At 37.6% G+C, this 53,770-nt stretch overlaps 1 protein-coding gene and 1 pseudogene across 2 annotated transcripts; both read right to left on the bottom strand.

Moving 5' to 3' along the window:
- Positions 1 to 11,369: 11,369 nt before the first annotated feature.
- On the bottom strand, positions 11,370 to 26,146 carry LOC143856994 (transcription factor GLABRA 3-like; annotated as a pseudogene). The gene is made up of 8 exons (XR_013238439.1): positions 26,019 to 26,146; positions 24,778 to 25,032; positions 17,604 to 17,700; positions 17,426 to 17,440; positions 17,343 to 17,368; positions 16,148 to 17,019; positions 12,485 to 12,921; positions 11,370 to 12,396 (listed from the first exon to the last, which is right to left on the bottom strand). The product of XR_013238439.1 is annotated as a transcription factor GLABRA 3-like (transcript).
- Positions 26,147 to 28,338: 2,192 nt separating this feature from the next.
- On the bottom strand, positions 28,339 to 46,073 carry LOC143857176 (F-box protein SKIP23-like). Its single transcript, XM_077367563.1, has 3 exons — positions 45,891 to 46,073; positions 29,334 to 29,796; positions 28,339 to 29,239 (listed from the first exon to the last, which is right to left on the bottom strand). Exons 2-3 carry the CDS (start codon positions 29,762 to 29,764, stop codon positions 28,537 to 28,539), a joined length of 1,134 nt encoding a protein of 377 aa, XP_077223678.1. The 5' UTR covers positions 29,765 to 29,796; positions 45,891 to 46,073; the 3' UTR covers positions 28,339 to 28,536.
- Between the last annotated feature and the right edge of the window lie 7,697 nt (positions 46,074 to 53,770).

Here is a 53,770-nt window from a genome sequence, read left to right as displayed (position 1 = left end):
CATGAATCTACTTCATTATTTTGTTCTTTTTCCAATAGATCAAACCATGTTGATAAGGATTGTTGGTATAAAGATAGTGGAAATCAAAATAAAAATTTACCACAACGTTTTTATTGCAAAAGATATGGTCATATTGAAAAAAAAATTGTTATCAAAAGGCTAAGGAACAAGTGAATTTTCATGAAAAGTGATGAAAAAGAAGATGAAATATGGTATTTAGATAGTGGTTGTAGTAACCACATGACCGGGAACAAGGATTATTTTCTAGAAATAAATGAAACTGTCAAACCACGAGTAAGGATGGATGATAACAATCATGTTAATGCCCACGGAATTGGTCTTATCGTAGTTTCTACAACGTTCCTGGGTTGGCTCAAAATTTGCTAAGTTTGGGCCAATTGATAAAAAAATAGGTATCGTGCTATCTTTGATGAAGGAGAATAAAAACTTTATGGTAAGAGAAGTATGAAACTAGTGTTGTCTACTAAGATGAGGGGTTACCTAAGTTTCTCGATCTTCAAACAGTTCAAGGCTCTAGTTGAAAACCAAAGTGGCCATTCTATTGTTACTCTTCGTACTAACCGTTGTGGTGAATTTATTTCCAAAGAATTTCAAGATTTCTGAAAAGAAAGTGGAATCGAAAGACAATTAACAGCGAGCTATACCCCATAGCAGAATGGAGTCACAAAGCGAAAAATAGAACATTTGTTGAGGCAGCAGGAGCATGCTAAAAGATAAGGGGTTACCTAATGATTATTGGGCTGGAGTAGTGGCCACGGCGGTATACCTATACAATTGCGCTCCTACAAAAGCAGTACAAGGAAAAACTCCATATGAGGCTTGGAGTGGAAGAAAACCCAATTTGAGTCATTTTAAAAATTTTGATTTTATAGCCTACGCTTTTGTTCCATCTGAAAAACGACAAAAGTTAGATGATAAAAGTAGAAGATGTATTTTGATTGTCTATAGTGTGGAGACAAAAGGGCATTGGCTTTATGGTCGTATTTCCAAAAAAGTTGATCATACGTCGTAATGTTATTTTTAACAAAAAAGATGCTTGGAATTGGAAAAATGTTGTGCAAGCCCCTTGAGATTTGTAACGAAAAATGTTCTAAATGAAAATACATCATGTGAAACACCTTCCCTTGACATTTGTTTACCAAATGCTAATGAGTCACCACCAAGTTCATCTGATGATTCCACTCCCACGAGAATGCCGATATATATGATTCGTCTAATTTCCTTATTTTGCAATGGAACCTTGTAGTTTTGTTGATATAGTGGAAAAAAAAAGAATGGCGTGAAGCAATGAAGGAAGAGATTTTATGCAATTACGAAAAATAACACTTGGACATTGGTGGATTTACCACCAAATAAAGAAGCAATTGGACTTAAGTGGATCTACAAGTCCAAGTTCAATGTCAATTGTTCTCTCCAAAGGCACAAACCTCGATTAGTTGCAAAAGGTTATGCCCAAAAGCCAGGTATTGGTTTTTTTTAAAACATTTGCACCTGTAGCTAGAATGGATACTATTAGAATTATTTTGGCTTTAGCAGCTCAAAAGAATTGGCAAGTTTTCCAACTTGATATGAAATCAGCCTTTCTAAATGAAGAACTTGAGGAAGAAGTGTATGTGGATCAACCTCAAGGCTTTAAGATCAAAGGCATGGAGCATAAAGTGTACAAATTAAAGAAGGCACTCTATGGGCTTAAATAAGCGCCAAGAGCATGGTATAGTAAAATTGACATGTATTTTCTTGAAAGCACATTTCAAAAGAGTGCTAGTGAACCAACTCTTTATGTTAAAATTTATGGTGATGATATTCTAGTTGTTTGCTTATATGTGGATGATATGATATACACTGGAGTTCTCTTGATATGATTAAGGAACTTAAATAGAGCATGTCGAAAATTTTTGAAATGTCAGATTTGGGTCTATTGCATTATTTCCTTGGAATTGAAGTCATTCAAGGATCTAATGGGATTTTCATATGTCAAAAAAATTATACTTTGGAGTTATTGAAAAAATTTGGAATGGCAAATTGTGCACCTTCCAAAACACCCACGAATACAAATGAGAAGTTTACTTTGCAAGATGGAGTTGAAAAAGCATATGAGAAGATTTTTAGAAGCATGGTTGGCGGTTTGATTTATTTAACTTATACAAGGCCAGATATTATGTTCGCAGTTAGTATTATTTTCAGGTTTATGCACAGTCCAAGCAAGCATCATTTTAGGGCAGCAAAGAGAATTATGAGATACATCCAAGATACAATCAATTTTGGTATTTTGTACTCAAAAGTCACTAATTGTAAATTGACTTGTTTTTCAGATAATGATTGCGCAGGTTTCATTGATGATCAGAAAAGCACAACGGGCTATTGTTTTAGCCTTGGATCGGATGCCATAGCATGGGCATCCAAGAAGCAACTTACTACAGTGCTGTCAAGCATGGATGGTGAGTATATTGCTACCACAACTATAGCTTGTCAAGCAATTTGGCTACGAAGGATTTTGCATGATTTGAAGGAGGAACAAAGTGGGCCTACGTGGATGTTTTGTGACAACAAATCCACAATTGCCCTGACAAAGAATCCAACTCATCAAGGGAAGATGAAGCAGTTTGAGATTCGTCACCATTTCATTAGAGAAGTCACAGCCAAAGAAGAAGTGGATCTAAAGCATTGTAACACAGAAGATCAAGTGACAGATATTTTCACAAAAGCTTTGCCAGAAGACAAGCTCAAGAAATTTCGTCAAATGATGGGAGTACAACCATTCACTTAGTTTGAATTAAGGGGGCGTATTGGAATAATAATTCGAAAGTGAATTAATTGGCAGCTAGTGGGCCCCTCCAAAGTCATGTTTACTTTTCACGTTGAAGAGTTAGAATGGGATACGTTTTCCTATTCGGTTCTCAGTAGTTATCTAGTTAAAGTTTAATAAATATTGTATTAAGGGTGAGCTTTATCTGATGTAGTAGTGTGAAGTTAGGATTTTAAGAAAAGTAGAAACATGTGAGTACTCTTTTTACAGTTGTTGGACGTGAGCAACAACTGTATATATGTTGTCTCTTGTTATCTATTTTAGATGAATTAAAAGTTAAAAAAAAGTTGTGAAAGAAGTCATACATTCATTATTCCTTGCTCTTTTCTTTTTAAGAAAAGCCTCTTTTATCCTCTTTCTTGTTCTTTAATTTTAACTATTTTTCCATATCCACTTGTGCTTAATCAATCAGCATGCTTGGGTTACAAGGCTTCATTTTCTTTTGTAAGCAAACCCAAGTTATTTTAAAGGCTCTAAAGAGAAGGTTCTTAAACCATTCTATTGCTTTAATGCATTTTGAATCCAGCAAACAATGCTTAGTGAGAAAGAAATGAGAGTATGAGAAGAATTCCAAACCATTTCAAATCAAGAACTACTTAGTTAAGGGAAATTATATCCACTCACAGTCTCTATCTTAAAATTCATTGATTGGCTACTGGTACCTTTTAGGCACATAAATGTAATAGCCCACGAGAAAAACGTAAATTAAGAAAGGTTGTGTAATGTTCCTTTTTTAGAAACATTGATCAAGTGTTGTCGACTTGATTAAGGTGTAAGGATTGAGCCATGTGGGGCCCCTTTTTATGTGTTTGGGCGTCATCTATGGGGTCGGATTGTCTGGAGGAGACCCACTTGATTCCCATATCAACAAATACTTGCTCATCCACTCACCCACTCACCCACTGATGGGTGGAAATATCATTCGATCACCCTAGCAATAATGAGCAAAAGAGAATTGCCTTTCCCATCAATAGACAAACAAATACAAAGGGGTGCCTCTATCATTTTAACACCAAGGTAGAAGCAATACCAAGAGAGTGGTCTTCCCCATTTCATGATCAATTGCATAAACCAAATGGGAGAGGGTGTTTATATCATTTCTGCCTCAAGGTATAGACAAGCACAATAGATGGCCATGTCATGGCCCTTTGGTTCGTGCCCTAAAGAGGTACTCCCACTCCATAGGCCGTGCAAGTGTGTGTCGTCCACACAAAACCCTTCCACTGAAACCAACTCTCCTCTCAAATTATTCTGGTCTCTGCAGCCACTTCAATGTGAATAAAATTCCATTATTCAACTCAGGAGTGTTAAAATTTAGAATTAATTCCATTGAAAATTGCTCAATGCCAAGCATGGGACATTCTCAATCTTTTCAACTTCTCAACCATCGTGACAACTTGATTCACCATTGCTTTAATTTCGATAGGCCTTGACTATCACCTTTTATAAATTTCTAACCATGAAAGAGTGATTGAAGTATAAATTTATGAATCGAACTTCTTGTACCATTGACTTGGAGCCCACTTTAATCCGTACAAACTCTAATTCGATCTTCAAACCATGTGCTCTTTCCCTTGAACTGCAAATCCTTCTGGTTGTACCAAACATATCTCTCCTTTTAAATCCCTATGAAGAAAGGCATTCTTGACATCTAACCGATCAAGCTCAAGTGGTCTAAGCTAGTTGCCAAATCCAAAACCTCTCATGTGAATGTCATTTTCACAACTGGAGAGAAGATTTCATCAAAACCAATACATTTCTTCCACCCAAAGCCTTTCACCACCAAACGAGCTTTGTACTTCACTCACTTTTTACTGCCATCCTTTTCCAGCGTGAATCAATATTTGTTTTTAATGGCCCTTTTGCCCTTTGAAATCTCAACTAACCCATACATATCATTTTTCTACCGAGAATTCATCTCATCTTGCATAGCCTTCATCCAATTGCATTTGTCTTGATGAGATTGTATCTTCTGAAAGCATTCTTGCTCTGTACAAAATCTTTGAATAAGAGGTTCTAATACCTATGGTTGAGGGACTACTCCCCTTACTCATGATGCATCATATCATTGTGACCATCTACTTCTTGTTCATGATCATTATCATCTTCTTCTTGCACTTCTCCTAATATGTAAGATGTTGTGGATAACAAATAGATGTAAGATCAAGAATATCATCAACTGCACGTTTAGATTTTTCAACCCTATCAAAATTTGGAAAAGTTTGGTCTTCATAGAGCACAATTATCATCTTCACTATCTTCTACCTTTCAATACCTCATAGTCTGTAAAGAATTCTTCATTTCCATAGTCCACAAATATGCGTAGTGTAACTTTACCATTGAGCTTTAATCTTCGCTCTTTGGACATATGAGAAAGGGTGTTGCAGCCAAACAACTTAAGATAGTAGATTCTTATCAGAATTATCATGGTTCACCAAGTATCATCATAATTCAGCATCAAAATCCTTTTTTTAATTAGAATTTACATTCATTCATAGAGATCTGCTTGGTTTCCAGACTAGAAATCTAATATTTTGATAGGATAACCTATCTAATATAGATCTTCCAGTAATTTGATCAACGATCTAGACCATTCTATTTGTTCTTAATAATTCAATTTTGGCTTGTTTGCATCTTGAATATTTACTTTCTATTTTATTTTATTTTTCGAAAAGTGACTTTTGTATTCATACTATGAAATAAATAGGGGATCAGCAGTCCCGCCAGAATTACATAGTATGATGGTTGAGGAGCATACTTCACGACCCAAACAAAAACATAATAAAAAACATAGAAACTGTGTACAAACTTCTTACAACCCTAAATAAAACTCCACCTTCATCTAAATTCCTTCTATAGCAACCCTTCCTTCAATCATTCACTGCACCATCAAAAACCTCCATCCAGAAACGGAAACAACAACTTCATCTGTGAAGAGACCAAGGAGTAATTATGCCTTGAAATACATCAAGGACATAAAGCATTTTTACACCCACCTTGTTTAGAATCATCGCCATGGGTAGAAATGGTTATCCAGGGGAAAGGAAATTAATTCCCCATAGCAGCGAAAGACAAAGTCCCTCAAGGACACTTTGATTAACCTAGTACCCCATCCTTGAATTCTGAATAAAACTACACGGGTTTCCAGCCCCCCACAAACAAACATCCACCCTTGCAGCAACCAGATACACCCATCCGAATATTTACTTTCTATAACAGTTTCTAATGTATGATCTTATATTTCTACATAGAATTCATGCATCAAGTTCAAATTAAATAAATTAATTATAATTAAGGCAAAGATTAGAAGTAGGGCTGCAACTCGAGTCGGGCGGGTTGGGTTTTCCAAAACCCAACCCTACCCGAGAAATATCTCGGGTCGGGTCGGGTCGGGTTTTTTTTCGGAAAACCCACGATTCCCAAACCCGGTCCTACCCTTGATAAATCTCGGGTCGGGTCGGGTCGGTTCAGGTTTTTTCACGTTGACGCAATTTTTTAAGGAAAATTCTTGTTTGGCAAGGCAACTCAACTCATAGAAGCAGAAATTACACTCACATTACACTTGAATCAAACAATGATGTAATTACACTCACATTACACTTGAATCAAACAATGCTGTAATCAAACAATGTTGTAATTACAATCAAACAATGCTGAATCAAACACTTGAATCAACTCAACTCATAGAAGCAGAAATTACACTCACACGCAATAATAGTGGGTGCGTGGGTTTTCACTTTTAACTTTTAACTAACAATAGAAAAAAAATGTACATACTGTAACTAATGTTACTCGGGTCGGGTCGGGTCGGGCACCTTCAAACCCGGCTCGACCCGAGATTCATGAGGGCTTTTGAATGCTCAACCCGGCTCGACCCGAAACCCATGAAACCTGAACCCAACCCAGGCTATTTTCGGGTCGGGTCGATGCGGGTCGGGTAAAACCCGGCTCGAGTTGCAGCCCTAATTAGAAGTAGAGACCTATCAATAATCTAGCAGGATTAGTGTCTGACCTTCCAAATTTGTAATCAGCTGAGACATACCACAATCTCAAAGAAGTATATATGCCATCTTGTACAAAGTTAATTTTGGGTCCTAGTCCTTTAACATATTTGGAAAATCAATTCATCAAATGAAGGGATGAATTTCTAATTAACTTGAACTTTAAAAATTTCAATGAGTATCCCTATAAATTATAGAATCATGATTGGATCTGGTTATAGAGATCTATCTTCTGCTATCTTATTCTTTATTACATATATGATCTCCTTTCTCATTCCGCTCTAGTTTAGTAATGAAGGAGGCTGAACACCCAACCTGAATCAAATACCTTGAAAAAAAATCTTGGAAAGAGGTTTGGTGAAAATGATACCCAATTGTTTTGTCAACGGATAAAAAATCTTGGAAAGAGGTTTGGTGAAAATGACACCCAATTGTTTTGTCTACGGATCAAGAGGGATTCAAATAAATGAGAGTTCATTACCCCGTTTCTGCTATGAAATTTCAAAGGCCTTTCAAGAATGGACATATTGTGTGAGTAATTAACCTTCAACCCTATTTTCTTTGAAAAAAATGATATCTAAATATTCTTTGTACCTTAATTAATACTACATTCCCTTAAGTATGGAGAAAGTAACATATTAATTGTCACAATCATCGCCATCTCTCTCTCTCTCTCTCTCTCTCTCTCTCTCTCTCTCTCTCTCTCTCATTGTGAACTCTCTTACCACATTGTCAACTTTTTTGTTCCTTGAATGTTTGCAAAACCAGTTATCTTGGAGACCCAACTCATGTGCTGCGTGGACATGGACTTAAATGAATTGAAAGTTGGCAACTTGCCTCTTTTGGACCATAGAAATACATTAAGTTACTGCAAATGCATCAACTACTTGCTTAATATGTTTTCAATTGAGAAGCTAAGCTTTGGTCACTTGCATTAATTAATCACGTTCTCAACAAATTCAAAGAAGACATCATAAAAGAATGAAAAGATCCTTTAGAATGCCTCATGTTTCATTAATCCCACTATACATTCAATAATTGTGTATTACTTCATCCAAATCTCATCTTTTTAATTAATTTAGGGGAAAATTCACGTACCCATTGTGAACTCTCTTTGGTTTATTTAGGAACAGAGAAACTAATGGATACAAAATAAAGCAAACAAACCTAGATGTGTAAAACTGCAAAACAATACTCTGCAAAAGAAAACATTGCACTCTAATCTTTATAAGATAACTACTACCAGCATATAGTTTGGTCTCAACAAACCAATTTGATTCAGCCTTTATAGCTGACTTATAGTTCGGTTTTAACATGACAGATTTTTGGTCCAATGGGACCGATTTGTAATTCAGTCTAGTGTGGCCGATTTATATTGTGACCAATTTTTGGTCTCAAGCAATTGATTTCTAATACGACCGAATTTTGGTCTAATATGATCTTTTTTAAGAAGTGCTCAAAGCTATTTGATTTCTGCCAGGATAATATGGGTGTTCGGTTTCTCACTGTTACATTCCATCAATTTCCTTCCATCAATTGAATGAATGTGGGGGTCAATGTATACACCAGTTTTGAAATTCTTCAATGGATGTTTGGTGGCGATTATTTTCATACATGATGATCTTTTCATAGGAAAAATTACAAGTAGTTATTTTTCAAACTGAAAGCTACAAGTGGTGGTAGCGATACAAGCAGTGGTGTGGAGCTTACAAGCGGCGGCAGTGTCCTTTGGAAGTTACAACTTACAAGTAGTGGACAAGTGCTCTTCAAATTGCAAAAGGGAAGTTATCGGTGAGAATAACCGCCACTAGATAATTGCTATAAGAAGAGAAGGTTGCATCAAGAGAAAGGATCACACACAATATCAAAAAATTGTCTTAATTTACTTTGCTTTCCTGTTTTATTTTAGTTTGCAGTCATGTTAGTTTGTAGCCCTAATTACGCAGTACCGTAATTTGTAATCGTTCTCTGGAAGCACCAGAGTTCTTGTAATCGGTTTTTCAACGGTACCGGAAACTTGTTTCAGTAGTACTGAGACGTTGAAAGGAATCATCTTATAAGGTGAGTTGTTCTTCCATGCAGTAGTGATTATGTTTGGATTTTTCAGTTACTTTTAAGCGCATTTTAATAGTATATCAAAAGAGTTGGTAGAGCCTAAGGAATAAGTGCCGTTCCCCACTTCATCTCAATCGTTTGATAACCGATCCCAGGGGGCAAAAAGGCTCAATCATCCTCTTTCTGACCAAATTTTGGGAAACATTTTCCCCTGGCATGCCCTTACTGAAGCCCATTGGTTAGTCCGAGGCCAAACAATAACACACTTTGTATCATCATAAAGACAATTAAGCACCATATATTTTTTTTAAAACTAATATAGGTCATTAATCATGATTGAAATTAATCATAATCAGTTGGTTCCATCGGATGACACTGATCATGAAATCCGATTTGAACTGCAAGATCACAACCAATGAGAACTAAAAGTCAATTGAAATCTATACTGTAGAATCATGACTAGGCATGATCTAACACCCATATAATCACTTGGATTCAATCTAGGCCACAGACTCGAAAACAAGTGGTGCCTATCCACTCAAATAATCACCAATTGGTCTATTTAAAGACCAGAAACTCAAAAAATGAGGGGCATTACAAATTACACATGTTTAAAAAGGATTTCTAAACATTTTTATCTTCACTCTAGGTTGTCTCTTTAGCATTCTGTTTTTTTGCAAAAACAAAAACTAGTGTCTTGGCAAACTTGCAAAATCCTAAGGTATTCAAGTCTTTTGATTTGTAGATATAACACCAACAAACAACTTGTGAAATCTGAAGATATTAGAGTCTATTTTCCTTTTCTTTTCTTTTCTTTTTAAAAAAAAAACCCCAGATTAGATGACAGCCCTGGGGTACATATCAGAAAAAAATGTACAAGAGATGGGCGAGGAGCATGTTGAAGTATAAATGATCAAACAACACCAACAACTACAAGGTTCTTGTTTTAGCTCCTTACAGGATCTTTGGCTCCAACACCATATGAAACAACAGCTAATTGGTAGTTTGACATAGTATATATTAGAGCTATCGCAAACCCAACAACTCCTTGATATTAAAAACCCACTTGTATAGCCAACCCAAAAGAGGGCCCACTTGTGACACGTGTAGGCCAACCCCAAAAAAAGAGTGGCCACACATGAGGGGGAGCATTGAAGTATAAATGATTAAAAAACACCAACTCTAACAGCTTAAGCTTTTTCAGTAATTGGTAGTGTTACAGAGCCTGGCCTAGGAGAAGGCCCAAAAAATAATTACAACAGATAAAAACACAAGAAGACTCAATCTAAAGTTTCACAGAGCTTTGGGAAGCCTAAAGTGTCGACACTATCGGTGCCTCTAGCATGAAGGGGCAAATCCCTCCAAGAGCGGTAGAATCGGTTAGCTTTGGATGCGAATTCAATGTTAGTGAGTGCATTGTGAACTAAATTACCCTCCCAGAATTGGTGAATACATGATGGAGAAATGAGAGCCAGCAAAGACTTTATTTCAACACATATATTTTATAGGGGAATTGCTAGCGTCAATTTGCAGAAGACATTTCACGAATGGGCAGCATGTGAGAGCGACAACCTCATAAGAAAGACAAAATCTGTTGAAAAGTGAGCCTGTGTGGCTACTCTCACATGCAACAGCCCATGCGCAAAATGACTTCTGTGATGGACGCTAGCAAATCGCATTTTATAAACCTGGGGATGGTACTTTACCCACTAAAACGTCAATGAATACCTTACTGTCTGACTCCACAATTACGTTCGACATGGATGGCGAATCAGGTACAACCACGAAGGCCACCAAGATGGCAACTGAGAAGTGCTCTTGGCTTCCGCAACCATGTTAGAACTTCTCGTGAAATAGTGCGAGAAAGCAAAGAGGATTTTGGCTGAATTGTCGCGAATGACTACGCCACTGCTGGATTCACCTGATTTCCCTTTGGCTGCTCCGTCAATGTTAAGCTTGACAACTTTGCATGGAGAACGCTTCCACCAGATCGAACAGTCCTTAACCAGTTTACAATCCCAAGGAGAAAATCCCTATTTGCACAATAGAGCTTATCAAGCAAAGATGATTCAACTATAGGCAAGACAGAGGACATTGATCTGAGTCAGTCTTTTCATTCGTAGACGACACCAACAGACATTAGTTATCTTCACCAAGCTTTTATTGCATCCCATAGGTAAATTCTTTGTAACTTAGTGGACATCAATTCAGTTAACTGGTAAGGTAAATATTGTCATAGGGAAATATGTAAAGTACCGCTTTGGGTGCGTTTGGATTGCCTGAATCAGGAATCGGTATTGACATCACATTCCATTCATTTTCAAATTCCCCCAGTAAACAGAATGGCAATTCGAGTTCTAGTGTTTGGGTAAGCATTGAAATTCAACTAGGGAATCAGTCATGATTTCGATTCTAACGTTTGGTGCCATCTAGACCAATGTCCGAAGGGAATCAAAATTTCAAAAAACAAATTAAATACATGTTGATCTAGTCCGCAATCTGTTCATATGTGGCGATCATAGAGTTCCATGGCGCCAAATCTTTTCTCCATGGTATCAAATATTTGTTTTGCATCTCCAACACAACCTACTTTTGCATACATCTTGACCAGAGCAGAGCATTGGACAATCTGTTCATATGTGGCGATCATAGAGTTCCATGGCACCAAATCTTTTCTCCATGGTATCAAATATTTGTTTTGCATCTCCAACACAACCTACTTTTGCATACATCCTGACCAGAGCAGAGCATTGGACTCAAAAACATCAAAATCTAACCCAAGCTTTACAAAGTTCAGATGGATCAATCTCCCCATCAAAAGAGTTCATCAAAGGCGTACAAATGGGAAAAAACTTGATATAGTAAGCCAATCCATCCACACCCCCTCCAACATCATCTCCTCAAGCACACCCAATGCCTCACCGAGCTTGAAATTTTGGCAAAACCCAGAAATCATCGCATTCCAAAGCCCAGAAATTATACTTGAGATCGTAACAGACTTTGCATCAAACACTTCTCTTTTCTTTTTCTGGTATTTAACCTTTTGTAGAATACAAGAAACAGCTCAACCAGCAAAATTACAAAACATTAAACTAGAAATGTGCCAATAATATACTAAAAATTCCCGCTACAATTGAGAAGTATGAAAAATTTTGGAGTCCTACTTGATACTAATCCTAAAATACACTCACTGACCCAAAAGGCTCCTATTACGACGTTGGGTTTAATGATGGAGCAGTACATGAATGACTGAGGCAATTTCAAGCTCACTTATGGAGAGACCAAACACCCATAGAGAAGTGTCGAAGTAACATGCCTGTAACTCATCTTCCTATCATAAATTCACTTGAGGGGATTTCAAGGAGAGAACAAACACCCATTCTATGGAGCAACCATACATATATCAATGCATTAGTAAGAAATCCATTGACAAATCAAACCTCAGAACTTACCAACAACTCTCTGAAGAGCTTGTTTGATCACCCCCGCCGACGCTACCGATGCTCCCCTAAACTGCAGGAAAATTGTTTAACAACTCAGCATTTGAATCAACATCAACAACCTGAAAAGACAGCAAAAATCATTTTTGAATCACCCAAACCTTAGATCTTAGCATTAGAGAAAGAATGCCATCAACGGTGGATGATTGCACTGAGTAAACATATAAATGGAGATTGCTTATTGACTCCACTATTTCAAGCAATAAGAATTCCCTCCACGGACAACGCATATCAATCTGAACTTCCTTCTCAACTATGGGACTGTCAGATCTGCTAAACTATCCTTGGGTAAAACCCAGTTTAGTTCAGCATCTGCATTGTCTACGTCAGATGCCTTCCTCTTGTTTATGGACGTTTTTCCATTAGAAATCTCATTGTTTCCATAATTATCAGATGTTCTCTCTACTATACCTGGATGTTTCCTTCTTTCTCTTGCATCGGATCCAGCTGAATCTTTGCAAGCTTCCAACTCTTCCACCCTTCTCTCAAGCTCTTTCAAGTACTATATTGTGTCTCCAAGGATAGATGCCTTATCAACCTGTGAAAATATGAATATTCATCAAGAAGTAGCATTGCAGAGGGATTTGCTTGGCATGGAAGAAACTCTTATGTCACATATACAGAACAAGGAAGCTAAATAAAGTATGAAAGTTTGAATCCACAAAAATTAATGATCCCATGGTTTAAAAGGTCACTGTATCACTCAAATTTACCATAAATGATACAGAAAAGGGTAATCCACATATTAATATTTTTCTAAAAAAGACAGAATTCTTCATAAATACTGATTCTATTTAACTCACCACCTTTATATTTTACCTTAGATTGCAGAGGGATTCACCCACAATAAAAATGACACTATAGTCACAAAAGTTTGAACAAGCAGTCTTATTGTCTATTTTAGCAACAAATAAGGAAATGTTTAGGAATATGCATCTATATATTTTCCTTCCACTTGAAAAATGCAAAATGTGAATATAAAATTAGAAAAAAGGTCACGTTAGGTTCGGGTTCGGGTTGAGTCTTTCCAACCCGGGTTGAGTTCGGGTCAGGTTCGGGTTGAGGGTTTGGGCAACCCAACCCGAGTGAAGCCCGATATTTTTTTAAGCTTAAAAACTCGGGTTGGGTTGGATTGCACTCGGGTCGGGTCGGGTTCAGGTTGGAAAAAAGAGTTCCTTGGGTCGGATCGGGTTGAACCTTGTCGGGCTAGAAAATGGGTCGGATTCGGGATGCAAAAAAAGAGTTCCTTAGGCTAGCCTCAACCCGACCCGAGTTGCACCCCTAGCAATAGGTCGTCCACGAGCTCTTCGTCCACAAGGCATTTTATAAGCTTGAAAAAAAGTCAAGGAATCTCAGATTTGCAGTCCCCTCCGACGGCCTTTAGTAAAATGCTAATATCTCCTTGTAGAAAACTTTGATTTATAATCTGTTTGTTATGCTGGAAACTAGACTCGAAGACCTTTCAGTTGGTGTATTGCTTGCTCAGATCGGATACCGATAACCCTTTCAAATATGCCACGAAACAGACCCAAACTTTTTGGACTGCAAAAATTATTGATTGTGCCGATTATGAAAGTGAGCCACAAAATCTTCCTGCTCTGATACCAAATTTGGTGCAGGCTGCAACCAGCAAATGGAAACACAAAATGAAAATTGATCAAATAACATGAATAATGACAAAGATACAGCCGAGAATTGCTGAATCGGTTTGTAGCGGAATCACTCGATGCCAGGTAGAATGCTAGGAATCACTCGACCAGCAAGGCAAAATCGCTCAACACCGAAGGGGAATCACTCAACCCTTGGGAGGAATCACTCAACTCCAGATTTACAGTAATTTGCTACAAAGAATTTTAACCAAAGTACCATACTACCATCCCTTCTTTGCTAATTCTCATTAATATATATGTTGATAAAAGTGTAGTAAATGAGATACATGGACAATGACTCACAAATAACTTCTAAGACAGCTTCCAAAACGCCGCAAGTTCATAGGTAGTCAAAATACAAAAATCAACAAGTCTTAACATAATTCCCATAAAGCATTAAAGAAAGACTTAACTGATACACACTAAAAACTAGACATAGTAATTAGTTAGCTAAATTCCCATGCAACAACCCAAGACCAAGTCAAAACACATAGATGTGCCACATGGATGGCAAATGGCATCATCCTACAATGCCAATTGGCTATGACACTGCATCACTTTCTTTTCTTTTCCTTCACGCGAAAAACAAGTGTACGGACCCTTAAGGGAGACTATTTGTAAAAAAAATTAATGTTGTAATTATGAAGAGAAAATATGAAGGTTTTTTCTCCACCATTGAAAAAAAACCCTTTTTAATTAAAGTATTTTTTTGTTGTGATTCGACTTTCAACAATGGAGAAATGAGATACTAATTTAATCCCCTGTGTTAGGTTATCTTTTTTCCTTTTCGTGAATATAGGAATGAACAAGACATACATAAAATTGTCGTATCATTTAAATTTGGGATTTTTGCTGATTAGTCCCTACTTGGCAAAATAATTGCTTAATAGGCTCTAAGAAAAGAGTATTAATCTAACTTCAACAAGTTGTTAACATTTTAGCCCATTTTGACATTACACGTTAGTATTCTTAAAATTTCATCTAAATTTTAACCTGAATAATATCATTTAATTTCCAATGAAAAAGTTAACTTTTTCCTAATTTTTGTTGAAGGATTTTTGACGAAAATATAGGAAGAAATACTATTTTTGGCTGTTTCCTAATTTTTTTCTTAAATATTGGAAGGGAAATCGAAAATGGGCTAAAACGGATTAAAGATTGGGGGGTAAATTTGCCATTTTAAGATTTTTAGCTGAGAAAATTGACGTACGTCAATTTTAGTGATCTTTTAGCATTTTTTAAAAGTAGGACTGTTAGGATAATATCCTTTTCTTACAGACTATCAGGCAATTTTTTGCCAAGTAGGGACTAATCAGCAAAAATCTCTTTAAATTTTTAATGTTTTTCTTCTATTTTTCCTTTCTGAATCTAGAAATAATGATAAGAGAAAATGACACCATTTTAACAATAAGCCATTTTTTATTCAATATTTCGATCATTGTCACTGCAATGAGCTTAATTTCTTTTGAGAAAAAGGAAAGAATCAGTTAAAGAGAACAAGAAAAATTCAATATTATTATTGCTTTTATAAAAAAACAACATTTCTAAAATCATATCTTTTATTGTTTGATTAGTTTTTTAAAATTTAATTGCTTCACAAGCTTGTTTTTCCTTAATTTTAGATATTTTGTAAATGCAACTCCCATATTTCTCTTATAATTTACATTTTTTATTTTACAAATTCAAAAGTGGGAACTAACGTAGTTCATTGTATCAACCCACTTGATTATCGGCAACCCGTTTCAGTTCCCAAATTTTAAACCTTCCCTTTAGCAGCAATGATGCATAGATTTTTCAAAAATGCAGAGGCTCATGATTCAACAAATGTACTTCAAAAAATTCTGGAACCAAGTCACACAATGCTTAAATGCACTGACAAGAAAAATCAACCCTCCGAAAACCTACGAGTCAACGCATGAAAATACAACCCTCTGAAAACCTAGGAGTCAACCCATGCATCCTTCAAAAAAAATTCTTTATGATGCCCTTTCAGATTTTCAACTGAAAATTTCCTCAGCGAAGAAATGATTGTGGATCATAGTAATGACAGCTTAAATAGAAACCCAATGATAGAAAATTAACTACTAGTAACAGTCTACGATGGGAGTCAAGTACCTTGTCGATCGAAGGAACCAGCGATCTAAGAATCATAAACTTCTCGTTAATTTTCTCTCTCCTCCTCCTTTCTGACAAAACATGGTTCACACTTCACACTAATATCATCCCCTTCCAGTTTCCAATCTCTCTCCTCACTTCCGATTTCTTCTTGGGACTTCAGTGAGCAACAGCCATGCATCCAAGCGACATTAAACATAATTTTCTTTAATAATTTTTGTGACATGCTAATATGTACCTTCTGAGTATCCACATCCTTCCACCAATTTGTAAAGCTTGACCCACAAGTACGATTATAAAAGTAGGGTTTCTTAATTACACAGTGGGAATTTCTAAAAATGGCAGAAAGGGTTTTCAAATAGTGCGAGTCATCAGCTTCGAGATCCAATGAGCTAAGTTTTGTGTGATTGCAGTCTTGAAGCTCTAAATTTTTAATCTTTCCACCCTTTCGAGAAGATATGACCTTTTCAGGATTTGCAAAGGACTGAGATAATATACAGTCACTTGAATTTACAGAACCATGGATACAATTACTTAATTCGTCATCCATGCACTGCCAACTCTGAACTTGAGAAGTGCCATTAAGTCCCTCCAACATGAAAGAGTCATCAGCATTATGGTTGGGACAATAACCATTAGAACTGTTGTCAGAAGAGCCTGTTTTTAACTCCTCGCAGACATCAGCAAGCAATTCATCTATTCTTTCAGGGTCCAATTCAATTTCTTCACCCTTGTCTGCTTTCCGAGGGCTTGATGTAGACTGCTCGGAGCATACAGGGTTTGGAAACTCCAAAAAGAAAGTTATAACATGTTGAATGAGAGTAGCGTCCTCTGAGATCTTTAGATAATAAATACAGATGGAATCAGAATTACTTGTTTAATTAATGCAAGTGGCAACAGATGAGAGTTGATAACAATATTATTTAGCTGGAAATGTGACACAGAAAGTTACCAGTTGAGTCACACCAAGCTCAACAGTCTGCAAATCAATTTGAAGAGAAACCGTATTTCAACCCCCGATAGAATTTGTGATAATTATTAGGGATTTGCTAGGGACCATCGCACAAGGCATTTCAGGCCGGGATGTTGCATGAGAGAACAGCCACCTCAGATGAATCAAATGAATAAGATAAAATCTGTTGAAAAGTGAGCCTGTGTGGCAGTTGCCTCATGCAACAGCCTGCCCATGAAATACCTTGTGTGTTGGTCCCTAGCATATCCCTAATTATTAACATGGTTTCTCAAATATTATTGATAACTGTATAAAATAAATCATACCTGAATAGACGCACTCTGAGGGTTATAATTGGTAGCAGTATAGTTGTTGAACAGAAATCAACACAAAAAAATCAGCTCATTCTGTTGTTTAAAAAGAAAAAAGAAAAAAACACTGGTCTAATCTTCCAATCGAAGCTTGAATCAGAATAACATGAGAGTTTGGTCGAGGAACACTGACCTTTGCTAAATGGGAGCGAGTGAAGACTTTGCTTTCCGCATAATGAGCATTGCATTGCCAGATATGGTGACCATTTGCTAATGCCCTTCCAGGCAATCTGGGGTCAAACATTTGGTAAATCAAATGAAGGCCAATATATCAGCATAAACGAAACTTACAGAGTGAAAAATTGAATAAGCCATGAAACTTTAGCCCATGAAGGATGCATGAGATCTGAAGGCATTATGTTCATGGTAAACAAAATGCAAAGATGATGCTAATGAACCGAAGAAAAGATTATTTCTGAGTGGTCCTAAACAAGATATCAGGACAGTTAGTGATCATACACAGCACAAAAAAGAGAGGAAAGTTAGGGAAACAAGAGCCAAAGAAAATAACTATTGGATTTCTTTGACAGCACTAAATTAGAAGATACATACACAACACAAAAAAATTGTTATTGTCACCATTGTTATCTTTGAGGCCACATAGATGAAGAGAAAACAATGGAGAAAACTGAAACACTTGGCCATGACAACCTATTCAACATAAATGACCATATAAGTAAGCATTATTTCACCTAGACAAGGACAAAACCACCTTTTCTTTTACCAACAGAACTACCACTCTTTCTAGAGTTTGCATTAGAACTGAATTGAAGTTTAGGATAAGCTCTCAAGCTCAAGGTACTTGACTTTTCTTCCTTAGTTTTGGGTAGTTTCTTGCATCTCAATGATTTACATGTACCTTCTTTTTCCCATTGGTAACATCATGCACTGGGTTAACCCTTCTCATTTGATAAAGAGATTGTAATTTACATGTTAGTGTGTCACATGTAAACTGGAACATAAGCCAGTTCTGCTTTTGCGATCAAAGATGGAAGTGTGTTTTACTACTAGAGAAAACACCTCATTATAGTCCCCACCATCCTTCAGCACGTAGCCTTTTGGTACCCAATGTGCCTTAAACCTATCTTTATCAATCTAGGGGATCCTTTCTTATTTTTGTAACTTAACAAGTTCTCAAGTTTGATTTCATTGAAGAGATTTCTTCCCTTCACCATGGACATTGCCCACTAGCCATTGTATTTACTTTTGTTCTCTATCATCAATGCATAGGATACCATCTCTTCATAGACGTATCTGGAAAGTAGCAACATTTCTCTCGGGTTTATTGTACATTTGTCGCCTGATATGAGGCATCTTCCAATATCCTGGGAAGAATTAGGTGCTCCTTCCTTCTTTCTCCCCAAGCCAAGAGTGTTAGGCTCCACCTCCATAGTAACATTTCCCTTTCCACCATTCTACTTACTTAGATGAAGCATAGAAGACTCATAACAACTTACATCGTTACTTACATCATTTGTCCAAACTCCATTGCAAGCCACATTGGAGAGTATATAGCGTGCCTTTTTCAAGGCGAATTCTATTCATTTATTATGTGACCATTCTGTTGTGGAGTATTGGTATCGATGTAGTGACAAACAATGCCTTAATATTTTCAAAACTTCTCAAAATGCTTCTGCTGAAATTTAATACCATTGTTGGTCCTTGATTGCTACAACTTCTTTCCAATTTGGCTCTCGACCATAGATTCCCAATGTTTTAATGTGACTAAGACCTGATCCTTGGTCATCGAGGTATATATCCAGACCTTCCTCAAGCAGTTGTGCACAACTCAATCAAAACTTGCTAAGGCAACTAATTTGCTGTCATGACCAGTAAAACAAATCACAGATTAAGAAAATACAAGCCACGGAAGTCAAAGATTGAAATGAGAAAAAGACATACCGGAAGCCATGAATCTTGTTTTTCTTTCTCTCAGGGTTTCTCCTTGCTACACAATAGTCGGTGATGGGGACCGGTTTCCTTTCTCTTCAAGCGTGGATTCTCAAAGATTGGAAACAAATTCGTTGTATGCAAACAGGACCCAAGAGTTCTTTTTATAAGCGTTTGTGAGAAGAGATGCGACTCCTCATCGCACCGATCCCTCTCCCCAAACGTCTCTTTTAAACGTTTATACCTTTTACATAAAGTCTTTTCATTTAATGACTTTTCACAAAAGTAATTAACTAACCAAATGATCTCGACCCTCGATCTTGCAAAAGCCACATCCACCGTTAGGATGCTTTAAAATCCAAAGTTTTGAACATTATACTGTAACTTTGAAAGCCAAGTTTCAAAACCCAAAAACCGATGTAAAAATAGGTTCTAGAGGGTCAAAAACCCTAAGAACTGGTCCTACCTGGGTCAAAATATCAAAAAAAAATAATGGCCGAAACGGCAAAAAATGATGACTGGGCCGGACCGGTTCGGGTCGGGTCGGTTCGGATCTGGTAAGGTTAGGTGGGTTGTGACATCATCACGTCTCATCAGGACACGTTGGTGATGCCGTATAAATATTATATTACACATGCAACATTGTTCATCTCTTTTATTATTAATTTTTTTTTAAAAGTGCAACACTGTTCATGCCTACTTTCACAGGACACTATTCATCCCATTTTAGTAATAGCACTTTTGACTTTTCCAATTTAGAATTCCTAATATGCCCTTAGTAGGCAATCCGAATTCAGAAAATGGGTGGAGTCCCAGTATGAAAACAGGGAGTGTGAGTATAATTATTCATGCCCTTTTAAACAATAAATACTGTTCATCGTCTTCCTCGGCAATAAAATATTATTATTTCTGTAACTTCTTCCGAAAAAACACTAAAACTTCGATTTAACATCGGGAAGTCTATAGACATCGGATCCATGTTCCGTTTGTGCCGTTAGACCCGTCTCGGGATGAACTACATATCCATGCCAGAATACCGCCGGTCAGAATATCCTATCGCCGGCAGCACGCCATTTTCCGGCAATGCCCAAAACTTCCCAAAAATTAAATTTTCTACCTTTAAATGCAATCCAGACATCGAATCGACGAACCGTTTGTTGCGTTGGATTCGTGGGAACACTAGCAACGTTCCAGTAGCACTAAATCATCGATTGGATGTGTGGAGTGACGGTGGCATTCAAAATATGAAGTCACCCTATTTCTTTCAATTTTCACCCTGATTTTCTCGCCGAAACCATGGCTCTGATACCACATGTTCGTGTTCAATACAATATGAACACCGGCAACGGATCTTGGAGATTCAACATTGAGAAAATCACAGAACAATATGGAATGAATTGAAATGAGAAAAAGACTACCGGAAGCCATGAATCTTGTTTTTCTTTCTCTCAGGGTTTCTCCTTGCTACACAATAGTCAGTGATGGGGACCGGTTTCCATTCTTTTCAACCGTGGATTCTCAAAGATTGGAAACAAATTCGTTGTGTGCAAACAGGACCCAAGAATCCTTTTTATAAGCGTTTGTGGGAAGAGATGCGACTCCTCATCGTGCTGATCCCTCTCCCCAAACGTCTCTTTTAAACGTTTATACCTTTTACATAAAGTCTTTTCATTTAATGACTTTTCACAAAAGTAATTAACTAACTAAATGATCTCGACCATCGATCTTGCAAAAGCCACATCCACCGTTAGGATAATTTCCTAACAGATATTAATTATCTCAAATACGACAATCTCTCGCTATTGTGTGTGCGGGCGGGCGCCACACAGCTTTACATCACTAAAATACCCCTACACACTATAATGTATTCCAACATTCTCCCTCAAGCTAGAGCAACATGGAAAATATAAGTCAACAAGTTCCCAACTCAAAAACTTCATAAACAAATTAGAGAGTTGATCTTCAGACTTCACAAATGGAGTAAATTCATCTCCACTCATGACTTTATCTCGTATAAAATGGCAGTCAACCGCAATATGATTGGTGCCTTCATGAAACATTGGATTGAAATCAATGGGCACATCAGCTAGATTATCACAAAAAAACTGCATAGGAAGCTTCACTAGAAATACTAGCTCCAATAGAAAATGCTTCAACCAAATCAACTCACATGAATTGTGAGACGTACCTTAATACTCGTCTTTCGCACTAGACCGGGTATACACTTTGCTCAATTACCACCTAGAAAAATGAAATAGCCAGCAATAAACCTTCGAACAGAAGGAGATCCAGCCCAATCGGCATTCGTAAACCTTGTATTATGGATGTTAAAGTATAAAAGATTAAATAACACCTTCTCCAACAGCTTAACCTGGCTCTGATACCATTTTGACTTACCAACTTCTCCAAAAGCTTAAGCTGTTGGAGAAAGGCGTTATTTATCTTTTATACTTTAACACTCCCCCGCACGTGTTGCCCACTTGGCAAACACGTGGCACACATGTGGTCCAACTTTCGGCCAACCATCGCATGTGGATTTTTGCTATCTGGGAGGTTTGAACTCGAGACCTTTGGCTCTGATACCATGTTAACTTACCAACTTCTCTAATAGCTTAAGCTGTTGGAGAAGGCGTTATTTAATCTTTTTATACTTTAACAATGGAGGCGACCATTAGGCCTATACAACAGACCACTTCTAGGGATCCCATGAGATACAGTAAAACCCGTATTATGGCTTTCCATGGAGTAGATCCAAGAGTGCAAAAGGAAAATCTAGTCTGGTAACCCGTATTATGGCTTCCCACCTTTCTAAAATTCAAATTTTACTTTTAGGTACTATGTAAACAGAACTCATATTTTAGCATATTAAATAGTTCTAGATAAATTACCTTGGGTTTATATTTTTGTTTCAAATAGTAAAGAGACTATAAAGTGGTCTTTGAAATTAGAACCGTTTAAAGGGATTAGATATATGGCTTTGATTTCGCAGTTACGAGTATCTGACTTTTGTTATTGTGCTGTAACAACGTTACTTTGGCTTTATATTTTTGTTTCGAATTGTAACCAACTTACAACCTACTACTTGCGCCCCTGGTGGAAGAGGGACCAATTGCCATGTATGATTTGACTCCATAGCACCCATCTCTGCATTCATTGTTGCTCGCCAACCTGGATGAGCCATAGAATCTACCACAGAACGTGGAATAGAAACAAAGGACGTGGAATAGAAACAAAGGACATAGATGATAAAAAAGGAGCCATAAGAGGGTGACAAATGAGCATAAGAAACCACAACAAAAATGGGATGATGTGTAGAACGAGAGCATGTACGAGATGACATAGGGGCCTCATCAAGAGAAACAGTTAACTCTGGAGAAGTAGGGAGTCCTGCGAGCTGTGACGGAGCTGGTGGGCATGAGGTGTCGGCTGGACATGAAGGTAGTGAAGATTGCTGGCCTCAACGAGAATAAACCTACAATGGCTTGGATTGTTCCACAGGTTTAAATTCGAGACTGGAACGAGTAATGGTAGTGGAACCTAAGAAGGAGGAACTGAAATAGAGACAGAATTAGTAAAATAAAGGGTATCCTCAAAAAATGTGAAATCCCAAGGGTGATGGCAACCCGAGAGGGGGGTGAATTAGACTTCAAAAACTTTGCCAAAAATAAGTGGGGAATTCAAAAACTAAATGGCAAGTTAAACCACGAACAACAAAGAAGTAAAAATCAAATGCACAAACCAAAAGAGATAGAGCGAGATAAAAAGTGTGAATCGGGATTTTTAAGTGGTTCGGTCCAAGCCTAGCACCTACTCCAGTCCACCAAGACTCTTGATGGCTTCACTAAAAACGGATTCCCTTAACGGAGGAGAATCAACCCAATTACAACTTTCGGAGAAAGCTCCGCGACTCCCACACTCGCTCTACAGAGATGGCTCTGTGTCTCCACCAACACTCGCCAAATACACTTTTTGAATGTAGAAAGAAGGAAAAATGAAATCCCTTTCAAAGGGTTACAATGTTGAAGAAGATATAATTTGAAGCCTATGATCCAAATTTTTAATCTAAGATTAGAGAGGCATAAACAAGATGAATCACACAACTAAAAAGGATTCTGGAATGCCATGTTGAATTTTTCTGAATCTGCTAAGGTATCAGGAAAGTTGCTTCAAAAACTAATGAGTCAGAGAAGCATCGAGACTCCTAAAATAACAGAAATGGCAATTGAAATTGTTCCCAGCAGCCAGTAAAGGAAGTGGCAATAGAAATTGGTCCTTGCTAATCAGCAAAGCGAGTGGCTTGACTTTTATGAGGAGCAAAAGATGAACCTAACACACATAAGAAGCTTTGGTGTGATGTTACGTCAAGAAAATGCAAAATGAATAAGTATTGAAGCCTTTCAAAATTGCATAGACAGAAACTAGCCTGGAAACATTGAAAACCTATAATTCACAACAGAATACAAACAAGAATACTAAACCTTTATGAATAAATGAATGAGTGGTGTTTCTTGGGCGAAAAATTTCCCTCATTTTAGATTCATCTCCGGTTATGACTTATGGCATGGGTGGAAGGAGGTTTGTTGTAGTAACGAGCGAAAACCTAAAGTCATGCTGGTGTGGGAGCCTCTGCCGAGAGGTCACTATAAATTCAATTTTGATGGTTCTAGCATCGGTAACCCCGGTCCATCGGGTATTGGAGTGCTACAGGATGAGAGGCGAGAGGTCAATTGGGCTTTTGCGGGACCTGTTGGAGTCTCTGATGCATCGGAGGCGAAGGCGAAGGCGATTCACCAAGGTTTTAAACTCTTGGTCCCGGAGTTGCTTGATAAGTAGTGGTGGAAGGAGACCCCTTCGATGGTTTGAGGGGCCTATAAAGCATCATTGGAGGTTTGATAAATTCTTTGACAAGATCAAGGACCGAACTAGATCATCGGCGGTTGTTTTTCGTAACGTTTGTAGATCGGCAAACGATGTGGCAGATCATCTTGCGAGAGTAAGGGTTTCCAAGGAGTCTCGCCCTTTTTGACGCTCTCCCTCCTTGAGGCGCGTTTGTGTATCTATATTTCCTTTGTCTTTTTTCGGTTGTTCTCTTCCTGTCTCTTTTCTTTTTTCTGTTTTGCCTTTATCTCTCATGTAAGCAACAATCTCGGTCTGGTTTTTTTAATAAATGAATAAGGAAAAAGGAAAAGAATGATGCATAATATCTGAATAGGCATAATAGGAGACTAATTCAATCAAACAACAATAACCTCAATCTACATTTACTATTAAGCAGCTCTCTTAAATATAACCCGAAAAAACCAAACAACAGAAATTTTTTAATTAGCACATCCACTAATATAATTTCTTTCATTTGGACCAATAATGATCGAGGACAAATAAATAACTCATTTCATCACTATGGAAGAAAGAATTACCCTTGGCCAGGATTGAAAGTGAAGGACATGCAAACCAAGTAGTACCATTCTGAGTCTGAAAGATCTTCAGGCGATAATGCCACAGAAGGTCTCTTAGCCTGTTGGTTGTTTTCACCCGCTGACAGAGATTCATACAAATCTCTTAATTGCTCACTCCTCTGCAAACCCAATTGGTTAGCATTAAGCTTCATGGGCTGCACTGACTTCCTCGTCTTTATATCACCATTGTAGCACCCAGCAGCCCATTCTAACATCCTAGAAAACAAAATTTCCACCATAAAGAAATAAAAGAAAGATTACAAACATAACGATGTAAAAGAATCTAAAACCATTAAAAAAAACATTTTCAGTAAATTAACTATAAGCATTCTTAAATGGTGACACATCATAGGATAACTCATATTGCAGAGTAGTTTCTATGTGAAGTTTGCATCTTTTAGGAACAGGAACCATATAGAATAACATAAACAAACTAAATATATAAAATAAGAAGCAAGGATGGAATTTGAATTCTTGGAAACACATTTGATATTATAAACTGATTGTGTATACAAGCCGTGTTTCAAAATGCGTATGCGGGTAAAAACGCGCTTGAAGAAAAGCCTAGTCAACTTAGCACGACGCGGTCGAGTACTCGGTTGATGCAGTCATAACTCAGGAGAATCAAAGGAGTTTTTATTGACTCTGTAGGGAAAAACACAGAACACAGTGGCAAACGGCGGAAAGCAGCCAAGGGAAAAGGGAATCGACTCAGAGGAGTCCACGATGACAGGGGGGGTTTTTAAATTGTGGAAACAAGAAATTGCCAATCTAAAGCAGTGGAAATAGAAAGGTGATAAGAAAAATGCAAGAACATACAGTAATTGAGTAGAACAAAAATACATGAAAAGAAAGCAAGATATATTTCAAAGGTCACCAACTAAATTTTCATTTCTTAAAAGACCAGGTAAAGCATTATTAGCAATGTCCAATGACATTGACCTTGATTTTGACCTACTAATAAACAGTTAATGTTTTCAACAATTTCCACCACACAGCTTACACAATACAAATTATACTGGAGAAAACTGCCATTTACTTTAAAAAATCTGAACATGATCTATATACAGAAAGAAAAGGCATAATGTTCATTCACCAAACTGAACACTACCCATGTTTTATATCAGTCCTCTGAAAATTAAACAGAGCAACATGCAAAAATGAAGAAAGAAAAAAAGGGTTGGACTTTAAAGATTATATACCCTTGTTGTCTAATTGAGGTGGACCAGGAGACACCATAGCACCACTGAATGCTCCTAACAATAGCAGAAATCTCTCTCCTTAAGTGATTTTCTGGCACTCCTTCCGAGTTTTGGAGTCTAGTATCCATAGCACAATACATAACCTAGGCCTTCACAGTAGATTCTCTCTGCTTTTGAACCCTTGATTTTCAGCCCAACAACCAAAGGAAGTTGAAACTTGGAACTCCTCAAAGTTTTCTTAGGTGCTATAAGTTAGTTTTTACAGAAAGAAAGGCAGAAAGGGACAGAGAAAACTAAATCATAGAGAAATAGAAACATCTTTTTCTACTTTTTTCTTCATCTCAAGGTGGATTTCTGTTTTTCATCCACAAAAACCAGAACCCAGCTCAAATAATGATTTTAAAGCCAAGAAATTTTTTTTAAAAAAAAAAAAAAAAACATAATGGAACAAACCTTGACAACACTAGCATTAGAAGTTTTTTAACTATTTTTCCAGGTTAGTTTGGATCATCATATGAAGTGGGTCCAAATTTTTGAAAAATGCTAGACTTCACTTGTACACAACTTATAAAATCATCAAATGTGAATTCCTTTAAGGCACTGTTTAGATTGCAAGAAAAACATTTCTTATTTCTGACAGAAAAAGGGATTCTTTTTTCTTTTCACCATTTAGAAGGAACTGCTATGATTATTGTTAACTTAGATGGATATCATTATAATTTGAAGGTCCCTCTAAGTAAAAATTGAATAGGATCCGTTCAAGATATCACTTTTCGTGTGTAAAACAAGTAAGATATTTTAGAAAAAATTTCCATTCCAAACTTTTCCAAAAAATTCTTGCAATCCAAACTTATATAGAAACTTTAGTGTGTGAAAGAGAGACCATCAGCCACATTAAGGATGATCATAACCGTCCGATCAATGCCGAATTTCCCGGCTTTAGTGTACAAAATCCAGATTTTAGCTTTGTAACATTCGGGATTTTAAAATCCTAGATTATAATCTAGGACTTTACAATTCTGGATAATAAAATCCATGAATGGGCCTTTGTATTTTGTGGAGAGAGAGAGAGAGAGAATGATCATGATGACGATGTGGAGCGTGGATGTCCCATTTAGCATAACAGGAGAGAAAGTAAAAAAATATCGTTGTGCATTAATTACTGACACATGCAGGTGGGTATTAAGGAGAAAAGGGGGCATAAATTAAGGGCTTATAAAGAGGGGGGGGCATTTCTTGTAGACAGAGGGGGGCCATTTATCAAGGGCATTAGTTGATAAACATTTAAATATGATTTTTTTTTCAAATTTCCCCTTGCCCCCACCTGGCTCAGCCACTGATTGGTCGTTGGGAGGACGAGGGACTGGACACTACAGGAGCTAGGCATGCATGTACAGACATTCACCTTTAAAAGTCATTTGGGGGGGGGGGGGCTCATGCTATATGTGCCTCCGCCTCTGGACCATAGAGCTGCCAAAACATCAGCTCCATAGAAACCCTTCGATTAGTGGAGGCAAAAAATGGACATATTTGTGAAGGTTTATACCTGTCCATTTGTGCCTCCACAAATCAAAGGGTTAGGATAATCCTATGGAGCTGATTTTTTGGGCACACCGTATCTATGTGAGGGCCCATCATACTGATTCAGTTTGCCTTGATTCTTGAAAGAAAAAGAATAATAGAAAGGAACCGAACTGTCTCACGACGTTCTAAACCCAACTCACATAGATTTAGATGTGTCTAGAAGGCAGTCTCAAAGGCTCTTTCGAGGGTATTCTGAGACCAACTTCCATCTTTCGATGTTTCCGCTCTTAGGTTAGCGAAAGCGTCCCTTCTTTTCCAGCGTCATAGAAAATCCTTAAAGCGGTATATCTATAGCTTTCATTTTCAAAGCCCTGCAAGCAAGCTACGCAAGCAATGCCCTATTAGTTAAGTCAAGCCGTTGTTAGCAGGTTGTTTGCTGCGCGCAACAGCTTGTCTTACGTTTAGGGCATTGTTTGCTCCGGTGCCTACACTTGTAGCTTCCTTTGTTTCAAGCAGCTAATTCTTTGGTTTTTGTTTCTTTAAACAAGATATACCTTGCCTAAATATTTTCTCAGAAAAAAAAAGATCATGGCAAAGTTTCTCATGCATAATTCATAAAAATCATTAGCAAAGTATCTCATGCATAATTCATAAAAATCATTATTTAGAAAAAAAAATAAGTTAATGCATACAATTGCCTCAGAATACAAACCACTACTTTGCCATTTCAAAAAAAAAAATACAAACCACTACTTAGCAAACTAACCATAGATGAACCTATGGTTACATAATCAAACACGGCAAAGTTTCTCATGCATAATTCATAAAAAATCATTATTTAGAGAAAATACAATAAGTTAGTGCATACAATTGCCTCAGAATACAAACCACTACTTAGCAAACTAACCATAGATGAACCTATGGTCACATAATCAAACTACTACTTAGCAAACTAAGAATAAATAGGAAGCTAATAATAATTAAATGGGATTCACTAACTAAAATATGGAGGGACCCAAATAGGCTTCGTAATCCAAGTCGAAGAGCTGGGATAAAATGGTTTTACACTCTTATCCTCCAAGTTGAAGACACCGTTATCAAGACCCCACTCTGGTAAATTTTCAGAATTGTCAGTGAAGTAGATGCAGTTTCCCTTGCCCTGGGGAAAGTCAGAAGCTGAGAGAGAGAAAGAGTTACTGTATCCCACAAACAACATTTCATCGCCTAAGCTTTCGATCAGGATCCACTCTCTTGTGACTTCGTCCAATTCAAAAACATCGAACCAGTCCGTCCTACAAACCCATTCTGGACAAGGTTGGACTACATTGCCATCTCTATCTAACTCATAATCAGGATTCCATTCGCAAAATCTTTCAACCTTCAACAACTTCCCGGAAGATTCCACTAGATACCTCCTGTCAACTCCTCCTTCAAATGGAGGTGTAATTACTGTAAACTTGGGGTTATCAATGGAGGCAAAGTCACAAGTTACAACAGCATTATGATTGGTGATTGCATAGAATTTGTCCTTGTAATATATAACATCTTCGTAGTGAATCCATTCATTGTTTATTGTAGTCCATTTTTCATCCCCCGGTTTATAGAAGGACAATTTCCAGTCATAAGTGACAATGGTAGCAACAATGTAATCTTGTGTTGAAATAGGATTTGCTGATAAAACAGTCTTGACAATATACCTGCAAGGATAATTTCAAACAATTAGTGATAATGGTAACAACAAGTCTAGTGTTGAAATAAAATTTGCCAATAAAAAAAAGTCCTGATGATTACCTGTAGTTCCTTGGTACTTCAGGATTAGTACTATGTTGGTTGTCAGGAAATCTGTTAAGGGAGGGAAGCTGAATTTGGGTACTTGTGAAGGGATTTAATAGATGAACGTTACCGCTCTCATCTATTGTGACCACCCATCCCTTGGAAGACACACAACACCATTTTCCATGAAATTCTGGCAATTGAATATTGTAAACCTTATTTTTAGTGATACTATAGAAGCCACGAGTTTCATTACGCTCTTTATCAGGGATTATCATAAGTGGAAGTTGGTCTTGAAAGTCCAACCGGTGGTGATTTTCCTTGGTGACCTGATACCAGGATGAGCACACAGCACCAAACCGGATATGATCGATGAGAGGTAGACGATCCACGACCATTTCTAACAACTCATTTGGAATTTCGGACCACTTACCCATGTCACTGATCATGAGTACCTTCTTGCTATTGACGGGATTGGAAGCTAAGAAAAGAAAAATAATTATGGAACACAGACAGAGCAAATAAGTAATATATACAATTGAAGTAAGACATGTAAATATGCGAAGGAGATTTAGGCCCTCTTTAGATACTCTCTAAAAATTATGTTACTGCAGTAATATATGTGCATCGTGTGAATGGTGGAATTATTTAAAATCCTCTAAGCTTGTTGGTACATATGTTTCCACAGCGAGTTATGTGTCAAGAATGCATATTGACCTAATTAGGCGAAGATATGTCTACAAAAACACATCTACAATGTTTATAAGACCATGAGACTTGTCAATGGATATTTGGACCAATGAGTGCTACCTGGAATGTTCTGCTAGAGTTTGTATGAAGGACGCGGATGTTCTGCTAGAGTTTGTGTGAAGAGCGCTCTTGAAGATTGTCACCCTCATGTGATCGAGCAAACATCGATAAATATATATAGGCATGAAGGCGAGACTCGTTCACAACAAGAGAAATTTAGACACGCATGACTGATTATAAACTAATTATATGAAAGTATTTGGGCTTATATATATATATATATATATATATATATATATATATATATATATATATATATATATTATGTCACATCGATATGCACCATAGTCATTACAGTGAACTCTTTCGTAAGGGACATATGACATTAAACGGAAAAGAGTGACCTATACCAAAACTACTTGATGCTTCTAATTTGCTTGTTTGGATTTCTTGTTGCCATGCATGCTCCCCTAGATAATAGAAGCCCACTTTTGGAAATAAATGCTATACTACTATAATAGATGATAGTATCACTCTACCGATCAACACAAATAGGATCAGATGATACCGGAAGTATGGCACAATATAATGCTTGCTTTACACAACTCAGTAAATTTGCACATAATTGGACAGATGAAGGGCATGTGGAAGGTATGAAATTCTTTATGATTAGGGAGAATAATTGTGTAAGGCAACAGAAGCACAAACATGTAGTATATCATGATCCCCAACTTATTTCATGATTCCCAACTCTATCTTTTACTGAACATTATGACTTTAATCAAGTAGAATTCAAGATGAATTGTTAAGTTCATCTTATAATGGCCAAACTGATCTGAATTGTAAGTTACACGATTTTAAACAAGGTGCATGTGCAGATAAGTTTCGAGATGACCAATTCACACAAGATTAGAGAACTGCACCATTGACGCATGACTCAAACAAAGTTCAGCACGGATATCAGGAAAAACAAAAACATATCCTTTCATGCTTTATAAATTATGTAAGCCATTGATTGAGAGATTTTAAAAGGTCATTTAAGAAAAGATATTCAACTGAGAGATATTGAGAGATGAAAAGCGCGAAAATTCAATTGACAGAGTGGAAGAAAGAGAGACAGAGATATTGATTGAGAGATTTTAGTAGGCCATTTAATAAAAGAAAATCAAGAGAGAGGGAAGTGCCACCACTTTTTTAGGAGAGAGTGATACCTAGTCACTGACTAAGTTTTTTATTTAATACCCTTAAATCTTTCCACATGTGACACTTCTCTCTTGATAAATAGGGGCTTAATAAAATCACTTTTGTGAAATTGCCTAAATGCTCTCTCTCTCTCTCTCTCTCTCTCTCTCTCTCTCTCTCTCTCTCTCTCTCTATATATATATATATATATATATATATATATATATATATATATATATATATATATATATAGAGAGAGAGAGAGAGAGAGAGGAAATGGATTGTACGCTCGACCGTACCTAGAGTTAGGTACGGTAGAGTGCCAAATCACATGGGTCCCCCATTTTTGGTGGGCATCTAAACTATTCATTTGCAAGGCCCCATCATAGATAGGGTGCATACCAAAAATTAGCTCCATAGGATCATCCTAACCCATCCATTTGTGGAGGCCAAAATGGACAGACAGTGTTTGTCCACAAATCTGCCCATTTTGGCCTCCAGTTTTAGAGGGTTAGGATGATTCAATGGTGCTGATTTTTGGTATGCACCCTATCTATGATGGGGCCTTGCAAATGAATGGTTTAGATGCCCACAAAAAATGGGGGACCCATGTGATTTGGCACTCTACCGTACCTAACTTTAGGTACGGTCGAGCGTACAATCTTATTCCTCATACATATATATATATATATATATATATATATATATATATATATATATATATATATATATATATATATATATGATCCAAAGCATTCATTTGAAAGGCCCTTCCATGGATAGGGTGTGTACCAAAAATCAGCTCTTTAGGATCATCCTAATCCTGCCATTTGAGGAGGGTGGAGGGAAAAAATGGGCAAAAACAGTGTCTGTCCATTTTCCCCTCCAACTTTGATTGGGTTAGGATGATCCTATAGGGCTTATTGTTGGTACACACCCTATCCATGGAAGGGCCTTCCAAATGAATGCTTTGGATCCCCCCAAAAATATATATATGATCCAAAGCATTCATTTGGAAGGCCTTTCCATGGATAGGGTGTGTACCAAAAATCAGCCCTTTAGGATCATCCTAACCCTGCCATTTGTGGAGGGTGGAGGGGAAAAATGGGCAAAAACAGTGTCTGTCCATTTTCCCCTCCCACTTTGATTGGGTTAGGATGACCCTATAGGGCTGATTTTTGGTACACACCCTATCCATGGAAGAGCCTTCCAAATGAATGCTTTGGATCCCCCCAAAAAATGTGGCCCCCACTATGGTTTGTGAAGCCATGCACAGATAGCTTACATGTGCAGCTACACATACTTCAATTCCTCATAGTTTGTAAATGAGGAAATGAAGTATGTGCAGCTGCACAGATAAGCTATTTTTGCATGGCTACACAAACCATAGTGGGGGCCACATTTTTTGGGGGATCCAAAGCATTCATTTGGAAGGCCCTTCCATGGATAGGGTGTGTACCAAAAATCAGCCCTATAGGATCATCCAAACCCAATTAAAGTTGGAGGGGAAAATGGACAAACATTGTTTCTGTCCATTTTTTCCCTCCACAAATGGTAGGGTTAGGATGATCCTAAAGGGCTGATTTTTGGTACACACCCTATCCATAAAAGGGCCTTCCAAATGAATGCTTAGGATCCCCCAAAAAATGTGGCCCCACTATGGTTTGTGCAGCCATGCACAAATAGCTTATCTGTGCAGCTGCACATACTTCATTTCCTCATATATATATATATATATATATATATATATATATATATATATATATATATATATATATATATTATAGGGATTTGCTAGTATCCATTGCAGAAGGCATTTCGCTGATGGTCTGTTGCATCTGATAGCCGCCACAGAGGCTCACTTTTCAGCAGATTTGTCTTCATTCTTGAGGTGGATGCTGTCAGATGCAACAAACCATCTGCGAAATGCCTTCTGCGATGGACGCTAGCAAATCCCATAAGGTTTTTACACGTCCATTTTTGCCTCCACAAATCGTAGGGTTGGGATGATTCTATGGAGCTGATTTTTTGGGCACAACCTATCTATGTGAGGGCCCCTCAAATGAATGGTTTGCATCACCCAAACAATGTGGGGCCCACTGAATTTTAAGCACGAGTGTGTAGCTACACTTTTCTCTCTCTCTCTCTCTCTCTCTCTCTCTCTCTCTATATATATATATATATATATATATATATATATATATATATATATATAGAGAGAGAGAGAGAGAGAGAGAGAGAGTAGTGTTTCTGAGCTAGAGCTCAGATAAGAAATAGGTGTGGGCCCACATTGTTGGGGGATCCAAAACATTCATTTGGTAGCCCCTATCATGGATAGGGTGTCCACAAAAAATCAGCTCCATTGGATCATCCTAACCCTTCCATCTGTGGAGGGAAAATGGGCAGATTTGTGGAGAAACAGGTCCATTTTTCCCTCCACAAATGGAAGGGTTAGGATGATCCTATGGACCTGATTTTTGGTGCACACCCTATCCATGATAGGGCCTTTTAAATGAATGCTTTGGATACCCCAAAAAATATGGGCCCACGTGAGTTTTCGACGCTCGAGCTCAGAAACACTTTCCTCACACACACACACACACAAACACTTTCCTCCACAATTTGTAAAGGAAACACACACACATATAGGCCCTCAAACCGAGTGTGTGTGTGTGTGTGCAGGACACACACACACACACACACACACATATATATATATAAAGAGAGAGAGAGAGAGAGAGAAAGGAAAGTGTTCCCACATTTTTGGGGTGATCCGAAGCATTCATTTGGAAGGCCCTTCCAGGGATAGGGTGTGTACCAAAAATCAGCCCTATAGGATCATCCTAACCCTGCCATTTGTGGAGGGAAAAAATGGGCAGAAATATGGACACATAGTGTCGGTCCATTTCCCCCTCCACCTTTGATTGGGTTAGGATGATCCTATCGATCTGATTTTTTGGTAGACACCCTATCCATCGAAGGGCCTTCCAAATGAATGCTTTGGATACCCCAAAACTGTGACGCCACATGTGTTTTTGAGCTAGAGCTCAGATAAGCTTATCTGAGCTCTAGCTCAGGAACACTTTCCTCATATATATATATATATATATATATAGAGAGAGAGAGAGAGAGAGGAAACAATTCCTGCGCTCGAGTGTAGGAAAACATGGTGGGCCCACATTTTTTGGGTGATCCTAAGCATTCATTTGAAAGGCCCCATCATGTATGGGATGTGTACCAAAACTCAGATCATAAAGAAAAGACGATAACACACTCCCTCAAGAAAAGACAACATGACAACACTCCCCCAAGAAGACAATACGAAGAAAAAGACAGTATCAAGAGAAAGGAATAACTCTAAGAAAAGCATGACAACATTCCCCCTCAGGTTGAAGGTCGAATACTTTCTGATTCCCTACCCGAAATGTATGTTGATCCCACCCACGCTGTAAACGGATGCCCTACCTGATCCATTTCAAATCCAACTTGCAACAAAAAACGAAGACAAACAAGGCACCACGCCTCTCTCAGACATTTCTTCAAACAGTTGTTGTGCGCCTTTGACATCAACACAAAAGACATAGGAGACATAGAAGACAACACCAGACAATGTAAAGAAAGATATGGCATCAACACAAAGGACATAGAAAACAATAGGGCAATGGAAAGAAATAGATGACATCAACACAAAAGATATAGAAAAGGAGAATTTAGACCGAGTCCTATGAGAGAAGCAAATCAGAAAAAGAACCCCGAGTACAAGGAGGATTGGCAATGCCCAAATTGTCGCTACCATAATTTTGGATGGCGGAATAGATGCAGAAGGTGTTGGCAAGCTAGATTGAATCTGACCCCCTCACCCAGTACATCTCGGGGGAGGGGGAGACTCATAGGGAGATTTAAGCATGTTCAAGACAATAGATCAGGAGCATGGTTTTGCTCTCTCTGTCAATATCTCAACTTTAGATGGCGGGATGAATGTCGCACGTGTCATCGGGCCAGAATCCCTTCAAAATGGGTTCCTCGTGCTAGCTCATCATCTAGGGTAGAATCCAAATGGTGGTGAAGATGATCTTTGGCCTGATTCGGGTAAAATTTATCACCACAAAAGTCTAGGTTTTCCACTGTTATCTATCTCGGGTAGGGAAGTGGATGTGCGTATGGGTTCCCTAAGAGCTTGTCCGATAGGGAAAAAGAAAAACTATAATGAGACCTTGTAGGAGTTCTGAAAATGGGCACAAGTGTCCTGGGAAATCCCATTTTACATTGTCCCTCTATGTTGACGAAGAATGAAGTTCTTTTTATGTTTGAAATAGAATTACAAGCATTATAGGTCCTCGTTAAGGGATCTGAGGCCTTGGATAATCATTTTCTTTCCCTCTCACCATGAAAAAAGGAATTTATTCAAGGAGATGATGCTCATTGGGTTCATTTTTATGGCATCTAATTGCACGGCTGGTCTGTTTCAACAGTGGAAGCGTTAGGGGGCCTTTTTGGTAAGGTTGTAGAAATCAAGATGGAAGGCAACAACCAGAATTGTATGAGTTATGTCTCGGCCAAAATTCTAGCCCCCCGCTGGCTTTTCTTTAACTCCTGCGTTAAGCTCAAAATTTTAGACTAGATCTATACCATTGGGGTTGATCTTCTGAAGGAAAATCCTGATTCCGCTATCCCAGGATTAGGTTTTCATTTGCCGGCGGATCAATCTCCTACGAGTAAGGGGCTTTTGCCTGGTGAGCCGTTGGGCTTCGTATGGAATTCAAATTGCAAATCTAACCAACCAAATCTTCAGGCGGGGTTGCCCAAGAAAGTGCCTTTGGTCTACCTCGAAAAAGGTGTGGTGGAAACTAAAAAAAGGAATTCAGACCATTTAGGTCTACCGTTGGTGAGTCCCAAGATATCTAAGCCTAACCTGCCCCTAGGCGAAAAATTGCTTCGCTGGTTGCACCCTTCACGAATATCAAGATAGTTGGCCTCCATCCTAGAGCCAGGAAGAGCTTTGATTATCGAGCCCCTGGCGGTGTCTATGATGGTTTAAATCCCCTAGTCAGGGCATCAAGATCACAAGAAAATTTATTTATGAATATATTGGAGAATATCTTGGCTTCAAAACCAGGATCAAGGAAGATAAACAGCAGATTGTTGAAGCTCCTAAAATTTTACTCTCAATCTGGTACGATAGGCCCTATCTATAGCTAACTCAGTAGCCTTGGATCCTGGATGGTTGGAATTTTTTAGGGGCTGAGGAAGATTATAGCGATTAAAGCGTTTGTGGGTGCATCCATTAACTTACCCTTTCTCGGTAGTTGGGAAGTTGGTACTTCATCTCGCGTCTTTTTCAGTTTTCTAGCGCTCTCTTCTAGAAGCGGATGGTTCAAGGCCCTGGGTTTGGTCTTAAAAGGTACACTCAACCTCATATTTTGAAGAGACTCTCAAGCCTAAAGAAAGTTCTTCTTCCAGGCTACCATTAACAAAGGAGGAATGGTAACTCCTGATGATCCAGGAGAATCCTCTTCTTGCTCTGGAAGACAGCTATTTGCTTTTTGTGCTTACTGGAAGCTACTCAGGCTAGAGTCTCAAGTCGGGCCGATCACTGGGTATAGACTGTTGGATTATTCTGTTAAAAGACACCCATTTACCGTTATACAAGCACTCTTTCTTTAAGCTACTTGGGTTCGGAAAAAGGGTTGTGAGGAGGCAAAAATGGGATGAGACTAAGGTGGTGGGTATCCGGCTGCTGGAAGAAAAGCCTACGAGCAGAAAATCTCTGGGATTCCTGAACAAGATTCCGGAGGTTTTTCTCCTTTTCCTACCAGTCTCAGATCCAGCATAGCATGGAGGAAGTTCTTTCGGTTTTGACAACTTGCCCAAAAGCACAAACTGAATGATTATCTAGATGATGATGACAAGTCTGTTTTGATGAATGCCTTGCCTCTTCCCTGTCTTTGAAAAGATGAGAGCGGGACCTCAAGAAATAAAGGGTAGTAGATGAAGAATTCGAAAGGGAAGTGAAATAGTTATTCGACGGGGTGGCATCGCATGAAAGTGTAGACCTCACTGTAATGGTTGACCCTGAAGATCATTTTTTGGCTTGTTACTAGCCTAGGAGTATGCTCCTAGCCATCCTTATTTTATATATAGCTTTTAGAGTTCGCATAAAATTATGGAAAAATCAACATGAATCCAGGCTTAAGAAATGACAGGCTAGCCCAATTTTGAGCTTGTTTTGATATGTTGGGTCCACCTAGTGATGTTAGAAAATTAGGCTGAATCACCACCCTTTTGTATGGCAATTCCTTCTTTCATCTTCAATTAAAAACAAAGATTAGTCCAATGCCACCAACAACCGTTTCTAGTGGGGCATCTAATTCAAGAAGAAGTGACAACGCAAGGGGTGAAATTAAATTTACAGTCATAAGCAAGCTAATAAATCCCACTATATTTCAACACTTTGCTAAATATCTTCTTCTAAAAATTTGGAATTCTAAACCTTCTTTAACATTCTAAAATTTCTACAAACCTTTTGATCAACCCAAAAGAGTATAACCTTCAAAATTTTCAGGGGTGTGCAGTCTCACATTTCTAAGAAATTCAGAATTGAAGGAAAAAAACCTAATATGTTTAGGGAGTTTAAGAGAAAAGAACATATTATTAGATGTTATATAGGGGTGCAACTAGGGTCAGGTGGGGGTCGGGATGAGGCCAACCCGACGTGACCCGAGGAACCCATTTTTCCAACCCGAACCCGACCTGTTTTCCAACCTGACGAGGTTCAACCCGATCCGACCCGAAGAACTCTTTTTCCATCCTGGAACCGACCCAACCCGAGTTTTTAATCTTACAAAACAAAAATTTGATAAAAAAAAAAATGTCGGATTTCAATCGGGTCGGGTTGCCCAAACCCTCAACCTGAACCCGACCCGACCCGACGCGACGGGTTCAGGTTGCACCCCTAATGTTATATGCCTCGTATCTTGGACTGAAAGTCCAAAGAGCAATCCAAAAAAAAATCAGTTACTGAGATTTAAAGAACACGGATTTTCTGATTCTGGAAATTTTGCGCCAAGAAAAACCCGATAAAGAGCACGCCTTATTGGTATCTACAAGCCAGCATCATATAAAGAAGAGGGCACAGCACATCATACGAATTGAAGAGGAAAGCACAGCAGAAGATCAAACATCTAACACGAACGCTCTGCAAGTCCAATCTATTCGGACAGATCCCTTGAATGTCGGAAAATTGGAATGAGAAAGAGAACCTAGGTGATGCCATGTTGGAATGAGAGGAGAGAGAATCTTGGTGATGCCACGTAGGATGAACTTGACAGTGAAACTGTTCAGCTCAGAGGTGAACATATCTCACCCAATTGCTATTATATAATAGATAGTAAATAGAATCGGAAAACTTGGGTAGCCATGACAAAGAAAGGTGGCTCTAAGCCTCATGATCACCAAGTACATAATCAAATCATCTGACCTACCGGGGCGTGAACTAAGGAATATTTAGGGGCAGGGACAGAGCTAGGAATTTCCTCTAGGGAGGGGCAGGGGCAGAGCCAGGAATTTCCTCTAGGGTTGTTATAAGCAAGGTTTTAAATTTCGGTTTCAGAATGCGTTTCGGTCCTCACCGAAACCGAACCTAAATTTCAGCCAAAATTTCCGAAAATCTGACGAAATCTTCTAAACGCCTATTTTATAGGCTATATAATTTTGACGAAATTAATTTCGGTAATTTCAGCTGAAACTTCGGGATAATATTAAATAATGAATTAAAATCAGATTTTTTGGAGATATTCCTTAAATTTTGGGGAAACAAAATTTCGATCGAAATTTCGGTCGAAATTTTGTAACGTTTCGATTTCACCCAATTTCGGTTTCGGTCTCAACCCGATATTTTGGACTGAAATTTCGGATTTCGGTCGAAATTTAAAACCTTGGTTATAAGGGTGGCGATCATTTCCACTTGGCTATTAAAACCACTGGCAAACTTTTTTTAACAGATTTTCATGGGTGATGAGAAAGTTGCAAAGCTTTGGGCTGACTCTTGGGGGGGTGAATATTCAACTTACCGAGTTGCCAAACAATCTCCAAGTTCCTTAACTTTCTAATTCTAATAATGAGAGAGTGGTAAGCCTTATTCGACCATGTACTAATTGTTGGAATGAAGAGGAATTCTATCTATCCAGATTGTATCTACTGTGATACTAGACATCCCAACACACGATATTGGTACTTCTTATGTAAATCGACCATCTCGGTCTTTATTTTAATAAAATTGACGATCATTCAAAAAAAAAAAAACACGATACTGAAGTTTGGAAGTCGTGCTAGTAGTGGGAAGTTTTCTATAAGGTCTGAATATTATTCCCAAATAACTCTATCTATGAATTCCAGCATACTACTAGTGGAAAATTTTCTGTAAGGTCTGCCTATTATTCCCAAATAACTCCATCTATGAATTCCATTTCCTGTACTCAAACCTTTTAACTTTCTTGAAATCACAACTGTTCCCCTCAGGTGGAACAATTTGGTTTCAAAGAAAGTATTTATTTCATAAACAAGGATATAGGAAAACTTCTCTTATGGCCTCATATTTGAGCCCAAGTAGCATATAGGGTGAATCAGTCTAGAGAAAATGAATACTCAAGTCCTTACAAGTAACAAGTTCAATGTTCTGCTTCAATGACAGCAGACTTTAGTCTTTAAAGTAGTGAAAAAAAAAATTCAAGTTCAGGGGACGGGAATGCCAAAGTCAAGTTCAGGGGACGGGAATGCCAAACTTATTATTAGTTACTTGAAACTTTCTCTGATAAAAGATGTTAGAATTTAGAAATATTGTGACCATCCATGAATGGGTCAAACAGTCTAGTGGTCTGAGAAAACAATTACGAATGGTAGCTCTCAAGACACAACCTCTATAAGGAGTGATATAGATTCGAAGCCGCATAAGCAAATCACAAATCTTAAGAATAAAATTAGTTGTGTCATTAGGAAGCTAAACAAAGAAATATTTCTGAGCTGATGTTTAGGATGTAAGACAAACAATATAAGTGGGAACTTTCAATGTCCTTATGTAATTTTCAATTGCATTGTAGTGGTCTCTGGCCTCGGCTTGCTAGGATAGCCACAGGTGTAACTGAGATCCAAAAATTACAGATATGGAGCAGGAAGAAAAGTAAAGAGCACATTGCTGACGACAGAGATAATTGTGTCAAACTAGTGAACAGAGGTAGGACCTATTCTTCCAAGTGTTACTCGAATTTCAATAAGGAATCTATCCAGGTCAGTTCATGTGTGGAAGATAGATACAAGTTACTCAGAGGCTTGAAATCAGATTAGAGATCATTACAGAATATGATCTCACAGTTCCAACATAGATGAAACATGAAGTTAAGCTGAGATCTGTTCTAGAATTTGCACATAACTCTTCAAATTTTATTTTAGCTATCAACCACAAGTAGATCAGGATCCAAGAGGATCAAAAGGAATACTCGGGACAACAAGGAGAGGCTTCTATGCAGGAATGATAGTTGCTAAAAATCAAACAGGATCAGCGAATTTCACTCAGATCACTAGCAGATCTCAATATCTTCTTGTGACCTTGAGCTTTCTTTTCTTGCTTAGTAAGTCCACCAGTATAACTCTCAGATCTCTAGTTAAAAAAAGGAGTAGAATCCATTTCAAAAAAAACAAAAAAGGAGTAGAATCTATCTTGGATTAAACTAGTGTTGTGACAGCAAATTCTCATAATCAATGGCAAAATTTTAACATGAGGCAGTTCGAATTTGTGATGAAAGATCACACTTGACTTTCAAGAAATTATAACAGATTATGAAGGATTATTAAATCAACAAATAACAGAATTCAGGATAGGATGGAGCTTCTTTGGAACAGAATTTGATGCATATGACTAAACAGTCAAAGTTCATTAAAGAATGAAGGAGATACTGCTATCCCACAAAAAAAGAATGCTTTTAAAACTTTCCTCGCATAAATTGGAGGGCCACACCGGTGACCATAGTTAAAAAACTCACTCAGACAATAACTCGGCCAAGGTAAAAAGGAATTGAATTGGATGCGCAAATGATTCGCACAATTAACTTTTCATTAACTTGGGTAAGGGAAAGGAGTTTTTGATTGATTTGATAGGGAAAAACTTGGTCTTGGATCAAAATTCATCCAAGGAAACCAAATTGATTTGGGCGGGTCAATTTTTGACTCTGAGAGTTTTTAAACTATGTATCTCACAGTTTAGTGGTCCAAAAGAAAAGAATCAAGGACAAATTATAGCTCTCATAAGTCATAACATAGAAACTTTGTGAGGAGTGCCACCGTGTCGAGACTTAAGGGGTGTGACCTTCAGGACCGAATCAAATTCTCAACAATGAAAGTGCGATACTAAATCTCCAATAGACCAACATGGCAACATACCACCTCCATTCAGCTTTCCTAATATAAGAATAACATCATCTCATGGATAAATCAAGATATAACCCCAATTATATATATATATATATATATATATATATATATTTTTTTTCCTTAAATCAACATGAATACAACATATCCATGTAAAAGGTGACTTTTAAAAAGTTGGACGAAGTTTACAACCTTACTACACCATTCCAAAACAGAGCAATAATAATCAAACATGAATACAACATATCCGTATGAACTTTCTCTAATAAAACATGTTATAAAAAGTGACTCTAAGACCAGTCATATGCAGCCAAATTGATATATTTTCTATTGCAATCTAAACCAAAACGAAGAAGACCAAACTTGTTTATAACGAGCGTGCAAAAAAATCTACCTTACGTCAGTTGAGATGTTGTGGCAATAACTCATTTGTTACCGTCTTACTCTAGATTCGCTATTGATGGAAGGCAAAGGGGGTAATTTGACATCAGACGATGATTTTAAACGGACGGTTTGGATCATCCTATGATACAAAAAACCCGGTATTTTCTAAAGGGTGCACCCTGGGTTGGCATTTCGTTGGGTTTGGGTTAGGGTTGAGGCCTTGGTCAATCCTTCGTAACATTTTCGATTTCACACGCATTCTTTCCGCTCTAGCTCTCTGTACACGTGGCCTTCGAAGTGAGAAACGGGTCACCCGCGCGTTATTTCTAATAATTTTGTGTGTTGGATTTGGACGAGATGGTGATAGCTGTTTAAGCAGGTGGGTTTTAATTCTTTCAAGAAAGAGTCAAGTTCTTACCATGGATTCACGTCTCTGTTGCAGAAGGTAGGGTTTCAGGGGTAGGTCTTCTAAGGTTTCATTTTAGGGTTTTTGGGTTTTCCTGTTTTTTTTTTTTTTCTATTCCCTTTTTAGGTTTAATGAAAGAAAAGGGTTGTAAAGAGGGAGATTTTATATGGTGGCCGACCTTTACATGTAAAGGTCAGAGAGAGAAACCACCCTCCACTTTGGATCGAAAATCAAGGGTGGCAGGTTTCTCTCTCTCTCTGCCCTTGTTACAAAACGGTCGGCCACCATATAATTTCTCGTAAAGAGGAATGCAGTGATCTCTAATCATCCATGAACCCAACTTTTTGGGTTTCAATGAGATGCTAGCTGTTTATCTTTTTTCGTTCATTGGATTTTGAGGTCATGTGAGTATATTTTGGAGATGAAGAAACTAATGATAATTTTAAATTAATGGAAATTTCCTATAAACTAGTTGTAGTCCCGTGCGATGCACGAGGCGGCCCAACAAATAAAGATTTATAAGTTACATTTTTTTTTTTAGAAAATTTCTACAATTGAAATTTTGGTAAATGTTGGTTTGCTATTTGGAATTCTTGGTAACCGTTTTGTAACAAGGGCAGAGAGAGAGAGAAACTTGTCACCCTTGATTTTCGATCCAAAGTGGAGGGGGGTTTTTCTCTCTCCGACCTTTACATGTAAAGGTCGGCCACCATATAAAATCTCCCTCTTTACAACCCTTTTCTTTCATTAAACCTAAAAAGGGAATAGAAAAAAAAAAAAAACAGGAAAACCCAAAAACCCTAAAATGAAACCTTAGAAGACCTACCCCTCAAACCTTACCTTCTGCAACAGAGACGTGAATCCATGGTAAGAACTTGACTCTTTCTTGAAAGAATTGAAACCCACCTCCTTAAACAGCTATCACCATCTCATCCAAATCCAACACACGAAATTATTAGAAATAACGCGCGGGTGACCCGTTTCTCGCTTCGAGGGCCACGTGTACAGAGAGCTAGAGCGGAAAGAACGCGTGTGAAATCGAAAATGTTACGAAGGATTGACCAAGGCCTCAACCCTAACCCAAACCCAACGAAATGCCAACCCAGGGTGCACCCTTTAGAAAATACCGAGTTTTTTGTATCATAGGATGATCCAAACCATCCGTTTAAAATCATCGTCTGATGTCAAATTACCCCCTTTGCCTTCCATCAATAGCGAATCTAGAGTAAGACGATAACAAATGGGTTATTGCCACAACATCACAACTGACTTAAGGTAGATTTTTTTGCACGCTCGTTATACTCTCATTCGCAGCTTGTCTCCCGGTAGAAGTAGGGCATCAAATACCTACCAAAAAAAGAAGTAGGGCATCTCTTTTGTTTCCAAAACGCATCTCCCAGTTGAAGTAGGGCAAGTCTTTTTTCCTTCCTTTTAAGCATCTCAATCAATCTCTCGGTGTCTCTCTAATCTCAACGTATATTCGAACAACCTCAGATTCACTGGAAGGAAAGAGGAAGCCATGAAAGTAAAAGGTCAAAAAAAAAAAAAAACAAGTTTTTTCTTCTTCCTCTAATTTGGTCTTCTTCGTTTTGGTTTAGATTGCAATAGAAAAGATATCAATTTGGCTTCATATGACCGGTCTTAGAGTCACTTTTTATGACATGTTTTATTAGAGAAAGTTCATACGGCTATGTTGTATTCATGTTTGATTATTATTGCTCTGTTTTGGAATGGTGTAGTAAGGTTGTAAACTTCGTCCTATTTTTTAAAAGTCACCTTTTACATGGATATGTTGTATTCATGTTGATTTAAGAAAGCTATATATATGAGAAAAGTGTAGCTATATATATATATATATATATAATTGTGGTTATATCTTGATTTATCTATGAGATGCTGTTATTCTTAGATTAGGAAAGCTGAATGGAGGTGGTATGTTACTATGTTGGTCTATTGGAGATTTGGTATCGCACTTTCATTGTTGAGAATTTGATTCGGTCCTGAAGGTCACACCCCTTAAGTCTCGACACGGTGGCACTCCTCACAAAATTTCTATGTTATGACTTATGAGAGCTACAATTTGTCCTTGATTCTTTTCTTTTGGACCACTAAACTGTGAGATACATAGTTTAAAAACTCCCAGAGTCAAGAATTAACCTGCCCAAATCAATTTGGTTTTCCTTGGATGAATTTTGATCCAAGACCAAGTTTTTCCCTACCAAATCAATCAAAAACTCCTTTCCCTTACCCAAGTTAATGAAAAGTTTATTGTGTGAATCATTTGCGGATCCAATTCAATTCCTTTTTACCTTGGCCGAGTTCTTGTCTGAGTGAGTTTTTAAACTATGGTCACCGGTGTGGCCCTCCAATTTATGCGAGGAAAGTTTTAAAAGCATTCTTTTTTTGTGGGATAAGCAGTATCTCCTTCATTCTTTAATGAACTTTGACTGTTATTAGTCATATTCATCAAATTCTGTTCCAAAGAAGCTCCATCCTATCCTGAATTCTGTTATTTGTTGATTTAATAATCCTTCATAATCTGTTATAATTTCTTGAAAGTCAAGTGTGATCTTTCACCACAAATTCAAATTGCCTCATGTTAAAATGGTTGGGCCTATAGCTAAATGGTTGAGGCTCTGTATCACAACCTTGAGATGGCAGGTTTGATCCCAGCTTAACTATAAAAAAATGTTATTGCAAAGAACGGTCCAATAGCCCTAAATTATCAGAATAGTAAATTATATATTCCATGCTTCCCATGAAAAATTGTGTCAATCCAATCATTCACATTGATAAGCTCTAGTTTCTTTGAATATAAATAAAAGTTGCATACAAAAGCAAAGGGAAAAAAAGGAATGTAGAACAAAAAGAGTGGCACTCCCCAAATTTAATTACCAATTCAAACAATAGAATTCCCACAGCAATCTCGAAAATAAGAAATATGAGGTATTTTTTTGAATCACGGTTATAATCTACAACAAATAAACAAAACTAAAACCCTAAAATTCATACAAAGAAACAAAAAAGACAAAAAGTGACTGCTTTTCCCCAAATATATTCCCCAATAATAAAACCCATAAAGAAAACCATTAAAACCCTAGAAACAAAAAAAACCCTAATTCAAACCCTATAATATGAAAAGGAAATGGGGAAAAAGGAATGTAAAACAAAAAGATTAAAGTATTACCCACCCCTCCAAAGCCCTCTTCCATTTCGAAGCAAAATAAAAAAAGCCCCACCCACAAAACCCTCTTTGGAAGCCATTATTTGAGCCCAAACCCCAAGTTCGATAGGGGTAGGCAACCCAAAAGAAAAAACCCCAAGTTAGACAGGCGTAGACTACCCAAAAGAAAAAACCCAGGAAAAAAATATCCCAACCCACCAAAACGTTCTCCCACAAAACCCTATTTTGCAGATATGATGTGAAAAATTACCTTATCCAACAAGAGATTTATTCGAAGGTGGGGAATCCTCTTCTTTAATGGCAGCTCCGTGCGATTGTCGTGAGGAATGAGAGCAGGAAGGGTTTTGAAACTATGGGGACGAAAATAAAGTAAGGGAAGACGACAGGACTCTTGCAGACGGAAATGCGTGGCTGGGAAAGGAAAGGTGGGATTTTTTACAAAGCGAGGGTATGTAATTTCAAAAAAAAGACACAGATATTTCCCAAATCAGTGAAATCTAAAAAGAAATATCAAAAGAAACACCGATCTTAACCCTTCAGAATACTTTGGAATAGGAAACATTGTGTGGTTTTAAAGGCCCAGCAAAAAAGAAAATTTATTAGAAAGCAGAAAATTTATTAGAGATGATGGCCAAGATGTCTTACTATCTCATTTGAAAATATGATTAAATGAAAATAATCATATTTGCAAGGGATTTGCTAGGGACTTTCACAGAAAGGCTGTTAGAAGCAATTTAAAAATGAAAATATAAGCTGAGCTTGCAATTATTAAAACATGGCAGTGCCAATATCAATAGCCTTTTAATTTTTTTTATTCAATACTGAGAAAATATTTTGTATAAAAATCTTGGCTTCTTTCCAATAACCCTAGATACTATTTGCCCATGTAGATGTAATTGCCGATTAGATGATCGAGTTCATCCATATTGTGGGCCATATTTGGATGGACCAAGTTATAAAACCACATGCATCAAACAATATTGACCGACTTAGAGGTGGTAGGTCATCCATGTTGTGGGGCATATTTTTGGGTGGATCGCATTAGAAAACCACACGCATCAAACAATATAAACCATCTTAGCGGTGGCCATGAATCAATTGAGATATTATTATTGGCCATGAACAAATTGATATAGGTTCACTATTTTTCACCATCATATATGTGGTTGGACAATTAGGTAATTCAGATCATTCATATAGTGGGGCTATAACCACATGCATCAAACAGAATAAGTAAAATTTATAGCATGTAGTATTGCACTGTTAGAACACTTTGTTGCTTACAAGCTTTATGCTTATGCAATGTTGTTGCTTTGTTTTCATATACTGAGTAGCTGATTCCTGGTGTTGTTTCTTTTGAGATCTGTAAAGAGACCATGTTAGAGTGTGAGTATGGGTTGTATATACTTTTGTTTTATTTGGTCAGATGTTCTAGACTCAAATGTATATATGAGAGAGAGAGTTTATATTATGTACATCTAGATCAATGTGGATATTATGTTTATTATCATGCTTATATAGTTATATGGATAAGTTATTTGATTCAGAGGCCTTACATGCCTGCCGGGTTGGCCTAGTGAGTGTGCGGCACTTGCCACGTGCCCTGAGGGTCGGGTCGGGGTGTGACAATACACGTTTGGGAGATGAACGGGGAATGAACCGAAAATAAAGGAATACTAAACGATTTTGACCAAATCTTTTTTTGTATTTTTTTCTTTAAAGGCTTGCTGTGCATGGGAATGCCTTGGAAACGTGAGGAATACGAAGAGAGATATTCGCCATAAATACGAAATACAGCTAATATATATTAAATCTCATTAACGCATAGGGATACGTTTTTAATTACTTCTCTGAAAGCAATTAGATGTGTGTTATCTAATATTAGAGATACCACACATATAATTGTTTAGATAACACATAAATATGGAATATAGCTTGAAATACTGTTATTTAATTCGGTATTTAATTTTGGGAAGCTGTGGATGTGACACGTGGCACAACCTCAGCTTCCCACATTCAGCTTTACTTATATATATATATATATATATATATATATATATACACTAGTAAAAAACCCCGTGCCGACAAAGAACTGTATGGACCACATAATAGGTTGATCCAAACCGTCCATGTGATGGAACACAACATAAAAATGTTGTGCCCCAAAAATCATTTCCATAGGCTGATCCTAGCCCTCCAATCTATAGAGGTTTCCATAATATGTTGTTCCTCTTAAATCGGATGGTTAAGATCACCCTATAGATTTTTTATTAAAAAAGCATAAAGGAGGGGGTAGGATTGAAATTATGTGGCTTTAATGGGTGCCTTTGTTAAAAAGCATAAAGGAGGGGGTAGGATTGAAAATATGTGGGGTTGAATGGGTGCCTTTGTTAAAAAAAAGTGATATGTAATTCTCATAGAATTTTCCAAAAATCCAAAGAAGAGAATTTTTTGAATTTTCCATACTTCTTAGTAACTCGTTGCTTCAAAGAAGCAACAAGCTACCTTAGCATCTTCCATTCATTCCGTTGTTGTTTGTAGCTTGACCATCTTCCGTGAGTTGATTCCCCCATTTCTCTGTGGGTCTATTATAAAATCATTAGTTACCTTATCAAACAAGATAAATCCTCACCCCCCCCCCCCCCCCCAATTTTTACGTTGGCACCCTGTCTTACTTATTCTTTTAAAAATGATTTCCAAGCCCCTTATTCCCCTTGACACCCCTTTCTTTCATCTTTAACCAATTTGAACCCCCCTTCAGTAATTTAATCTGCAAAACAGATTCACTCGAATATTTTACTCTTGAGAATTGTTGCCGGATGATTTTTTCCTAATGTTTAGGGACTTCTCACCCTCATCTCAGTCTACCCTCTCAAATCTCTCTCCTTCCACCCGTCCTACCCCTCTCTCACCACTTAGGCCATGTTTGGCAGCCAGGAATTTTTTAAATGATAAATTAGTGTCTCCAAGTGGTGAGAGAGGGGTGGGAGACGGAGAGAGTTTTGAGAGGGCACGATTGATATGAGGGTGAGAAGTGGCTAAAAATCAGGAAAAAGGTCAATCCTATTTTTAATAGAGTTTTTTGTTTCCTGATTTTAGCCACTTCTCACCACTTGAGACATTAGTTTCCTGATTTTTAGCCACTTCACCACCTGGAGACACTTGTTTATCATTAAAAAAGATTCATAGTAGCCAAACTTGCCCTTAGAGACACTAATTTATCATGAAAAGAAATTTCTGGTTGCTAGACATGGCCTTGGAGGATTTTTTTTTCCATAAATTTGGTTGTGGCTATTCTTTAATATTTTTATTTATCACATAAAGAAATAAAAGAAAAAATCCATTGTCTTGGTGTTGTACTTTAATGTTCTTATGTGTTTCTTTTATTTCACCTAGTTGATCTTGTGCACCATAAAAAGGGCGGCCCAGTGCATGAGGCTCCCTTCAATGCGGGGTCTGGGGAGGGCTAGCTGTACGTAGCCTTACCCCTGCTTTGCAGAGAGGCTGTTTCCGTGACTCGAACCCGTGGCCACCAGGTCACAATGGAGCAACCTTACCGTTGCGCCAAGGCTCGCCCTCTTGTGCACCATATTTGGCTAATTTCACTAGCTGTAGTTCATAGTAGACGATAAAGTCAGAAACCCGACAATATTCTGAACATTGCCTCTAGCCATAATGTTTTCTTGAAACAGAAACATAATTCTTAATGTTAGTTTCATATGTATAAAAAATGGTTTGGGTGGACAAAGTTTGCTTATAATTATAGTTCTAATATAAACAATACATAGTTGTTTATTATGTAGAAAAGGTCATTTTCATCCTTTCAATAACATTTGGTCATGAACACGAAGAACTTTACTAAATGGAAACTTTTAGAGTTTGGTCTAGTATCATATTCGGGTGTAGATGACGACTACACATCCACGCATTAGATGCTACCTGATAAGAGAATTGTAAATCATGATCTATGGAAAAGAGATCAACCATAAAAAAGTGCACAAAAAAAGCCTCTCCGTAAGTCGGTGAGCCATGTCTGTAATAATGGGAAATCACCCCCAACCATGGGCTTAAATTTTTTAACCATGAGTTTGAGTTCAGTTTTTTTGGATCTGGGTTTTCAGATTTGATGCCAGCTAAGTAGTTCTGGATCAGATATCTACATTTTCATTTGGGATTTTGTATTTTCATAATGTGAGAAATCGTCACATTTTATATTTTTCCCATGGGTAGGAGCCACTGCCAATTTCCAAATTGGTATTGTTTTTAGACTATTTGAATACCAGTTTAATGACTCGGTAATAGAGGACGTTGGTCTTAGAACTCTTTCATAACAGACGCTTGCATTAATTGTAGTTTTTGAATTGCAGAGCTTTTCCTTTTCTTCATTGCTGAAAATACCAAATTTTGAGATTACTTTTATAGTTGGATCTCCTTCCAACTTGGTTTAAATTGATTGTAGATGGGTGACCATTATTTGGGAAAATGTTAGGGTTTCCTTTTTGAACTTTCATCTAATAAAAAGACATTTTTGCATTGCTCATTTGATACTCTGATAGTTTCTATCTGCCATTGGGAATAGTCTCAACTGTTCAAGATTGATTGTGTAATCTTCTGCTTGTCTTCAAATTTATTTGTCCGTGTGATCTCTTGTGCAATGATTCTAATCACACCAGGTCTAAATTTGTTCTTCTAAATCATGTGAATTCACCATATGGTTCTCAGTTCTACATAGGGATCCACACACACATAAACCTTTTGATTATTAGATGCTTTGGTTTAGAAAGAATGTATTTTTACTTCCTATTGCCACTTATACTTCCACACTTGATCCTGATTCCTACTGCTTCACGTATCACGGCGCACCACTTGGGAATGGTTCTCTTTCCTACTTTTTTTTGTGTTGAGAGAGAGAGAGAGCGAGGGAGGGAGGGAGAGTGGGGGAGCGGGGAAGGTAATATATGATATACTACTTTTTGTGACTCTGCTACCTTACAACCGTACACAAATTATCTCATTTGGGATAAAGATTTCTTCGCTTCCACATGCCCTTCATCTGTCCCCTTATATGCTGATTTTCTGAATTGTGTAAAGCAGGCACTATATTGTGCCTTACTTTTGGGATTGTACTGATGGGTAGTGATACTGTCATCTAGTGCAGGTAATATGACGTTAGCTTTCAAAAAGAAGTGCAAACATGCAGATAAGAAGCATCAGTACGTTCTAATGTAAGAGCAGTAGCAAAGGAGAATATTCATGAACCTATATAATAAATTTGTTTGAAGTTGTACTTTTATGGCATAAAAGTTTACATCTTGAGTCCCTAGACATGGCAATTGTTTTACAATGTTGATGGAGGATTGCGGAGGATTGCTAATACTTGTAAGGAGCAGAATTTTTCTTTTTCTCATGTTATTTGTCGTAACGAATTAGTGAATGTGTTAGTCAAGAGTGGTCGGTGGGTGTCGTTGTTCTCTCATGCAAAAGTCAGCTGCGAAGTGGCTTTCTGCGAAATTGCCTAGCAAATCCCTCATAATTATAGTTACATTAGGAAACTATGAGCATAGTTGGATACCAATCGGAAATTAATCTAATTTGCAAATGGGACAGTGAATCATTTGGAAGATATTAATCATATAATTTGGTGATAGATATACAACAATGACATCAGTTATTTGAATTCTAATATTATATGTAAATTTGATTGTTTACATTAGGGATTTGGTAGGCAATTTAGTGGAGAGCCATTTCACGGCTCAGTTTTGCAGGAGAGAACAGCCACGTAGGCTCACTTTTTAGCAGAGTTTGTCTTATTCATTTAATTCATTTGAGTTGATTGTTCTCTTCTGCAAAAGTGAGACGCAAAATGGCTTTTTGCAATCCAATACATATATGATTACAAGGAAATAATTTTTACGGAGTATCTAAAGAGGCTCTAAATCTCCTTCGCATATTTACATATATTACTGCAGTTACATTATTACTCATTTGCTCTAATTGTCTCTCATAATTCTTTTTCTTCTTTTCTTAGATTCCAATCCGATCAATAGCAAGAAGATACACATGAACAGTGACATGGATAAGTGGTCCGAACTTCCAAATGAGCTCTTAGCGATGGTCTTGGATCTTCTACCTCTCATCGATCATATCCGGGTTGGTGTTGTGTGCTCATCCTGGTGTCAGGCCACCAAGGAAAATCGCCACTCATTGGACTTTCAAGACAAACTTCCACTTATGATGCTCCCTGATAAAGAGCGTACTGAAACTCGTAGCTTTTATAGTATTACTAAAAATAAGGTTTATGATATTCAATTACCAGAATTTCATGGAAAATGGTGTTGTGTGTCTTCCAAGGGATGGGTGGTCACAGTAGCTGAGATCGCTAACGTTCATCTATTAAATCCATCTATTAAATCCCTTCACAAGTACCCAAATTCAGCTTCCCTCACTTCATAAATTTCCATACAACCAACATAGTACTAATCCTGAAGTACTAAGGAACTACAGGTAATCGTCAAGACTCTTTTATTGGCAAATTCTATTTCAACACTAGACTATGTTGTTACCATTGTCACTAATTGGTTGAAATTGTCCTATTTGGGTCCCTCCATATTTTTGTAAGTTAATTCCATTTAATTATGATTAGCTTAATCTTTATTCTTAGTTTGCTAAGTAGTTTTTTTATCATAATGTAACCATAGGTACTGGATTCTTTTAATAATTTCTTTAATAAAATTTCTAACTGTACTTTCAATTTTGTAGATATAGATTTAATAAGAAATGCCAAGGCCTCTCCGAATTTGAGTTAATTCATGTAATGTATTATTTGTAGGGTGTATGAAATTGTCCAATGACCATTAAAATTGATGAGTTGTGATTGAGGTTCTTGTAAGTTGCATTCTAGATTTTTGCTTTTTTTCTAAAACCTATAAATATCATCCCGTTAGGTCCTTTTTGTTTTGGATTTTGAGAATTGATTTTGATCCAGGACTCAAAATTACGTTTAGGCCATGTTTGGCAACGTTGAAAAAATATTCTATGGAATATTTGTGGGGCCAACTGTGGGAGATAGGTGGGAGAGGGGCAAACTTGAGAGGTGGGAGTGAGCGAAGAAAGCAAAATACCAATTTCAAGTAGGTATTATTTTTTGCACTCACTCCCAAGAACTCAACTTTGTATTAAAATTGGTAGTGTTCTCTTCTCACTCCAACCTCTCAAGTTTGCCCCTCTCCCACCTTCCGATGATCAGTTTTGGAATCAAAATTGTATCTCAAAATGTAAAACAAACTGAGCCTTGATATGCCCCTAGCACCTGGACAAATGCAATGTAATGCACGCTAAACAATTTTTTTGTTTGAACAACCATTATTCGTTAAGGACACCAGCACCTTACACATAACTGACCACCATGTGTTTGATTATGATTTGCCCAAAGATCGATGATGACCTAGATCACCGTCATTAAAGTATTATTAGGAGAAATTTGGATATGGGTTTTGCTAAGGAGTGTGTGCATTGGAAATTTAATTTTGCAATCATTTTACACATCCTTTTAGAGTTTCACACATATTTTGAGGTTTTGCTAACTAGTGCTCTAAGGCACTAATTAAGCATCATTTTTAATTGCTCTTGGGAACATGAATTTACACAGATTGTCTAAAAATGCGAGACTATTTATTTATTAAAAAAATTATAAATCTTGGAATTAATTTTTATGGCACCAAAGTGAGATATCCATTCAACGCTAAACCAAGAATCCAAGATTATCAACTCTCGGATCATGTTTCAACCAAATAAGAAATGCTAATGTTTTGGTCCCGATGGGGATGAAAATAACCACCCAATCAGAGAGCTCCACGTATGAAAGAACCCTCGGATGCAAAAAGGGCAAAAAGGTAATTCCCCGTACTCAACAAAAGACCCCTATAAGAAGCGCTATTTGCGGCTCAATGCCACCTGCTCAAGGGCAGTATGGTAATCACACCATAAGGGAAATTACGAATTAGCCCTAGCACACCCAACCACTATAAATAGGGGTAAAACCTGAAAGGTAAAGGACATGATTCCCAAAAAAATTACTATTCCATTTGGGTTTTCTTTATCCGTTGTGGTCACTGACTTAAGTATCGAAGG

This window comes from Tasmannia lanceolata, unplaced genomic scaffold (genome assembly GCF_043159265.1).
Source record: "Tasmannia lanceolata isolate RefF3 unplaced genomic scaffold, GAP_Taslan_0.1 ptg000024l, whole genome shotgun sequence".
NCBI classification, from domain to species: Eukaryota; Viridiplantae; Streptophyta; class Magnoliopsida; order Canellales; family Winteraceae; genus Tasmannia; species Tasmannia lanceolata.
Note: the sequence above shows the minus strand (reverse complement) of the source record. Positions and strands in the feature narration are given on the sequence as shown.

Excerpts from the sequence above, each read along its gene's own strand:
- LOC143857176 (XM_077367563.1), bottom strand. The coding sequence starts at position 29,764 with ATGATCAGTGACATGGGTAAGTGGTCCGAAATTCCAAATGAGTTGTTA. Across the intron at positions 29,240-29,333 it reads GAAGTACCAAGGAACTACAG|GTATATTGTCAAGACTGTTT; the intron begins GTAATCATCAGG and ends TTATCCTTGCAG.